Source organism: Gopherus flavomarginatus, chromosome 11 (assembly GCF_025201925.1).
Source record: "Gopherus flavomarginatus isolate rGopFla2 chromosome 11, rGopFla2.mat.asm, whole genome shotgun sequence".
In the NCBI taxonomy this organism is placed as follows: Eukaryota; Metazoa; Chordata; order Testudines; family Testudinidae; genus Gopherus; species Gopherus flavomarginatus.
The window spans coordinates 16,329,512-16,401,600 of record NC_066627.1 but is presented as its reverse complement, the minus strand read 5'-3'; the positions used below and the strand labels follow the sequence as shown (position 1 = coordinate 16,401,600).

The 72,089-nt window shown below is 42.8% G+C and overlaps 2 protein-coding genes and 4 pseudogenes across 2 annotated transcripts; 1 reads left to right on the top strand and 5 right to left on the bottom strand.

Annotated features, from left to right (window-relative positions):
- Window positions 1-5,239: 5,239 nt before the first annotated feature.
- On the top strand, window positions 5,240-6,184 carry LOC127031336 (olfactory receptor 1020-like). The gene has a single exon (XM_050918084.1). It carries the CDS (start codon window positions 5,243-5,245, stop codon window positions 6,182-6,184), a length of 942 nt encoding a protein of 313 aa, XP_050774041.1. The 5' UTR covers window positions 5,240-5,242.
- Window positions 6,185-16,101: 9,917 nt separating this feature from the next.
- Window positions 16,102-17,080, bottom strand: LOC127030892 (olfactory receptor 2B6-like; annotated as a pseudogene).
- Window positions 17,081-25,024: 7,944 nt separating this feature from the next.
- LOC127031147 (olfactory receptor 6C4-like) lies at window positions 25,025-26,001 on the bottom strand (annotated as a pseudogene).
- Window positions 26,002-33,679: 7,678 nt separating this feature from the next.
- Window positions 33,680-35,815, bottom strand: LOC127030891 (olfactory receptor 11A1-like; annotated as a pseudogene).
- Window positions 35,816-43,571: 7,756 nt separating this feature from the next.
- Window positions 43,572-45,297, bottom strand: LOC127030890 (olfactory receptor 11A1-like; annotated as a pseudogene).
- Window positions 45,298-59,928: 14,631 nt separating this feature from the next.
- On the bottom strand, window positions 59,929-61,880 carry LOC127031211 (zinc finger and SCAN domain-containing protein 29-like). Its single transcript, XM_050917977.1, has 2 exons — window positions 61,159-61,880; window positions 59,929-60,494 (listed from the first exon to the last, which is right to left on the bottom strand). Exons 1-2 carry the CDS (start codon window positions 61,679-61,681, stop codon window positions 60,079-60,081), a joined length of 939 nt encoding a protein of 312 aa, XP_050773934.1. The 5' UTR covers window positions 61,682-61,880; the 3' UTR covers window positions 59,929-60,078.
- Window positions 61,881-72,089: the final 10,209 nt, after the last annotated feature.

Sequence of the window (72,089 nt, the reverse complement as noted above, 5' to 3'; positions counted from 1 at the left end):
CAAATCTACATGGAGATAAGTGAGACGAGAATTCATTGGGGTGCCTGATTTACACAAAGGTGGATGAGAGGAGAGTTTAAACCTTTAACTTTATTTTAACATGGTAAGTGAAAGTTAGTGCGGGATTGGAGCATCAGAAGAACCACACTAAAGACTGTTTCTTTTTCAAACAATACTGTGTAATCAAAATGTTCAGCTTCCAACTTCCCCAAACAGCTTAAGTCTGTGGGAAGACTCGCTACAAGAATTATTGTATCTATAAGATAAATTGGGTCTTCAGAGTAATTCAGGGGGGGAATTGTGATGTGTTGCTGCCCCACTCTGGGGTGCCACCTGATGTACTGAGGGTACCACTGAGCCCGGCTGTTCCACCAGCCTGGACTCTCTTGCCCTGTTATGTTGAGCCAAGCCCTCAAGACTCCTCTAGCACACACAAGGGTAAGAATGCACCCAGCTGTAGAAAGACACAGACACTGAAATCAGCTCTGCATGGGAACAATCAGCTAAAGGATTGCCCAGCAATCAAGTGCACACCCCCTCTGCGGTGCAAACACAAAATCGTGTTGTCCTGCATTGCACAGAGAACTGTACAGTGTAAGCTAATGAAAATCACCCCCTCTCTGAATGTGGAGAAAGATATGCCCAGCTTTTTGCCCCCAGTTATGAATTGCACAAACTGGTTTAGAAAAGATGAAAACCCCTTTATTAACTACAAAGGATACATGGAAACTAAGCTTAATACACTAAGGAAACTGGCTACAAGCACCAATTTCTCATCCTAAATGTTGTTTTAAGCAGGTTGAAGAGTTTCTTGAATACGAACTGCTCTTGCTTGCAACTTAGAACTCCAGGTATTCCTTTTACAGGCCAGACACCTTCTAGCCTGGGTTCTGTCCTCCTTCCCCAGATCAGTCTTAGGTGTTTTTAGCAGTCATCTGGGGCAGGGATTCAGTGAAGAACCAACAACCCTGACACGAAGCTCCATACTCTTCAGAGAGATATTGTTATGATACAAATATGGCATATCTAATATGTATTTTATGCAAGATGGCTCATGTACGATATCATTGGAAAAGTTATCATTTACTGAATGTGATTATCTAATTTATATGCATTTACCATTTCTGTATCTAAAGTTAGGCATATTGACTATGTAATAATTACATCTGTGTGTGTACTTGGGAAAAGCCCACCAGACAGTCATAGATCAGCCTTAAGGGGCCATTAGAAAAAGGCAATGAATCTTTGATGATGTGGATTTCCCATCTACCTGGATTTCCTTCCTGTGGACATTGCAAATAAACCTGATTTCAATATAGTAATTTTGACACTGCAAGATTAGGTGATAAGATCATCTGATACAAAATACCACCTTGGACACTGCTGGTACTTTTCCTCTGTAGGGGGATGGGGATAAAACAAAGGTTTCCTGCCTTGAGTAAATCCTTTTTGAGGCTGGAGAGAGGGTTAATCTTGGCTTTCCTCCATTGCCTACCCAAGAAGAAAGACTGCTGAAAGTACCTGAAGGGAAAAAGAAACTAACCTGAAGGCAAAAGCAGGGGTGAGTCAAGACTGAGACGGGAGTCCAGTCTGTAAGAAGAAATAATTGGAACTTAAGCTACTTACCTAAACTCTGCAACTTACCTAAAATAACATTTAGGGTGAGAAATTACTTCTTGAAACCAGTCTCTAAAAAATTTAACCTTAGTATGCATGTTTTGTTTTATTTGCTCAGTAATCTGTTTTGTTCTGTTTGCTATCCCTTACAATCACCTCAGATCTGCCTTTTATGGTTAATAAATTTGTTTTTTTAATTATGAAACTCAGTTTGTGCAATTTCTAACTGGGAGGGCAAGAAGCTGTGCATATTTCTCTTCACATTGAGAAGGCAATTTTTTATGAGCTTGCGCTGTGCGGACCTTTCTAAACAGCACAACACAGTATTATTTTAGGTTTATTCCCCAAAGGAGGTGTGCACATGAATGCTGGGTGAATCCTCTCACACAGGGCTAACTTCAGACTGCATCTGCAGCTGGGTGTGCTCCTACTTTTGTGTGTGTGCTGCAAGAGACCAGAGAGCCTAATTCAGCAAAACAGGGAGAGGGAATCCAGGCTGGTGGACCAGGAGTGGCTCAGTGAAACCTCAGTACATCAGGTGACATCCCAGAAAGGGAGGTGGTCTAAACTGTCACACTGACCTGTTGCATGGACTTGTACTGGTCATGTCTTTTTGGGAGGCTTAATTCATGCCACACTTTCTTGTTTGTAAAGCACTTTGAGATCTCAGATACTATGGGTACAAGGGGAGGGATATCTCAGTGGTTTGAGCTTTGGTCTGCTAAACGCAGGGTTGTGAGTTCAACCTTAAAGGGGCCATGTAGCAAACTGGGGTAAAAATCTTTCTATGGATTGGTCCTGCTTGAGCAGGGGATTGGACTCAATGACCTCTTGGGGTCCCTTATATTCTGTGACCTAATTAGTTAGATAGAAAAAAAGAGTAATTCTTAACCTTTTTGTCCATTTCTACCTGAATTCAAAGTTATTGTATGTTGCAAAATTTCTGCATTTTTATTCTTTCTTTTTTTCTCAGTATTCTCTTGCTATGCCTTTTTTGAATGTGTTGCTTGTTGTACCTTTCTTGAATTTCTTTTGTGAATGTGTGGGTCCCAGTGGGTAACTTCTCCTTCCTTTTGGACTAGAAAGAACAGTGACCTCATCTAGTAGTTTAATGTCTATGTCTAATATTCTTACTAAAGAGAGAACTTCCATTCTCCTCTCTCCATGAATTTCCCTGTTAGGTTCAAAATTTGACTCTATTTAACACCCTTATTCCTATGGTCGAAAAATAAATATGCTATTAACTTTCCTTTCTTATTAATTTACCATGCCAATCAGCAGAGGCAGCTAGGGAGTTTCATGTTGTCCTCTCAATGATGTACAACGACGCAGAAGAGACATTCACTTTGTGGGAATAGACAAATGACAAAAAAGCACCAAGAGAGGCAGTAAATCCAGTGCATTTTGCTGAGAACAACCAGGGCTATTTATTGAAAGCTAAGACATACATGGAGAAGACAGAGAGAAGGACCCACCTCCTGATTCCCGAACATCTCATAAAGAGGGCATATCAGAGACTCAAACTTGCCATATATTCACCTCAGAGGTAAACTAATATTTTATATCAGATTTAGAGACATCAGAAGGCATCACTAGACATGTTATCCCCTATGCCCAATGCATGGAATATTTTGCCCTCAGGCTGATGCCTAGTCTGATGACAGAGGTACAGCAATGTTATATGCTTTTTAAGACCCTACCCTTAGCAGGGTGTGGCAGATGTATGTAGGACACTCAGGGCTTCTTCTGAATCTGTGCCAGCTACATTGGAGGTGGCAGGAGTTCTTGCTGAGGCAGGAGGGCGTCTATCCAATCATTACCATTCAAACCCATACCTGGGCTTGAATTTGAAACCATGATATTCCATGAGGAAAAGGAAATAATCCTGAGTGTTAGAGCCTGGGTCAAATCTCATGGGAGCTGATGAACTCTATAATGGTAATAACCAGTTGTGACATGGAAGGTGGGTTTAGATTAATTTCTGAGTGTATGCAGAAAACTGTCCATGGTCTAACTCTAGCATAATAAGAGAACTGATGGGCCTGTGGTTCAGGATGCAAAAAATGTGGGTTCTAATCTTGAGTCTCTACTGACCTGCTCTGTGACCTTGCACAAGCTGTTTCTCCTTTATGTGTCTTCTTTCTAATTTCTGTAGGCAGAATCGTGATATCTTTCCTCATGTTAAATAGCTTCATGACCAGGATCACTGCAGCCAGTCTTGCTTTGTGAGTACAATGGTGTGATAGGGCTGCTTGAGATTCTGAGGCACAGGTCTCAGCAGCCTTGAAGCTCACCTCTGGTTGATGTCTTATGTTACTAAAAGCTCATGCTTCAAGGTTTTACCCAGCCAGCTGCAGGGCTCAGGAAGGGCTTCCCTCCCCCATATCCTGACCAATGTGTTCTGATTTTATTTTTTAATCTCCTTCTTCTGAAGCACTGGGATGCCCATGGCTGGAGATGGGACACTGGATGGGGAGGGCTGGGCCTTGGAGGTGGCTGCTTGGTTCTTGCTCATATGGTCCGGGTCTGGATGGAATTTTTCCTCCAAGTATTTCACCTTCCTCTGCAGCATGTGGGTGTGGGTGGCTTGTCAGGATTATATGGGTGTATCACACTTAATATTTCTCTGCCATTGTGGAGGCCTCAGGCACTGTCTCCTGTGGGCAATGATACTTTGGTCCCATCTAGGTTTTTGGGTTTAGGTGTGTGGGTGCTGAGTGGTGTTGATGGCCTGTGCTACACAGGAGGTGAGACTCTGGTGCCCCCTTAAATGCTTTGGCTCTATGTGATGTTAAATGCACAGCATGACACTGTCCCAATCTCCTTAGAACACTTCATAAAGTGGGTCAGTACAATTATCTTCATTTTACACAGGAGATAATTGAAGGACTGAGAGCAGGACTGATTGCTCAGTATCACACAGAGTCAAGAATTTACTTCAACTCTCCTGACCCCCACAATGGTGCATTTTCATTGGGATGTAACACAACCCTAAATGTGGGTAAGATCTGTATAGAGTGTGTGAACAACTGATTTGTTGGTTTGCTGGCCAACCAGAAAAGTCAAAACAAAAAATATTTTGGGTCACACAAAAAGTTTTGCTTGACCCGCCATGATACCTTGTGTTTTATTTTCGAGGTTTTTGGGTACTTTTTACCTTTTAAGAATAACATTGAAATGCAATTTAAAAGAAAAAGTCGTTCTGAACAGAAAAATTCAGGTTTTCTTTCAAAAATGTGAGAACAAAACATTTCAGTATTTTGGGATTTTCTCTCTGTTTTTGACGGAAACGATTTGGTGAATTTGATACGAATTTACAAAATATTTCAGTTGACCCAGATGCTCATTTTTCAGTGAAAAATGTCCCTAGATTTAGAGATGTCTGATCTCAATGATAAGGTTTGTGGTTGCAATTATCAACAGACCTTTTCAGGTTACTGCAAGGAGGAGATTGGATGACTCCAACAGAGACAGCAGGCCTCCCTATGTTATCCAGGAAAGGTGTCTTAACTCAACTTTTAGGCTGATGGGTATGTAAATATTAATGGAATTTAAGTGCCATTCTACAAGAAGACAAGTGTATCACTCTGATATCATATTTGTTCAATTCCGTCTAGTTAAACCCATGGTGAACACAGATCAGGGAAACCAAACGTCCATCACAGAATTCATCCTCCTGGGATTTGGGAATCTTCCTGAACTTGAAACCCACCTTTTTCTGCTGTTTCTAGTGATCTACATTGTGACCATGGCTGGGAACATCCTCATCATTATACTAGTTGTCAATGATCAACACTTTCACACCCCCATGTACTTTTTCCTGGCAACCTTGTCCTTCTTGGAGACCTGTTACAGCTCCACCATCCTGCCCAGGATGCTGACCAGTCTCCTGAACAGGGACAGAACCATTTCTCTCCGTGGTTGCATTGTACAGTTTTATTTCTTTGCTTCTCTGGTGGGTTCAGAGTGTTGTCTCTTGTCGATAATGTCTTATGATCGGTATTTAGCAATATGCAAACCGTTGCATTATGCAGGCCATATGAGTGGAAGGTTCTGCTTCTACCTAGTGGCAGGGTCTTGGATTAATGGCTTTGTCGCAATTGCTGTAATCATATCCTTAATGTCACAATTAAAATTCTGCGGCCCCAGTGAAATTGACCATTTCTTTTGTGACTTCACCCCGGTGATAAAACTCTCTTGTAGTGACAGCCACTTGATGGAACTTGTGACATTCATATTCTCATCCTTATTTACTCTGCTCCCGTTTGTATTAACCCTGGCATCCTATATTTGCATCATCATCACCATTCTGAGAATCCCCTCCAGCACTGGGAGACAAAAAGCTTTTTCCACCTGCTCCTCTCATCTCATGGTGGTTACAATTTTCTATGGGACCCTGATCATTGTGTACCTGTTACCAAGAACCAATACCATGAGAGCCCTGAACAAATTGTTCTCTGTCTTCTATACTGTCCTAACTCCTATGGCCAATCCCTTCATATATAGCCTGAGAAACAAAGAGGTCAAGGAGGCCCTGAGAAGAGCTATCAAGAAAATGCTTGTATGACAGAGGGCAACCACCTGCAGTTTCCTGGATAAACTTTATTGGATTAAGAGTAACTCCATTGTATAAAAATGCAATTGTTTATGTGTTGTTGTGGGACTGTATGTGACTTCTCTAGGAGACTTGGCTCATGTAAATCTTGGGAAATGTTAGGAACTTCAAACAATGTGAACTTTTAAAATTAAGCCATTTTCCCTATGCAGAAGGAAGTTGCTTGAAGATTTGCCTGGTAAGGGACCTGTTTGGCTGATTACCTATTCACAGTCTCTTCAAAGCACTGGATAAAGGACTCACAGATCCATGGGGGTTCCTGTTCTGAGCAAAAGGTGTTATGAACCTGAAATCAAAGGAAAACATGATTGGATTTGGAATGACCAATCACCTCTCAGAACCCTTGAGGTAGGTAGGCTGGACTCTCATAAGTTGGTTAGCATGAGTGTAGGTCCTTTTATTGGTTTAATGTTTTTTCTGCAATGCTTTCACCTTAAAAACAAATGAGTTTGCTTCTAAAGATCTGTGTGATAAGTTAACTGTGGTAATTCCACTGTGCCCCATCTCAGAAGAGAAAGCAAAACAGGCCTGCATAGGCAGACAGTCTTGTGCTGGGGATATCACAGTGTAGGCAGGCAGCAAGGTGTGACACTCTGCACCCCATATTCATCATAGTGATATGATTATGAAATAATTATGATACATCTTGTAAAAATATGTCATGTGAGGTGTCAATGGAAAGGCTATGGTTTGCTGAATATGATTATCCTATTTGTAGGTGTGTATCATATTTGTATCTGAAGTTATGAATATTAACTCTGTACCTGTATTTCAAATGTTCTTGCTCCTGTGGTAACATCCACAAGCTACTTTACATCCAGTCTAGTTAGCACATTGTGAATGGCCTATTCAAGTTGAATGGCCTATCAACAAAAGCAATGGACCACGGGAAAATCTTAGCCTCACCTGATAAGCTTTCCTGCGGACACTTCAGCCAAAATATGGGTAATGGCTGTCATGACTCATTGAAGCTTGTGAGGACATGTGATTAAATCATGCAAATATTGGAGTCCATTTTGGTGCTTGTACTTTTGAAGAAACTGCTCTGGGGGCTTTGTTTGGGACAAAGAAGTTCCCCCCTACGTGGAAGAAGCTATAAAATGGGAAGTGACATAATCACAGTGCCTTACTCCCTCTAAAACACAACACCTGGAAATACCTAAGGAACAAAGACTGAACGGGGGAAGGAGATCCCAGGTGGGAAAGAAGAAAGCTTGGTGGACTATTTTTGATATCTAACAAGGTGAGACACTCTTGATTCAAATCCTGTCTAGTTTATAAGACATAGATTGTATTTTTGTTTTTTCTTAATTAACCTGCTTTGATCTCTGTGCTCGTTACTTATAATCACTTAAAATCTATCTTTCTATAATTAATAAATTTGGTTTATATTTTTAACCTAAAACAGTGTGTTTTTCTAAAAGTTCTTGGGGAATCTGCTCAGGAACAAAAAATGGTGCATTGTCCTGTCCACTTTGAGGGAGGGGTGGACTGGGTAATAAATTTATGCAGAGAAAGGCCTTTGAGCTGGCAAGACAGTACAGCTCTGGGGTCCTAGTCTGGAGACCTGGGGAGAAATCTTCATGTAACTGCAGCTGTGTAAGGTTTGTGTGAGTGCAGGACCAGGGGTGGTCTGCATCTTGTCACAGCAGCACAGTGTAAGAGGGAGTCCAGGCTGGTGAGACAGAAGGCTCAGTGGCACCCCAGTTCCAGGTTGCACCCTGGTGTCCCTTCACAGCAGGAAACACCCTGGTCAGGAGGGTGAGAGAGAGATGGGTGTCTACCCAAAAGGGGCAATGGATGGGGAACTGGGATACCTTGCTGGACCTTAGAGGGGGAATGTAGGTGCAGTTGCTCCTTTCCCAAAAGAATTCAGAGATTGCAAGATAATGGTGTGCAGGGCAAAATGAAATGGAGCATGCCTTGTATACTCATGAGGGAAAGTCCTAGAAATCTTCTCCCATATTAGTTCTTTCTCGTGGAGCCATTCTGATTAAATCCATGAGACATCATGTGTGACTGGCACAGGTCATACCCACCTTTCACTGAAATTAGATGCAGTCTCTCACTCTGAAATCACTGGGATTTGAACATGCTCAGCATCTCATAGAATTTGGCCTCTCTCTTTCACACTACAATTTCAGACTGTTTCTCTCGTTCTCTCTATTTAACTGTCTATGTACTGCTGATTGGAGGTGGTGGACTTGCCACTGTATGGAGGTTTTAAAACAAGATGAGACATCCTTCTAAAAAGCATATTTCAATCTATCTTCTGAAGAGACAAATGTAAGGATTGTGTATGCAGGAGGTTAGATGAGATCAGGGGTTCTCAACCTTTCCAGATGACTGGACCCCTTTCGGGAGTCTGATTTGTCTTGAATACCCCCAGTTTTACTTCACTTAAAATCTACTTGCTTACAAAATCAGACATAAAAGTACAAAAGTGTCACAGTAAACTGTTACTGAAAAATTGCTTACTTTCTCATTTATACCATATAATTATAAAATAAATCAATTGGAATAGAAATATTGTACTTACATTTCAGTGTGATACTTGAGCCTGTTTTTCACTTGTGAACCTTGTCTGAATCCCAAACCTTCCTTCTTGGAGATGGAGCATGTAACTTAGCTATAGCATGGGGCCCCAGGCAATTGCCCTACTTCCCACCTCCTAATGCCAGCCCTGCATTTGTGACTCCTCTAAATCCATCCTATGATCATCTTTAGGACTGCAAGCCCCAGGTTGAGAAACACTGATCTAGATGAGTTGAGTACCCCCTGGAAGACCTCTGAGTACCCCCAGGGGTACACATACCCTTGGTTGAGAATCACTGGAGTAGATTATCATAGATTATCAACCCAATGGAACTTCAGTATGTCTCTACATCTATCTAGAGAGGGGGCTTGAAGTAGGATCTTCCACATTCTGGGCTAGGCCACTGGGCTAAAAGTTGGAAGGTAGGAGTCACCTTCTCTAGTAGGCACTTGAAGAGGCCCCAGTCTGGCAGATGTGCTCAAAGTGTGTCTATCTCCTGGTTTGTGGTTCCCACTGGACTTCAATGTGAGATAGGCATCCAGGCATCTGCCTGAGGTATCTGTATACAAGCCCAGAGGCACAAAGTTAGCTGCCTAAGAAGCATTTACAGTGAAAATGTAGGTGCTGGGTGAGTTTCGGAACCAATAAGATTAGGCAGCAGCTGAACGGGGCAGTGGCATTTAAACATTGGATTTAGGTGCCTAAAATGTAAATTAGACACCTAAGTCACTTAGTGACTATGGCCCTTAGGACCAGATTTTAAAGGTGTAACCCTTCTGCCCCTCTGAGTTGGCAGCAACAAGGGCCAGGTTCAGTATCCAGGGGTTCCGTTTCAATAACCCAATGCCAAACCAGCTCGAGCCCCCACCCAGTGACCTGGGAAAATCTTACACACACCCCTAGGTGCCTCAAAAAGGCAATGCTTCCACTCTCACAAGCACAGAGTCTCGGTGTAGCAGAAAAGGTTTAATACATGAGATAAACAACAAACACTAAATTGGGAAAGCACCTCAACTAGAGTTCCTAGACCAAACCGTGAGCAAAGACCCACCCCAGGAAATTGGGCTGTGTCCTCTTTCCTGGGCTCTTGAGTCCAGCAACCCCCAAATCACCCACAGTCCCAAAAGTCCCACAATCCAAAAGTCTCTGTCCTGGGTCAGTGCAGCCCCAAAGTTCGAGAGTCTATCTGCAGAGGTCCCTCCCCCCAGCCTGGGTAGAAAGGGGCACCTTACGTGTCCGGGGTCAACTGCCCTGCCTCTCTGTGGGTTCTGCTCCCGCCTTCTCCACAAATGCTCCGCTTTACCAGCTGCTCCACTCTGCTCCTCCAGCCATCCTCACAAACTGCTCCACTCCACTAGCTGCTTTGCTCCACCAGCTGTCCCATGAGCTGCTCCAGTTGTCCCTGCAAACTGCTTGGCTCCACTCGCTCTGTGGGCCGCTCCACCCGTCCCACAGCTACTCCGCTCTGCCAGCCGCTCTACTCCAGCCGTCCCCACAAACTGCTCCACTCCGCCAGCTGCTCTGTTCCACAGTATAGCTTCAGGTTCCCCCACTAGTTAGCACAGTACTCAGTGCTCTCAGCTCAGTAATTTCAGCTCTTTAGTGATTTCAGCTCATAGTAGGGGAGCCCCAGTACTAGTGCACCATTAGCCAAAACTGAGTTCAGCTCAGCAACCTGTATCTGGATTCTTAAAGGAATAAAAAATCAACTCTGACGTTCCATAGTGGAGAGAGGAGGATGTGCAATTGGTGTTCCAGGCCCTCACAAGAGGCCCATACCATCAGGTACACACTCCAGTTCCCAACCTCTCTCTCTTCATGGGGTTTTGGAACCCATGTCCCATGTTTAGCAAGTACCACCCAACTGAGGTTGAGTCATCTCTGTCACAAAGCAGTCCCACAGCTCCCCATTCACACAATCAGGGTGAGAAACTTGTTTTTTTTCCTGCCCCAATAACAAAGAAATTGGGGATCCCAGAGCTGTTAAAATAACCATCCCAGTCTGCTGTGGCTTATGCTAAGTGGAGGGCGGATGCCAATGCAAATCTTTCCCCATTCTTTGAAATTCTTGGAATTCTTTCCACATTCCCTACAATTCACCACCAGATGTCAGGGTAGCGCTCATCCTGACTCTGCTTACAAAGGTATTTAGGCACCTTGTGGGATTACCAAAAGTACCTAGCTCAAGCTCTTTCCACCTATGGAATGCTTTCTGGTGATTTGCTGCCTTCTCATGGCATGTCAGATTTCTAACCAGATTTTTCCATTCCTTTATTCCTGTAGAACCCAATGTGCCTGGAACATTAGACTGGAAGAGTTTGCAACAAAAACAGTATGCAGCATTCTGGGGTTTTGATTAGATAAGCCATGGCATCTCCACTTTGTCACCATTGGGGATTTCATGCAAGTAATGTGTTGGATGGAAACGTCTATTTTCATTGTCTTTGGGGAACATGAAGTTTTTCACATGCTGTGGCCCGTGCAGTGCAAGGATGTCCCTCAGGCTACTGCTCAAGTGGGTCCACAGTCCTGGATCATCTAGACTTTAGGAACTAACCTCAGCAGCAGCTGTTTCTTGTGCCTCCACCACACTCTTCTCTGATCTGCACTTTTCTTCAGGAATGTGCATGGTTACATCCATTTGAGATGGAGATACGGATGCTGCAGTAGCTGCCAGGTCACCTGTACTCGACTAACTGGAATATAAGGCATCTCCTCACCACTCACATCCACACTGGGGCTGGAAGGCTCACCGTGAACATTTGTGTCTATGTGTCTCAGGAGAACTCCTTCCTGCTTAGACAGAAAATCTTCTTTTGCTTTCTTTCTTTTTCTGAATTCTGCCCCAGAGTGTTGTTTTCTTCTTTCACTCATGACTGCTGTTCTATGCCAGCTATAGTGGCTCTCAACACTCAATTGAAGGGGACAAATAAGCAGGCTGGTATCAGGGCATGAGTGAGGGAAGATATCAGTGTCTTAAGGGCCTAACTAGCTCCTACTACTTCAGTTGACTGCCTGTTCTCAAGTGGGTTCAGGGAAACAGCAGGAAACAGAAAGCTTCCTGAGAAGCTGGTGTTAATCAGTCCAGGCTCCTGGGGGTGCTAGAGAGGGTACATAAGAAGCTCCTCCTTCTCTTTCTCCCTGCAGTTCCTGCTGCTTTCTGTTATTTCCTCTCACATTTTCTCCTGCTTGCATGATATGTCTCTTGTGCCCTCCTTCCACCAGCACAGTACTCCACCATCTCTGTTCATCTAGAGCAGAGAGAATACATACGCACCAGAAGCAGACACAATTTTCTACACTCTGGGTCCTAGTGGCACCCACCCCCCGCCACCACAGTCTGGCACCTTAAGCAACCACCTCAGTTCATCTCATGGTAAGGCCAGACCTGCCTGGAGTGCTGTGACGATGCCATCAAGGGCCATCAACACTGAGTGGATCACTGCTGGTGAAACAAGGTGAATGTAGAGAGCCCCACATCTAGGAACACTGACCAGTCATCATTTAGCTCCAGGGGGCTCAGCAGCACATGGTTGGCTCCAATCATAATGGTCTACTGTCCATTCAGAGAGAGGAACCAGACCAGGATTCTATGCTTGTATCTTAAGTTTCCCCCTTAAATGAAACCTGAAATGGCCCCAGTAAAGAAACTCATAGGAATATTTAATAATCCAAACACAAACACACACATACACACTCAGTCGGGTATATATGCCCTAGGGCAGAGTAACCCTTGCAATTTTTCATTGGGTGTAGGAGCATAACTCAGAGACATTGGGACCATGGAATGCAGTGTATGGAGCCACCCAGAAGGAAATTAACCCATCTTGGAATTTTGACTTAATCTAGAATGAAGGGGCACAGGTTTTGGGAACAGCTAATGGATACTAATCGATACCTCTCACATCTAATAAAAATAGCTTTATAGCACTGGTTTGACATCACTGAGCTCTATAAATTTGTCTTATAGGTGAGGGCAATAGGAAATGCCATGCTTGTGGCAACCATATTTGCTCCCATCTCTTCTCTTTGGAGGATCTGTAAGACCTCAGCAGTTTGGTGAATGGAGTAGCCTAATGTAAATATGCACCATTTATGTGCACAAGCAACTATAGCATCCTGTCAATAATTCACATGCAAAGATGTTGTTGCTTTAGGTCAAGCAGTAAAGGCCTAAGTTTTTGTTACAGGTGATTTTGGATGTAATATTTTGTAAAGCATTAGCTAGCTATCTAGCCCGTCCCCCCCATACCCAGCTATCTTATATGCTTCTGGTATAAAATTTGCAAATGGCATCAAATTGAAAGGGGTTTCAAGCACTTGGAAGCACAGGTTTAGAATTTGAAACAAACTTTACAAAACTGGAGAATTGGTGTGCAATCAACAAGATGAAATTCAGTAAAAATAAGTGTGAAATACTACACTTTGAAAGTAAAAATAAAATGAACACCACCACTGAAATGGTACTAATTGTCATGGAAGGAGTCCTGCAGCCACTGGAAGTTATAATGGATTCCAAATGGAGTAAGAGCCAACAATGTGATGCAGATGCGGAAAAGATGTGATGTTATATTATTAAAATATGACCATGCAGATCACTGTTGCTACCACTGTTGTATATTTGCAATAAATCTTGTAAAAATGTGTCATGTAAGATGTCTATGGAAAAGTCATTATTTGCTGAATATGATTATGCCATTTGTATGCATATATCATTTTTGTATCTGAAGTTATGAATATTAACTGTGTACCTGTATTTCAAATATTGGCTCCTGTGGTAACACCAACAAGGTATTTAGCTAGCACATTATGAAGGAACTGTTCAAGTTAAATGACCCATCAAAGAATAGCTAACTCAAAATGAAGACACTTATCAACACTTAATGGACTTTGCTGTGAATGTTCTAAATAGAGAATGGGTAATTTCCACTGCTATGACTAAGCAAAGCAGGGAGAGACATGTGACTTGTGTGTGTGACTCCAAACCCCATCTTGTTACCTGTAATTTTCCACTGTGTTGTGGGCTTTGTTTGGAACAATGGGTTTCCAATCCCATCCACATGGCAGAAGCTATAAAAGACCCTGGAAACCTCTGCATTTTGCTTCTTTCCTGCTAAACCTCTGAACTATGAATTTATACTAATGGGAGCATTCTAACCAAAGTACTGAGGACCTTCCAAATCATTTGGTAGCAATCAGAGATTTAACAAGCCTGATCCAAGAACCTTGCAATTATTGTATGCATTTGATTCCTTTAACCAGTTTTAACTCTCACCTTCCTTTCTTTCTTTTTATAAATAAACCTTTAGATATTAGATACTTAAGGATTAGCAGCAGCGTGATTATTGGGTAAGATCTGAGTTATTTATTGACCTGGGTAAGTGGCTGGTCCTTTGGGATCAAAAGAACCCTTTGGTTGATGAAACTGGTTTTAAATAACCACTTATCATTAAGTTTAGTGTTTTTGGTGGTGAGACAAGGACTGGAATGACTAAGGAGATTGCTTTTCTGACATCTTGTTAGCCAATGTGGTGAAACAGATGTTTATTTTTGTTGCTGGTCTGGTATATCTTATGGAAGAATATCCACCAGTTTTGGGGCGTATCTGCTTTAGTTCTCAACAGTTTGTCCTGAATTTGGTATTCTCAGTAGTGACCCACTGAGGCACGGTGATGGAAGACACAGGAAGAAGTTGTTCTGCCCTAATCAGCACTGGTATGGACTCATCTGCAGTACTGTGCCCAGTCCTGGGCACCACACTTTAAGAAGGAGGTGGACAAATTCGTCAGGCTGTGGTGGGAAGATTCAGGGAATGATAGAATGTCAGTTTCCACTCTGAGCAACATGGCCAGCAGCAAATTACAACTGCCAGGGACCAAGGAATGGGGGAGCTGAGGAGAGGGATCTAGGTCTTCCTGAATCAGAAATCCTTCCCCGGGCTGCTCCTGGGGCAGAGTAGCAGAGACCCATGACCAATGTTCCCTTTAAGGTGCATGCCTGCACGGCTCTACAGGAGGCCACCAAGAGCTGCATAGGTGTACACACTGCACTCAGGGGCGTGGGATGAGGTGGGGGTGGTGATGGGGGAGCTTAGGGCATGCAGGGTTGGGCAACTCCCCCAGCCCCTGCAGTGCGTCAAGGAGAGATGCCTTTCCACCCCAGCCCTTGGGCTGCAGGAGGGCAAGATGCATCTCCCCTGACCCCAGTCCCAGAGCTGCTGGGGCCAGGGAGAGACACTCTCTCCCATTCCAGGTGCTTTTGTGGAGAAAGCACTGTGGGGAGTCCTCTCTCCCTGCCGCAGCCCTGAGCAGCCTGCATCTGAAACCCCTCATCTCTGGCCCCACCCCAGAGTCCACACCCCCAGCCAGAGCCCTCAGTCCCCCGCACACCAACTCTCTTCCCTAGCCCTGAGCCCCCTCCCACACTCCAAAACCTTCAGCCCCAACCCCACCACATATCTCCTCCATATTGGTACACATAACAAAATTCATTCTGCACATGGATGGGAAAAATTAGAAGGAACATTGCCCATCACTAACCTGATGAAGCACAGGAGCAGGCAGCATGTAGCCATGGAAACGAAACACTGATTTGGGCAGGGGTAAGCCATCCAATGAGAACACTGGGCACTTTCAGAGCATTGGGAACTCTCAGAGTTATTTCAGGTATTATAACTGCAGTATGCAAATTATCAGAAAATGAAGAGTGCAGATTGCTTGTTACCTCTGATGTCACCATGGACACCCTTAAGGGTGACCTGAGCTGTTGTCTTGGACATGTATACAATTTATTCCTAAATTTAATGATTGGACACAATTTTCTTAAGAATATAGCTTCATTAAAACCTGCTGTCTTCAACTGTAGCCTACACACATATTTCAAATGAGCTTTAATGTTACGAAAAGTGTGAAGAGAATGTTTTATTCCGGTTTTAAGATCACTTGGGACAAACCAAGAAGAGAAGATATATACTACATTCATTAAAGAGAATATATTTAATTCTTTTATACACAAGAAGTAATTAAGATATTTACTTGAAAAGTTATCCGCACTCAGAATAAATAATCAAAGTTCAGGGAAGAGACGTGTTATTCTCTAAACAATAGCATGAGAGGGTGGTGCAGTGCATGTCTCAGGATTTGGCTTCTTCTCCTAATTTTCCCCAAATTCTGGCAGATGGCCAGAGGTAGGTAACACCCAGACTCCACCTTTGGATTAAGGGAATCCTGATCCTGAGAGTCATCAGTTGAACGGGACCATAGAGAATAGTACTGGCTACACAAACGATTCAAGTTTGCAAGATCATATCCCCATGATTGGCCAATTTTATGTATTATCTAGAAAGATCTGATTTCTTGCAAAAGACAAAAAAATCTAATGACAGTTTTCCTCAAGGCTTCTTTCACCTCCTTGTTTCTCAGGCTGTATATGAGGGGGTTGACCAATGGGGTCAGGACTCCATAGAAAACAGAGAATATTTTGTTCAGATCCCTCAGTGCATCAGAGTCTGATAGCAGATACACAATGACTAGAGTCCCATAGAAAATTGTCACCACAATGAGGTGAGAGGAGCAGGTAGAAAAGGCCTTCTGCCTCCCAGTGGTGGAAGGGATTCTCAGAATGGTGGAGATGATACAAACATAGGATGCCAGGGTCAATAGAAATGGAGGCAGTGTGAATATGGAGCAAAGTATGAAAGCAGTAACTTCCAGCATGTGGGTGTCACTGCAGGCCAGTTTTATTACTGGGCTTAAATCACAAAAGAAATGGTCAAGTTCATTGGGGCCACAGAAAGTGAATTGTAACATTAGTAACATTGTTGGCAAAGGAGCCAGAAATCCACTTACCCAAGAGCAAGCAGTCAATTGGAGGCAGAACTGTCCATTCATAAGAGCAACATAATGTAGTGGCTTGCATATTGCTAAGTACCTATCATAAGACATCACAGATAAAAGAAGGCATTCTGTAGCTAATAGAGAACCAAAAATATAGAATTGTGCGATGCAGCCACCAAATGAAATGGTTCTGTCTCCAGTTCGGAGACTGGCCAGCATCCTGGGCAGAATGGTGGAGGTGTAGCAGGTCTCCAAGCAGGACAAATACCCCAGGAAGAAGTACATGGGGGTGTGAAGGTCCTGATTAGCCACAACTAGTGCTATGATGATGATGTTTCCGGCCATGGTTACAATGTAGATCACTAGAAAGAGCATGAAGAGAAGGATTTGCAGTTGAGGAAGATTCCCAAATCCCAGGAGGACAAATTCTGTGATGATCGTTTGATTTCCCTGGTGTTTGTTTGCTGTTGGTTTCATCTAGGGGAAATAAAACAAATTCTGCAATTTATAGTCTAACTGCTATTTAAAAACAGTCTTCATTTTACTTCTGGCTTCCCCGTGCTGGTTGCCATCCCAACAGTTGAGTCAAGACTCCAGATGGTGGAGGTATTCTGGGTAAAATTTTCTAAAGTGCCTAAGATAAATCACTTCAACCTTTTATATTTACATCTCAATTTCTGAGGACATGTCATCAATAACACAATTGTGTGTTTAACACACATTATTTTTAGAGATTTTCTCCCTCTTCCTAATATTATCTATATATTTCTCAAATCTCTTCTAAAGGGAATCACACAGTATGTTCATTTCTCTACAATGATACTCCCTGTTCTTTTTCATAGTCATACAACATCTAGAATTTATGGGTAACATTTTCAAAAATGCCTCAGGGCCAAAGTTTGAAAAGTATTCTTGAACTTGTGAATAGGCCCTTTGAATATCTTAAACAAGACAGGATTCATAGCTAGATTACGGACATATGATAATGCCGCCTTAGCTAAGGTTGTTGTGACAGTTTGGGGGAATATACCTTTGTCCAGTTGTTAATTCCATTTGGTTTTTTGAATGCTTTCTAATTGCAACCATTGTTCTGGATGAGATCATCTCTTCTATAGCAGGAAACATGTAACAGGTCCTGAGGAATCTGGGCCTGGAGAATACTGGCAACGCCATCAAGAGCCATCAACACTGAATGGCTCACCCTGCGTGAAACAATGGGAGTGTTGAGAGAGCCACTTCTAGGAACAATGACCTGTCACCACGCAGTTCCAGGGGGCTCAGCAGCACATAGGGCTCAGTGGCTGGATCCAATCCCAAAAGGCCAACATTGATTGAGAGAGGGAGCTTTTGGCAGTTTTGTCATACTTGCATTTAGCTTTTCCAGCTGATTGAAACTTGAAATCACCACAATGAAGAAAAGTACAGGTAAATTCTGTAATAATAATAACAACAACAATAAAAAATCAGCAGACCCCTCACAGAGATTGCTGGTTTCTAACGTCTCTTATAAGGCCTCTGCTGCTGGTTAGAAATTTGCTGCTATAATCACTATTTTCATGGTTTCAGTTATTTTGAGCCTCAACTTATTTTGTATCCCTGTTAGTGCTACCAAATCACTTAAAGTTGAAATTTTGCAACAGGATCTAGTGACCTAACCTATGTGGAAATATGGAAAGATGCTGCTGACATATTGTACATAGCTACAGAAGCAATCTGGGAAATAATTACTGCTCAAACACTTTTCATGATCCTATTCTCCACTCAATCAAATACAGAAGTAGAACCCAACATTTCAGTACGCAAATAAGAAACATGAAATTCTTACACACACACACACACACACACTCAGGTGTGTATACCATAATCAGGAGACCCTGCAATTTTTCATGCAGGGAAATGACTCACACATAGTGGGAACATGCAATTCAGGGGTATGGAGCCATTCAGAAGGAACGTATCTCAGTTTGGAATTTTTACTTAAAGCAGAATGAAGGGGCTGAGATTTTTGAAATGGCTAAAGGTGTTTCAAGGAGAATTATTCTCCTAGTTGCCATAGAAGGAGATTTTCAATAGCAAAAAATTGCAGTTACATTGAAAGTTGTTATACTCTATACATGCAATACTTGTGGGACTTGTATCAAATTCCCAAAATTGGCCATGACAGATTAGGTAGAAATGAAAATCTCTGTCATAAAATTCCAGGATTGTCATTCTGTGTGTCACTCTGAAGCCTATTAAGCCTGAAAATCAAAAAAGTCTCCTACAAACTGTGAAAACATGAACAAATTGCTAAGGATCAAGACAAAAGACTAGGGCGCACAAGCAGGGAGAAAATCAGAAAAGTTAAAGCATAAATGAGTTACACTTACAAAGGAACATAGAAGGGAAGAAGAAGAGGAATAATCAATATATTAGAAACTTGAAAGAGATGGAGGAAAGTGTAGGTCCCCTAGTCAGCAGGGAAGAAGAGCGAAGAACACAGTACATGAAGAAAGCTGAGAAATCAACACAACAACCCACACAACGCCACAACCAGCAAGCAAAACAACCTTATACACACAAAGACCCTCAGTGCAATATACACCCACACAAATCAGCAATAATCTCCCAGCACAATCCAAACCACACACATATCAACACAAACCCCAGCACACACAATAATCCCAAAAATAATTCTGAAGCCTCTGTTGTCTGCTGAGTTTGTGCAAAGTGATGTAAACAGCTACAAGAATGGTCCAGAGCTCCTTTTCTTTAGATTATGAGCATGTTCAACTATTACTGAGATACATCATCTGTCACTAATTTTTTAAGTTCTCAGCCATTTGGGGGCTTTTTAATACACATGACTTTTTTAGTACACATTACACCTGTGAAACAACATGGGCTTTCAGCTACTAGTGAAGAGATAAGCAGATTGCTTTCAGGATAGAAGATTGCATCAACAGCCTGGCTGACCAGTCAGGTAAAATTTAGAAGAAGAGGAATCTCATATAAATTTGAAAAGATTAGTTTAAGCTTCAATAACCTTTGATTAATCGCTATTGGATAGAAGCCAAGATTTCACTCTCCTTTCCCCTTCCTGCCCCATCCCTCCCTTCTTTTCCCTCCCATCCCATTACAATACTTTTCTTTTCATTTTTTATGTGTTCTTCAGCCAAAAATCAATAAGAAAGAAAGAAAGAAAGAAAGAAAAAATTTGAGTGCATTACAATAACTGAGTTAAAACAAAATGAATATTTAAAACTTTCAGAGAGTGAATTAGGAAACAATTCCTCTCTGACTTACCCCAGCATAAATTGGAAATAACTGCAATGAAATCAATTGAGGCAGTCTGTAATAAAACTGGGATAACTGAGAAGAAAATGACACCAGGAAGAAGTGTGTTCTTCCTCTTCAATTTTTTAATGTCCCAATATGGAATCCTGCCTAACACATCTGCACAGACACAAATTGTCACTTTTGCAGCATGATGCCCCATGTGCTGCATTGCAATCAACCTCTATATGCTTTGGTGACCACATGGGAATTCTCCCCAAAGAGACTCTGCGACAATCTTAGTAACAACTGGTGAAGATATCAGCCTTCCAGAATGACGAAACGTTTTCTGCTACATCCACTATAGGGATGGGATTTGGAAAGATGGGCTTCAATATGCGGGTGCTGGAATAGCAGAGGACTAATCACTTGGTTGACAGACTAAGCACAGTGTCTGATTGGGTATCCTGAGCCATTGCTTTGCAGAGACTGTGCTGTAGAATGCAGTTATGCTGCTGTAATGTGATGTTGACATGCCAATGCAGTATCAGGATGGAGATGTTGTCAGAAAGCAACCAGCCAGGTGCACTGTGGTTCTAGGTGACCCTCCATCATCCTCATTTCACACTGGGGAGCAGATCCATTGCTGCTCTATCTCCAATATCTTTGTAGGTGTTCGACCATCATCACCTTGTATCACTTACTTCACTTCTTCAACATTTCAGGATCTCCCTCTGTCTTTGCACAAGCAGCAAGGAAGGGAGATGTTTCCTTTCTCTCTTCCTCTTCCAGAATGCTGAATATCTTCTTTCTTACTGCATGTCTCAGCCTTTCTTGGGGATGTGATTGCAGAGCCATTGGCCATTATCTTTGAAAACTCATGGTGGTCGGGGGAGGTCCTGGATGACTGGGAAAAGACTAATGTAGTGCCCATCTTTAAAAAAGGGAAGGAGGATCCAGGGAACTACAGGCCAGTCAGCCTCACCTCAGACCCTGGATAAATCATGAAGCTGGTCCTCAAGGAATCAATTCTGAAGCACGTAGGGGAAATGAAAGTGATCAGGAACAGTCAGTATGGATTCACCAAGGGCACGTCATGTCTGACTAACCTAATTGCCTTCTATGAGGAGATAACTGGGTCTGTGGATGAGGCAAAAGCAGTGGATGTGTTATTCCTTGACTTTAGCAAAGCTTTTGATACAGTCTCCAGCAGTATTCTTGCCGGCAAGTTAAAGAAACTTAGGTTGGGTAAATGGACTATAAGGTGGATAGAAGACTGGCTAGATCGTCGGGGTCAATGGGTAGTGATCGATGGCTCCATGTCTAGTTGGCAGCTGGTAACAAGTGGAGTTCCCCAAAGTTCGGTCCTGGGGCTGGTTTTGTTCAATATCTTCATTAATGATCTGGAAGATGGTGCGGACTGCACTCTCAGCAAGTTTGCAGATGACACTAAACTAGGAGGAGTGGTAGATACTCTGGAGGGTATCAATAGGATACAGAGGGATGTAGACGAATTAGAGTATTGGGCCAAAAGAAGCCTGATGAGGTTCAACAAGGACAAGTGCAGAGTCCTGCACTTAGGACGGACGAATCCCATGCACTGCTACAGAAAAGGGACCGAATGGTCCCTGCAGAAAAGGACCTAGGGGTTAAGGTGGACAAGAAGCTGGATATGAGTCAACAGTGTGCCCTTGTTGCCAAGAAGGCTAACGGCATTTTAGGCTGTATAAGTAGGGGCATTGTCAGCAGATTGAGGCACATGATCATTCCCCTCTATTCCACATTGGTGAGGCCTCATCTGGAGTACTGTGTGCAGTTTTGGGCCCCACACTACAAAAAGGATTTGGAAAAATTGGGAAGAGTCTAACAGAGGGCAACAAAAATGATTAGGGGGCTGGAACACATGACTTATGTGGAGTGGCTGAGAGAACTGGGATTGTTTAGTCTGCAGAAGAGCAGAATGAGGGGGGATTTGAGAGCTGCTTTCAACTACCTGAAAGGGGGTTCCAAAGAGGATGGATCTAAACTGTTCTCAGTGGTAGCAGATGACAGAACAAGTCATAATGGTCTGAAGTTGCAGTGGGGGAGGTTGAGGTTGGATATTAGGAAAATCTTTTTCACTAGGAGGGTGGTGAAGCACCAGAAGGAATTAACTAGGGAGGTGAGGGAATCTCCTTCCTTAGAGGTTTTTAAGGTCAGGCTTGATGAAGCCCTCTCTGGGATGATTTGGCTGGGAATTGGTCCTGCTTTGAGCAGGGGATTGGGCTAGATGACCTCCTGAGGTCCCTTCCAACCCTGGTATTCTATGAAATTCTATCCTTTATGAGGATATGCAGGGAATGATACTAAGGACATCCCTAATGTTATATTACTGCTATTTGTTTACGTGGTTTGGAGCTTTCTGGTCTTTACTGATTGTGCTAATAAAAGTGACTAAGGCATTACTTTGCCCTCAGTGTGAGTGCCTCTGCTGTAAACAAGTTACTAAACTTGTCAGTTTAAATTCAGTTGTATCTGATTCTGGGACCAGAACCCTGCTATGCCCAGCTTATTCTACTGGTAATGATTGGTGATCAAGAAAAATGATCAATCATTAAAGAATCACATTATAGCAGCTCTGAGCCAGGGAGCTGGATCCGCTGAGAAGGGCCAGGCCTATGGTGAGCCAGAACTGTTCCAAACAATCAGGGTGGTACATTTATAGAGGTGAAGGTTAAAATTTTTATCCCAGGAGGTATCAGCCAAAATGAAAGAAATAGGCCCTTTCCCCAGGAGCACGGGCAAAGAAGAAGGGATAAGATATCTTAAGAAAACTGTGGGGCAGGTTAAATTTGTGATCTAACTAGTGAGGATTGGGAGAGAATTTTACAGAAGGGAGTTGGCTCTGGTGTTTGGCTCCATATTCCACAGGGCTATAGTGGTCAGAGACAATGGCAGCTCATGAGTTAAGAGGAAATTCTAATTTTATTTGGGTTGCAGACAACAATTTCCATTTGTGGCTTTATTAAACAAAAATCTAGGGATGGTGTTAGGATATAGATATTCAGAACTGTCTGAAAAGGCCTATACTTTAAGAATTTAGGTGTATTCGTATCACTAAGCTAGTTATAGAGGTATAGAAGAAAGAATCAAATTCATTTTCTGCCAGTGTAAGGGCCTTCTCTTACTGGGGCAGTCAGAGGCCTAGTTCTTAGGCTAAGGCCTTCAGCTAAGCAGAAGAGGCCAGCCATAAGCTGGGAAGTGTATGATCACATCCTCACATTCCAAACTAGTCACATTGAAATAAGGTGCTATTGGGCTGTTAGGAATACAATCCTGTCCTCATATTCCATCACCTCCAGAGAAAGGGAAGAGCCTAGAAGATGTAAAAGGAAACTTAGTCTGATAGCTTCCTGTCTGGCAAGAACTCACTTATCAACAGGTGGGATGTGAAATCCTCTTTTCTGTATTGTTCTATCACTGTAGTCTCTACTTTCCTATTGTTTGTCTATATAATTTCTGTCTGGTTCTGTGATTGTTTCTTCTGCTGTATAATTAATTTTGTTGGATGTAAACCAATTAAGATGGTGGGATATAATTGGTTAAATAACCGTGTTACACTATGTTAGGAATGGTTAGTTAAATTTCAGTAAAATGATTGGTTAAGGTATAACTAAGCAGAGCTCAAGTTTTACTATATAGTCTGCAGTCAATCAGGAAGTAAGGGGGGAATAGGAACAGGGAATGAGGGCGGGGGAATTAGAATCATGTTTCGCTAATGTGGGGGAATGGGAACAGGGAATGGGAACAGGGACACAGGCAAGGATCTGTGGTGTCAGAGCTGGGAAGGGGGACACTGAGGAAGGAAACTGGAATCATGCTTGCTGGAAGTTCACCCCAATAAACATAGAATTGTTTGCACCTTTGGACTTCGGATATTGTTGCTCTCTGTTCATGCGAGAAGGACCAGGGAAGTGAGAGGGTGAAGGAATAAGCCCCTAACAGACAAACTTTCAGAATATAAGGAGTGATCTAGATACACTGGGAAACGCTAGGGAAAAGCTGTGGATATGCATGATATCAATGAACTCGGTAACTGTGCAACTCATATTAGTGGCGGTGTTAATGACTTTGATTTGAAAGGCTATACACTTAGGCAGTTGGGAAACACAAAGGATGTATACGAAATACAGGCCCCTATAAAGCCTTAGGAAGCATTCTACGGCTTCACTGGTGAATGTTGAGAGTGAAGCCATATTTAGGCTTGATATGAAGCCTTCTGTGATTTTTAAGAGTCTGTTCTGATAACCTTCAACGGTGTGGGCATATGTAGGACAACTGAACACATGTAAGAAGTTGCAGAGTAATAATATTTGTGAGAAAAAAGTTAAAGCCAATTATAAAGCCAACAAAGACCAGTTTGAGCAAATACAAAAGCTGTACAGATGACAGTGGACAACTGATGTAGAAATCAGATACTAATCCAGACGTGTAAGAAAAGAAAACCTTGTCTTGTGGAATCACTTCAGAAAACAAAAGTGTAGTATGCATATTAGCAGGAGACCAGGAGTGAGGGTAGGTTATGTCAGATATCACGATGGCCCCATTTCAGAGTGACTTGAGCTTTTGACTTGGCCATTTGAAAAATTCATTCATAATAATTCGACAGAACTTTTCTTAACAATTTGGCATCACTAAAACCTAATGGCTACAAATGTAGCCTATACGGGTAATAAGTTTTAAGATTATGCAAAGTATCAATAGTATGTTTTATTCCAGTTTTAAGAATATTAGGGACAAAGAAAGGAGAGATGGCAAATGCTAAATTAATTTAAGAGTACATTTTTAATTCTTTTATTCTCATGAGCTGTTCAAGATATTTACTTGAAAAGTCGTCCACAGTCAGAGAATAACTAATTAAAGTTCAGGGAGGATACACATTATTCTTCAGACAACAGCGTGGGAGTGGGAGTGCAGTGCATGACTCAGGGTATGGCTTCTTCTCCTAATTTTTCTCCAAATTCTGTCACATGGCCAGAGATAGGCAACACCAATACTCCACCGTAGCATCAAGGAAGTCCTGATCCTGAGAGTCAGGAGTTCAAAAGGATCATAGAGCACAATATGGGCTATGCATATGATTTGAGTTTCCAGAAAGATATCCCCATGATTGGCCCATTTTGTATATTAGCTAGAAATATCTGATTTCCTGCAAAAGACAAAAAAAATCCAATGATAGTTTTCCTCAAGGCTTCCTTCACCTTCTTGTTTCTCAGGCTGTATATGAGGGGGTTAACCAATGGGGTCAGGACTTCATAGAAAACAGAGAATATTTTGTTCAGATCCCTCAGTGCATCAGAGTCTGATAGCAGATACACAATGACTAGAGTCCCATAGAAAATTGTCACCACAATGAGGTGAGAGGAGCAGGTGGAAAAGGCCTGTCTCCCGGTGGTGGAAGGGATTCTCAGGATGGTGGTGATGATGGAAACATAAGACACCAATGTCAATAGAAATGGAGGCAGTGTAAGTATGGAGCAGAGTACAAAAGCATAAATTTCCAGCATGAGGGTGTCACTGCAGGCCATTTTTATTATTGGGCTTAAATCACAAAAGAAATGGTTAACTTCACTGGGGCTACAGAATGTTAATTGTGATATTAATAACATCGTTGGCAAAGGAGCCAGAAATCCACTTACCCAAGAGCAAGCTGTCAACTGGAGGCAGAATCTGCTGTTCATAAGCGCTGCATAATGTAGTGGCTTGCATATGGCTAAATACCGATCATAAGACATCACAGATAAGAGAAGGCATTCTGTAGATGCCAGAGAACCAAAGATATAGAATTGTGTGATGCAACCACTAAATGAGATGGTTCTGTCTCCAGTCCGCAGACTGGCCAGCACTTTGGGCAGTATGGTGGAGGTGTAGCAGGTCTCTAAGAAGGACAAGTTCCCCAGGAAGAAATACATAGGGATGTGAAGGTGCTGATCAGCCACAACTACTGCTATGATGAGGACATTCCCTGCCACGGTCACAATGTAGATTATCAGAAAGAGCAGGAAGAGAAGGGTTTGCAGTTGAGGGAGATTCCCAAATCCTAGGAGGATGAATTCTGGTATGGTTGTTTGATTCCCCTGGCATTTGTTTGTTGTGGATTTCATCTTGGGGAAATAAAACAAATGTTGCAATTTATAATCTAACTTCCATTTCAAAACAGTCAACATTTTAAATTTGGCTTCCCCCTGCTGGTTGCCACCCCAATGTTTGTGTTAAGACTCCAGATGAGGGAGGTATTCTGGGTAAAATTTTCAAAAGTGCCGAAGTTCAATCACGTTGGAAATATTCCTATGGTCTGGTATCTGTATGGTTGAACATATCTCGCCTCTGCCTCCTGAACATTCTTGTATATTACTTTAGCGAAAATGTCTGAGATTATCAGTGGAGACTTAGGGAAATAAATGCCACTCTTTTTTATTCCAGAGACTTGGCTTATATACACATACAGAGAACATGAAAAGGTGGGAGCTGCCCTACCAACTCTCATCTTAATTGCTCATCTTAATTAATTAGCCTCTTAGAGTTGGTAGAGGAACTCCCACCTTTTTATGTTCTCTGTATGTGTATATATATCTACTTACTATATGTTCCATTCTATGCAGCCGATGAAATGGGCTGTAGCCCATGAAAGCTTGTGCTCAAATAAATTTTTTGAGTCTTATGTGCCACAAGTAGTCCTGTTTGGGTTTTTTTAAAATGATATCTCACTCAGTCCTTCACCTTAGGTTTGTCACTTTCTCTCTTTGTGCCCCTGTTCCCTATTCTGTGAAACCATTGGTCAGGATGCCACTTACATTTTCTTAATTTGATTTGTAATTTATGAGCTCTCTATATATGCTCAGTTGCTTATGTGTAAAATGGAGATAGTGATACGTAAGATACTTCACAAAATTCTGTAATATCTGTGACAATGTGTGCTATATAACAACTAAGTGTTATCATTCTGTTATGAAACCATGCCTGACTTTAATGCATACTAGGAACAAAAATTAAACACGCCTCATGGCCGCTTTTTATGTGTGCACCATAATTATGCAGATATGTAATCAATAACACAATTGTAGGTTTAATATTATCAACCTATTTCTCAACTCTGTTCTAAAGAGACTCTCATAGTATGCCCATTTCTCTTCAAGGATATGCCCCATTCTTTCTAACAGACATACAACACAGAATTTATGGGTAACATTTTCAAAAATACCTAAATGCCAGATTTTGAAAAATATTCATGAACAAAAATCAGCACAAATCACCCAGCACAACACAACCCACATACAAATCAACACAACCACCAACATACGCAATAACCCCAAACGTCACTCAGAACCTTTGATTGTTGAGTTTGTGCAAAGTGATGGAAACAATTACAAGAATGTACCTGAGCTCTTTCAGTTTAGATTGTGAACAGTTCAATTATCACTGGGATTCAAGTTCTGTTATCATTTAATGTTAAAGTTCTCAGCCATTTTGGGCTTTTTGACACACATGACTTTACAAATTACACCCGTGCAACAGCACGGGGTTCAGCTACTAGTGAACAGGTAATCAGATTGCCGCTGGGGATAGATGATGGCAACAACGTGGTTGACTGAGCAGCTGAAGGGCAGGTAAAGTTTCAAAGAGGGACCTCAGACAAATTTGAAAAGATTAGCTCTACATTTTTAATAACATTTTATTAATTCCTAGTGTTTGGAAAATGAGATATTGTTCTCCTTCCCCATTCCTGCCATGTCCCTCCTTTCTCTTCCCTTCCCCCGACCAGTCCTTTACCTTTCTGTTCTTCTGATTTTTTGTCTGTTTTTCAGAAAAAAAATCAATAACAAGAAAGAAAGAAAGAAAGAAAGAAAGAAAGAAAGAAAGAAAGAAAGAAAGAAGAAAGAAAGAAAGAAAGAAAGGTACACTGAAGACTGAATTACAGTAACTGAGTGAACATTTGAAATTAAATGAAGATTTAAAGCTTTTAAAGAGTGCATTAGGAAACAAATTCCCTCTCACTTACCCCAGCATAGATCAGAAATAACTGCACTGAAGTCAGTCGAGATGTACGTTTATAAAACTGGGGCAAGTGAGAAGAGAATAACACTAGAATAGAGATGTCTTCTTCTTCCTCTTCACTTTTTTAATGTCCCTATACAGATTCCTGCCTCATGCATCTGCATAAACAAAAGTGTCTCTTTCACATCATGATTCCCCATGTGCTGCATTGCAATCACCTTTATATGCTTTTGTGACCACATGAGAATTCTCCCCAAAGGGACTCTGCTGTCATGTTGCCATGTAATCTGAGCCACCATTAGAAACAATGGGCAAGGAGGCCAGCCTTCCAGAACTATCAAGGTTTTCTGCTACATTCACTACAGGGATGGGATGTAGAAAGAAGGGCTTCAATCCACAGGAGCTGCAAAAGCTGAGGGGGAGTTGTTTGGTCGTCAGACTAAGCACAATATGATCAGGGATCCCAAGACATTGCTTTGCATTGATTGTGCTGAAGAATGGGGTTAGGCTGCTGTAATGTCATGTTGACACTCTGATGCAGGATCAGGATTGAGACGTCATCAAAGAGCAGCCAGCCTGGTGCACTGTGATTCTAGGTGACACTCCATCATCTTCATTTCACACTGGGGAGCAGATCCATTCCTGCTCTGTCTCTGATATCTTTGTTGGTGTTTGACCATCATCACCTTGTACCACTTACTTCTCTTCTTCAACTCTGTCTTTACACAGGCAGAAAGGAAGGGAGATGTTTCTGTTCTCTCTTCCTTCTCCAGAATGCTGAGTATCTTCAGTCCCTCTTCATATCCCAGCCCTTCTTGGGGGGCAATCCTCTCACCACAATGGGTGGATAATTCAAATTGTGTTGTACACTGAGGCAGGAAGAAAGAAGAAGGCCCCTAGGTGTAGTAGTTCAGTTTCCTCAGCACACCCTGTCCTTTGTCATGTACCACAGTCATCAATAGAGGTTGCACCTCTTAATAGCTAGCCATTGCTCCTCCTCAGTTCTGTGGTAGTCTGGAAGGAGCAGCTCTGTCACATGCTCTCCATGACACCATCTATGTATAAGGGGGCTGTTAGTCCTGTCCTGAAACTCAGTGTTTCTGTTTGGATGGGTCTTTCCCAATACCAGCAGAAAGGGGAAGGGCCGAAGAAGAGTCAGCTTCCTTGGGCAGAGAGGCCTATATTCTGTGAACGATTGGTTTACATAGGTTAGCATAAGTGCAGCATGGGTCTATGACCCTCAGCATAGAGAAATTGGCCCAACGGTTACCCTAGATTTCAGGGAACTGATAATATCTTTCTTAAGAGGGGAGTTGTTATATAATGAACCCAGGGAACCACAGCAATACTGAACTGATGCTAGGCTTAGATATTTTATGATAAAATAGTTGGCAGATGATTAGCCACAAATTTGTTTTAGCAGTAGTTGACATATATGGTGTTAGGATATAGATATTCAGGTCTGTCTGCAAAGGCCTCTACTTTAACAATTTAGGTGTATTCTTATCACTTAGCTAGCTATAGAGGTATAAGAGAAAGAATCTAAATCACTGTCTATCTGTGTAATGGCCTTCTCTTACTGTGACAGTCTGAGGCCTGGTTCTGCAGCTAAGCAGCAGATGCCAGCCATAAACTGGGAAATGTATGGTCACATCCTTACATTCCAAACTAGTCACATTGAAATAAGGTGCTATTGGGCTGTTAGGAATACAATCCTGTCCTCATATTCAGTCACCTCCAGAGAAAGGGAAGAGCCTAGAAGATGTAAAAGGAAACTTAGTTTGATAGCATCGTGTCTGGCAAGAACTCACTTATCAATAGGTGGGATCTGAAATCCTCTTTTCTGTATTGTTCTATCACTGTAGTCTCCATTTTCCTATTGTTTGTCTGTATAATCTCGATCTGGTTCTGTGATTGTTTTTGTCTGCTGTATAATTAATTTTGTTGGGTGTAAACCAATTAAGATGGTGGGATATAATTGATTAAATAAGCATGTTACAATATGTTAGGATTGGTTAGTTAAATTTCAGTAAAATGATTGGTTAAGGTATAGCTCAAGTTTTACTATATAGTCTGCAGTCAATCAGGAAGTAAGGGGGGATGGGAACTGGAACTGGGGATGGGGGAATTGGGCTCATGTTTTGCTAAAGTGGGAAATGGGAACAGGAGATGGGAACAGAAACAGGGACACAGGCAAGGCTCTGTGGTGTCAGAGCTGGGAAGGGGGACACTAAGGAAGGAAACTGGAATCATGCTTGCTGGAAGTTCACCCCAATAAACATCGAATTGTTTGCACCTTTGGACTTCGGATATCATTGAGCTTTGTTCATTCGAGAAGGACCAGGGAAGTGAGAGGGTGAAGGAATAGGCTTCCTAACATACGGTAATAAGCTAAAACGTGTTAGTGTGTTTGCCAATAGGCTAAAGGGAACCCAATATTGTTAGGGTGAGGAAGTTAGATATGGACATTGGAAGCTGGGCCTTTGAATGAATATTCATAGCAGGGAGCAAACTTTCATCATTAGAACCTTTGTTGTCATCATCTATCACTGAACTTTGGGCATGGGGGCCAGACCATTGGACTCATTTGGCATCCTGGGCAAAGAGCTGGTCCTTTGTCTCTTACCAACAGCTCCCCAAGGAAAGGTGGAGTGGATAAGTACATGCGCATATGCCAGGAATGATACTAAGGATATCCCTAATGGTACATTTGTTTATGTGGTTTGGAGCTTCCCTGTCTTTACTGATTGTGCTAATAAAAGTGGCAAAGGTTCATCCACAGTATCATGACAATGCATTCAGGGCCTGGGCAGGAAGCCTGGAAAGTGTCAGAAATAGACTGTTAATTCTAGAATGAATTCCAGGGACTATTGCTTATGATGTTCTCCAGGCCCATCATGTGAGGTTCCTTGATCCTTTAATACTCTCAATTTCCCCCTACTTTGTTAGAGTTTCTGTTTCAGAAACAGTATGTGGTTCAAACTGAATGCAGTAATCAGTGGGTCAGGAAAGTGGCCAGTAAGGAGAGAGCACCCCAGAGTGGGGACACCCTCGCCCCTCTCCTGAGTGACCCACAACGAGACTGGTGGTTCAGCCCTGCAGGGATCCTGAGCCCAGCTTTAGCGGGGTTAGGAGGACTCCACTCTATGGAAGAAAGGAAAGGGTGTTCTCGATATCAGGCAGTAAAGGGAGTCAGGGCAGGGACTCAGATACTTTCACCATCCGATTCCACCAGGGTCACATAGAAGCAGGGAAAATTCTCCACAATAGAAGGACCCAAATCCTCATAAAAGTCAAATCCAAACTTTCAGGGACTAACTGAATTATTACCTAGGGAAATGTCCACTACAGTTAATGGAGCTACTCAGATGAGTCAGAATCAGGCCCAAAGATTCATATACCATTGAATTTTGATCCCATGTCATAGCCTGTCCCTCAAACCTAATGTGAGTGCATAATTATCATAGATTTGACATCATACAGCTTGTCCCATGAATAAGTGCAAGTGGAAATGGCACACATTCTACAACCATGCTGGCTCCCATCTCTACACCTTGGTGGATCAGAAAGGCCTCAAGAAGTGTAAATACACACTCAGGATCTTGTCTCCCCCTAGTGCCTTGACCCAGCAACTATAGCATCCTGTCACTCACTCACTCACTCACATGCAAAGATGTTATCCTTAAGGATATGTGGTAGAAGCCTAAGTTCTGTGACAGGTGATTCTGGAGTCAATATCTTTTGGAGAAAGAAAGAAAGAAAGAAAGAAAGAAAGAAAGAAAGAAAGAAAGAAAGAAAGAAAAAGAAAAAGAAAATTTGCAGATGACACCAAGCAGGAAGGGGTTGCAGGCACTTTGGAGGTCAGGATTAGCATTCCAAAGAAGCTGGAAAAATTGAGTATTGGAGAATTCCATCAAGAAGACGAAATTCACTAAAAACAAGTTTCACATGCTTCACATGGGAAGGAAAAGTCAAATGAACAAGTTCAAAGTGGGGAATAAATGGCTAGGTGGTAGTAGTGCTGAAAAGTATCTGGGGGTTAGAGTGGATTACAAATTGAATAAGAGTCAGCAATACAATGTGTTTGTGAAAAAAGGCTGTTACTATCTCTGGGCACCACACTTTGGGATTGCTGTGGATAAACAAGGCAGGTGGTGAGTGGGAAGTGTTGGCAGCAAACCCCTATCTCGACATGATAAAAGTCCGCTGTGATTTTTAAAGAGTCTACTCTGATAATGGTTAGCAGCATAGGTAGAACTGCACACTCGGAAGAAACACTGGACATCCTTATAAGCCAAAACCCACTGGAAGTGGAGGCTAATCTGCTTGAAAACAGAGGTTTTTTGGCAACAAAATGGTCACTAAGAAAAGGAGTAATGCTGCAGTTTTTCAGGCTTTGATAGTGAAACAATGCCTTGAAATTGGCATGCAAAAGAATATAAAACTGAAGTCAAAGAAATTCAAGTGGGTGAGATACCAGAGCTGAGAGATAAGGTCATCAAGAGCACTGTGTGTTACAAGTTCAGAATCTTTGAATGAGAAACCCTCAGAAATATGAATATTTTAAGGAGCAGAACAGCATTCTTTAAGAACAACTAGGAGCAACAGACTTGTAAGACACAGAGCAAACATGAACTTTTAACCACATTGTGAAACTTTTGAAAGAAAAAAGCCTTAATGTGGATAGTTTTGTGTTCTCTGTGCCCTTATAAGCCGCTTTATTATTCCTTGAACAAGCTGGACTCTAAAGCTCCTATTGCACCTGTCCTTATGCAGCCTGTAATCACATCACAGCCCAAAACTATCAAGGTGGTACATGTAGAGAAGTGAAGGTTAAAATCTTCAATCAGAGGAGATATAAGCAATAGTGAAAGAAATAAAAGACCTATTGGAGCTAACACAAAAGCTGTACAGATGAATGTGCACAACTGAAGTAGAAATCAGAGACTAATATACACATATAAAAAGGTAACAAAAAGGTACAAAAATGTCTGTGTAACAAAGGGAGATTGAATCTGCATTGCCCAATACTGGAGATGACTATGTCTTGTCCTAATGAGCTTCCCCTTTGAAAGGAACTGATTACTTAATAAATTGTTTTGCCTTAAGAAAGATTTGTTGGACCCAACCATTGAGTAGGTGAATCTCAGTCCAGCAGGACAGAGCAGGGTATTGTCGTGGGGTTAGTTTCCACTTCCAATTACCTGGCCAGAAGCAAATTACTGATGCCAGGAATCAAGGGGGAGTAGAGAGGAGGGAACTATGTCTTCCTGAGTAAGAAACCCTTCCCTGGGCTGCTTCTGGGGTTTTGTGTCAGAGACCTACCACTCCTCTGATGAAGCACAGGATCCGAAACTTGAATAACACTGTTGGGAAACAAATCATCAATGAGAACTCTTGGCCCACCTGTACATTTACCTTTCCTCATAGAGACGCTTCAGATAATGGAAATACAGCATGCACATTAGCAGGAGAGGAATTATAAGGATTAAGTGAATTATGTCTCATGTCACTATGACCCCACTTAAGAGTCATCTGAGCTACTGACTTGGCCAAATTTATAATTTATTCCTAATTTAATGATTAGACCCAACTTTTGTTTATAATTTAGCATCATTAAATCCCAATGGCTACAAATGTAACCTACACCCGTATTATAAAATGTGTTTTAACATTATGGAAAGTGCAAAGAATATGTTTTATTCCAGTTTTGAGATCAATATGGTCAAAGCAAGGAGAAATGACAAAAGCTAAATTTATGGAAGAGTACATTTTTCTTTGTCTGAATTATTTTATTCTCATGAACTCATGAAGATGATTACTCGCAAAGTCACCACACTCAAAAACTAAGTAATAGAAGTTCAGAGAGGATACTCAGAATTCTTTGGACATTAGAGTGGCAGGTGACAGTTTATTTCTCGGCATTTGGCTTGGTGTCCTAATTTCTCTCCTACATTTTATCACATGGCCAGAGATAGGCAACGGCAAGACTCTACCCTTGTTACCCGGGGCTCTTTCAACCCAAAGCTCTTGGTAACTTTTACTCTCTGCTAGGAGTTGTCAGGAAATAAATCAGGGGAGACACAGCCGTCCGACTGATAGACGGTTGGCACAAGCAGGATAACACAAGAGTGCTTTCACTTAAAGCTAAACTTTACTTAGTCTCAAGCACTTACACATGTCCGCAACAGGTTTGTAAAACACCCCCAACCCTCAATAATTATCGAAGCTGAGTGTGGCTCTTGAGTGGCACAGTGGCAGCCCGTCTGCCGGTGGGGAACACAAGATGCAGTCCAGAAGAGTCCTCAGAATGAGTCCCACTATTTGAAGCTTTTTCCCCATATTAATACATTGGTAATGGAATGACATGTCCCTTGAAGAAACCTTGTTAAGTAAGCAGCTTCAATGATCAAGCAAGAGGTTCCTTCTGATTATTGATTAACTAGGTGTGGGTTTTTCAAGAGTTTGCAGCCTTGAGACCCCAATAGACATTCCTGGGGCATATCCTACTCTTTTAAAATACATGTATCAACAATTTCAACACATTTCTTATCAGGAAGGACGTGGGGTCAAGCTGCCCTTTCTATGGCACCCAAAACCCCTTCCCCTCCTGCCTTCGTCAAGCTGAGATTGATTGTTGAATGGCCAATTTACAGCTTGCTGACTAGGCCACCTTTAACAATAAACCAGAGCGATATCAAGCACTTTACTGGTTTGCCAAAGTCTCCCCATACACCCTTGGATTAAGGAAATCTTGATCCTGTTAGGAGTTCAAAAGGCACGCAAAGATGAGTAGGGACTACTCACATGATTCACACTTTGCAAGATCATGTCCCTATGATTGGCCCATGTTGTGTGTGTATTCTCTTGAAAAACCTATATTCTTGTTTCAGAGTAGCAGCCGTGTTAGTCTGTATCTGCAAAAAGAACAGGAGTACTTGTGCCACCTTAGAGACTAACAATATTCTTGTAAAAGACAAAAAAATCTAAGGACAGCTTTTCGCAAGGCTTCCTTTACCTCCTGGTTTCTCAGACTGTATATAAGGGGGTTGACCAAAGGGGTTAGGACTCCATAGAAAACAGAGAACATTTTATTCAGGTCTGTCAGTGCATCAGAATCTGGTAACAGGTACACAGTGACTAGAGTCCCATAGAAAATGATCACCACAATGAGGTGAGAGGAGCAGGTGGAAAATGCCTTCTGCCTCCCAGTGGAGGAAGGGATCCTCAGGATGGTGGTGATGATGGAAACATAAGATGCTAGTGTCAGTAGAAAGGGAGGCAGTGTGAGAATGGAGCAAAGTATGAAAGTAGACACTTCCAGCATGAAGGTGTCACTGCAGGCCAGTTTTATTACTAGGTTTAAATCACAAAAGAAATGGTCCAGTTCATTGAGGCCGCAGAAAGTGAATAGCGATATCAAGAATATTGTTGGCAAAGAAACCAGAAATCCACTTACCCAAGAGCAAGCGTCATCTGGAGGCAGAACCTGCCATTCATAAGGATTGCATAATGTAGTGGTTTGCATATTGCTAAGTACTGATCATAAGACATCACAGATAAAAGAAGACATTCAGTAGCTGCCAAGGAACCAAAGATATAGAATTGTGTGAGACAGCCACTAAATGAAATGGTTCTGTCCCCAATCAGGAGACTGGACAGAATCCTGGGGAGGAGAGTAGAAGTGTAGCACGTCTCCAAGAACGACATGTTCCCCAGGAAAAAGTACATGGGGGTGTGAAGATTCTGATCAGTCACAACTAACTCAATGATGAGGATATTCCCAGCCACAGTCACAATGTAGATCACTAGACACAGCAGGAAAAGAAGGGTCTGAAGTTGAGGGAGATCCCCAAATCCCAGGAGGATGAATTCTGTGATGGTCGTTCGATTTCCCTGGTGTTTGTTTGCTGTGGGTTTCATCTAGCAAGAAATAAAACAAATTTTGCAATTTATAATCCAATTTCCATTTCAAAACAATCAACATTTGAATTCTGGCTTCCCTTTGCTGGTTGCCATCCCAACAGTTGAGTCAAGACTCCAGATGTCGGAGGTATTTTGGGTAACATTTTCTAAAGTGCCTAAGTTCTGTTACATTGGAAACATTCCTATTGTCTGATATCTCACCTTCAGCTTCCTGAATATTCTTGTACATTATTTAGGCCACAAAGTCTGAAATTATCAGTGAACACCAAGGGAATTAAATGCCACTTTCTTGAGCTCAGATGAAAATATCAGTCATATCCCATTGCTGGGCTCATATCACATTTACCCATATTTACATTGCAGAATGCAGCAGATTCCAGTGGAGCAGACACAAGAATTTGATCCATGAAGTTGGGTTTTAATGCTATCTCATCCACACCCTTGGGTTTGTCACCTCCTTTCTCCATACCCCTTTACTCTATGAAATTTTTGGTGATAATACTACTTCCTTTTCTTAATGTGACTTGAAATTTATGAAATAAGAACTCTTTACCCATGCTCATTTTCTGTTGTCTTAAATGGAGATAATGATGCTTAGACACTTTACAAAGTTCTTTAACATCAATACTAATGGGTGCTCAGTGTTATCATACTGCTATGAGACTATTCAGAACTATGCGCTAGGAAAAGAAATTATATTTGCCTCACATTCACATCAACCCTTTATATTTCTTCCTCATTTCTGCAGAAAAGGCATCAATCATTTGTTGAACAATACACATCATTTTTAGAAATTTGTTGTTTTCCCATCATATCACAGAAAGCTCTCTCTTAAGTCTGTTCCAAAGCAAAGTACATAGTATGTTCATTTCTTTGCAAGAACACAGATCCTTCTTTTTAACTGCCATACAACACCTAAAATTGATGGGTAACATTTTCAAAATTGCCTACAGACCAAATTTTGAAAAGTATTCTTGCACCTAAACTTGTGGATAGGCCCTTTGGACATTGTAAATATGTTGTAGAGGATGTCTGGAGAGAGAGATTAAGGATCACTTCTAATGCTTCCTTGTCTAAGGTTGCTGTGACAGTTTGGGGAATATGTCTTTGTCCAGTTGTTATTTACATTTGGTTTAATGATTTTAAATTGTAACCATCATTCTGCATGACATCACCTCCTTTATAGCAGGAAACATGTAATAGATCTTGGGGAAGCTGTGTCTGCAAAGCAGTGACAATACCATCAAGGGCCATCAACTCTGAATGGCTCACCACTGGTGAAACAATGGGAGTGCCGAGAGACCCATGTCTAGGAACAGTGACTCGTCACCACTCAGTTCCAAAGGGCTCAGCAGCACATGGGGTTGTATGTTTGGATCCATTCACAACAGACCAGCCTTAATTCAGAGAGAGGAACTTGATGGGGCTGTTATAGTTGCCTATAGCTTTTCCCATTGGTCGAAACTTGAAACTGCACCAGTAAAGAAACCCACAGGCATATTCAATAATAATAATAATAAGAATAATAAGAATAATTGAACAGACTCATCACAGGGATTGCTCATTTCTAAATTCACTGATAAGGCTTCTGATGATAATTAGAAGTCTGCTGCTGAAATCACAATTTTCATGGTTTCAGTTATCTGAGCCTCCAGTTTTTTTGTACCCCCCCTGCTGTTGCCAAAATCCTGGTAGAGTTGAAACTTCATAATAGGATCTAGTGACCTAACATATGTGGAAATTTGAAAAGATGTTGCTGATATATTCAATGTATCTACAGAGTTAATCTAGAACATAATTCTTGGCCAAGTCCTATGCATGCTCTAGCTCCAACACAATCATGAACCACCCAACATTTCAGCATGCAAATGAAGACTTTGGAATGTGTACTCTTTCTTTCTTTCTTTCTTTATCTCTCTCTCACACACACATGCTTATTCAGTTGTGTAAGCCATAGTTAGGGAACCTTGCAATTTTCTATTGGGTGTAGGGGTATGACTCACACATAATGGGAACATGTAATTCTGTGTATGGAGCCATCCAGAAGGAAATGAATCAAATTTGGAATTTTGACTTAAGCTAGAATGAAGAGGCTGGGGTTTTGAAATGTTTAAAGGTGTTACAATGGGAATTATTCACCAATTGGCATAGAGAGAGGTTTTCAGTGTGATTTAGGTTAAAATTTAAATTTTACTGTATCCACAGAGAAGCCAAACAAATACAATTATTGTGGGCTTTTATCAAATGCCAAACATTGATCATAACTGACTTGTCTGAAATTAAAATCCATGTAACGATATTCCAGTATTGTCATTCTGTGTGTCACTCTAAAGCCTAGTAAAGATGAAAATCAAAAAGGAATCCTACGAATGGTGGAAACGTGGACAAATTGCTAAGGATCAGTACAAAAGAATAGGGCACGCATATAGGGAGAAAATCAGAAAGGTTAAAGCAAAAAATGAGTTTCACCAACAAAGGACATAATTGGGAAGAAGGAGAAGAATTATAAGTAAATTAGAAACATGAGAACATGTAGAAAAGTGTAGGTCCCCCAGTCAGCAGGGAAAGAGATCTACTAAAATTACAAGAAGAAGGATGATAAATCAACACAACCACCCACACAACAACATGACCAGCACACACATTAACTCCAAACACACATAGCCCCTCACTACAGGACACATCCACACAAACCAGCACAAACCTTTCAGCACAACACAACCCCCACACAAATCAACACAACCACCAGCACACACAATATCCTCAAACCTCACTCAGCAGCCTAGATAGTCTGTTGAGTTTGTGCGAAGTGATGGAAACAGCTCCAAGAATGGTTTAGAGTTCTTTCTCTTTAGATTATGAACAGGTTCAACTATTACTGGGATTTACAGTCTGCAAAGTTTTCAGCCGTTTTTAGCTTTTTAACACATGGCCTTGCACATTACACTTGTTCAACTGCAAGGGCATTGAGCTACTAGTGAAGAGGTAAGCAGATTGCCTTTGGGGATAGAAGATTGCACCAACTTGCCTAATTGGCCTCTAAAGGATGGGTAACATTTCAAAGAAGAGGGACCTCAGACAAATATAAAAAGTTAGCTCTAAATTTTTAATAACCCTTTTATTAATTCCTAGTCCCCCTTCTTTACACATACCTCCTTTCTCTTTGCTCCCATTCAATTCCTTTACCATTCTGTTCTTTTGACTTTTTATCTGTTTTCCAGAGAAAAACTCAATAAAATAGAAAGAAAGCAAGCAAGATGTACACTTAAGCGTTCATTACAGTAACTGAATAACATTTGAAAATAAATGAAGATTTAAAGCTTTTAAAGAGTGAATCAGGAAACAAATTCCCACTCACTCACTCCAGCATAGATCAGAAATAACTGCACTGAAGTCAGTCGAGATATACGTTTATAAAACTGGGGTAAGTGATAAGAGAAAGACACTTGAATAGAGATGTCTTCTTCTTCCTCTTCACTTTTTTAATGTCCTTATACAGATTCCTGCCTCATTCACCTGCATAAACAAAAATGTCTCTTTCACATCAGGATTCTCCTTGTGCTGCATTGCAATCACCTTTATATGCTTTTGTGACCACATGAGAATTCTCCCCAAAGTGACTGCTGTCACATTGCCAGGTAATCTGAGCCACCCTTAGTAACAACGGGTAAAGAGGTCAGCCGTACAGAATAATGCAAGGTGTTCTGCTACATCTGCTACAGGGATGGTATGTAGAAAGGACAGCTTCAATCTGTGGCTACTCGGATAGCAGATGACTAGTCTCGTGGTTCACAGACTAAACACCATATGTGTATCAGGGATCCTGACCATCTGCTTTGCAGTGACTGTGCTGTAGAATGGGATTATGCTTCTATAACTTGATGTTGACACCCCGATGCAGCATCAGGTGTACCATGCTTCTAGGTGACCCTCCATCATCCTCATTTCACATTAGAGAGCAGATCCATTGCTACTATATCTCCAGTAGCTTTCTTGGTGTTAGATCATCATTACCTCTTAGCTATTACTTCTCTTCTTCAACATTTCAGGATCTCTCTCAGTCTTCCCACAGGCAAAAGGGAAGGGAGATGTTTCCTTTCTCTCTTCCTCTTCCAGAATGCTGAGTATCTTCTTTCTTCCTTCATATCCCAGCCCTTCTTGGGATGTGATCCTCCCACCACAACACATGGATAATTCAAATGGTGTTGTACACTGGGGCAGGAATGAAGAACAGACCCTCTAGGTAGTTCTGTTTCCTCATCAACCTTTCTGCTTTCTCATGTACCACACTCAAGAACAGGGGTTTGCACCTCTTAATAGCCAGCCATTGCTCCTCTTCAGTTCTGCAATAGCCTGGTAGGAGCCTTTCCGACATACGATCTCCTTGACAACCATTTATGTATAAGAGGGCTGTTGGCTCCTTCCAGAAACTCATTGTTTCTGTTTGGTTGGGTTTCTCCCAATACCAGCAGAAAGGGGAAGGGCCTATAAGGGATTGAGATGTAGGTGATCTTGCCCAGTGGTTGCAGCTGGGCTTAGGTCTGTCCACCAGGGATAGGTGTCTCTGGGCCATAGACAGAGGGTAGGTCCTGTAACCAACAGTCAAGGTCAGAGTCTGGTTAGGCTCGGAGATCAAAGATCAGAGGTAGTTCCAGGTTAGGATTGTGAGACAGGAATCAGGGTCAAAGTCAGGCCAGAGTCAGAGGCCAAAGATCAGGAGACAAAGCAAAGTCCAGCATAATAGCAAGCCAAGGCATGCGTGGCTGCCCAGACAACTTCCTGGAGTAACCCCTGTGGTTAAGTAGGGGCATTTGGCCAATGAGAGAGCCACTGGGTACTGTCACTCTGGGTCTGGTGGGTGGTACTTCCTACAGCATCTATTCTCCACAGCACTCCCTGACTAGGCCTCTGCATGGCCTTCCAGTGGCACTGTGGTAATATTGGCCACCCCAGGCTTTACAGACCCAGGTTGCAGCGCCCCAAATCCTTACAGGCCAAAGAAGCATCCGGTTGCTTTGACTGACAGGTTCCCAGGGGATCTAGGGAGTGGCCAGCACACCAAGTCAGCTGCCCTGACAGAGCAGGCAGGCAGATGAGGAACTCAAGAGCCCAGGGCCCATCTTACATCTGAGCTGGGCCTGCCAGGGCAGAATAAGGCATGGGACGGAGAGTGCAGCTGCCCATAGAGCTACTGTAGCATTTTATTTTACTTAGCAGTAATGCCTGTAACCTACAGGGCTATATCCTGTGAAAGATCAGCCTAGATTAGGTTAGCATAAGTGAAGCATAGGCCTAGAACCCTCAGCATAGATCAAATGGCTCACCGTTACCCTAGATTTTGGGAACTGGGAATCGCTTGCTTAAGAGGGGAGTTGGTATATAACAAGACTGGGCAACCATAGCAAAACTGAACTGATACTGAGCTGGATATTTTAGGATAAAATTCTTGGCAGATGTTTAATCACAAACTTGCCTTGGCAATAGTTGACATATATTGGAATGAGCTAAAAGGCATTAATGTGTCAAGCTATAGGATGAAGGCACCCCAATATTGTTAGAGTGAGGAAGTTACATATGGACATGGAGGCTGGGCATTGTAATGAAGATTTGTTACCGTCTCCCAGATCCCATAAGAAGCCAGTGCCCCAGGTAGGAACCAGTGAGCTTTCATCAGTAGACGTCATCATGTATCGCAGACCTTTGGGCATTAAGGTATGGACCGTCGGACTCATTTAGCATGCTGGGAATAGGTTTGATCCTCTGTCTCTTACCACCAGCTCTCTAAGGAAGGGTGTGAGTATACATGTATCTGAGCATATGCAGGGAATAATACTAAGAATATCCCTAAGGTTATATTATTGCTATTTATGTGGTTTTTCACTTTCTGGTATTTACTGATTGTGCAAATAAAAGTAGCTAAGACTTTGCTTTGCCCTCAGTGTGAGCATCTGTGCTGTGTAGACAGGTGATCCCCAAAATATATTAAATTCATCATTTTTACTTCGTTTATGTCTGATTCCAGGACAAGAATCCTACTATCCCCAGCTTGATCAACTAGTATTAATTGACACCCAAGAAAAATTATCAATCGTTAAAAAACAGGCTACAGTAGCCCAGAGCTAGAGCAGCAGAGATGGGTCACGCCAATGATGAGCCAGAACTGAGCTATGGTGGGGAACCACTGGACCAAAACTGTGATAACAGAAGGTCTGTCATGTTGCAAACAAAGTGGTGAGCGGCTGTGGAGAATGAAGTGTGTTTAGGGAGGGCCCAGCGGAGGGAGCCAATGCTAGACAAGAGGGCTTTGAAGGCCAGGCTAGGAAGATGGGGTTGCAAACACAATGGGGAGCTGATAGTGAGGAGAAAGGTCCCGCCTTTCCACACCTGAGGATGTGTAGCCATCACCTGAGCACGTCTTACCTGCAGTATCATCGTAACACATTCAGGGGCCTGGAAGGAGGCCTGGTACATGTAAGGAATAGGTTGTTAATTTCAGAGTTCATTCCAGAGATTATTGTTTATGGTGTTCTCCAGGCTCATCATGTGGGGTTTCTTGATCATTTAATCTTGTAATTTTTTCCCTTATTTTTTACAGTTTCTGTTTAATACATTAAATATGGTTTAAACTCAAAGTAGCAATCATGTAGTAAAGGAAGCGGCTGGTGAGGATAGAGTACCACAGAGCAGGGTCACCTTAGCTCCTGTTCTGAGTGACCCACCACAAGATTGGAGATTAGGCCTCCCCGGAATCCTGGGCCCATCTTTATTGGGTTTAGGAAGATTCCAATGCATGGGATAGAGAAAGGGAGATCCTGAAGATCAGGAATGAAGGTAAAGGGAGTTGTGGCAGGAACTCAGATCCTTTCACCACCCAATTCCACCAGGGTCATAAAGAAACCAGGAAAGTTCCCCACAATTGTGCAACCACTTCCCCGCTTATACATGGGGATCCCCAAATCCTTGTAAAAGTCAGTGCCCAATATTCAGGATCTTGCTGAATTCTTACGCAGGCAAAATTCCACTGAAGTTAATGGGACTATTCAGATGAGTCAAAATAAGGTCCAAAGAGTCAGTCACAATTGAATTTTGATCTTATGTCCTAACCCGTTGTCGTTCAGAGCTAATGTGAGCCCATTAATATCACATTTTGCATCATTTAGCTTTTCCCATGGATGAGTGTAATTGGAAATACCAGGCCTTCAACAACCATGCTGGCACTTTATCCCCACTTTATATAATTATTTTTATTACAAATATTTGCACTGCAAAAAAGAAACAAAAGACACAGTATGTTTCAATTCAGCCCATACAAGTGCTGTAGTGCAATTTCTTTATTGTGAAAGTTCAACTTACAAATGTAGAATTATTTTTTTCTTTATATATAACTGCACTCTAAAACAAGGCAATGTAAAACTTGTGCGCCTACAATCCCACTCAGTCCTACTTCTTGTTCAGCCTCTAGGGCAATTTGTTTGCATTTATGGGAGATAAAGCTGCCTGCTTCTTATTTACAATGTCCCCTGAGAGTGAGAACAAAAGTTCTCATGGCATTGTTGAAATATAAATGGAGCACTATACACTTTGTTTTCTGTGTTGTAATTGAAATCAATATATTTTAAAATGTAGAAAACCATCCTAAAATATTTATAATACATTTAAATTGGTATTCTATTATTTTTTAACAGTGTGATTAAAACTACAATTAAGTACTTTTAAAAAATCCAGTTCATTTGTTTTCCATTAATCACGTAGGTTAACTGCAAAAGAGAAAAAATCTAAGGACAGCTTTTCGCAAGGCTTGCTTTACCTCCTGGTTTCTCAGGCTGTATATAAGGGGATTGACCAATGGAGTCAGGACTCCATAGAAAACACAGAACATTTTTTTCAGGTCCCACAGTGCATCAGAGTCTATTAACAGATACAAAGCGACTAGCATCCCATAGAAAATTGTCATCACAATGAGGTGAGAGGAGCAGGTAGAAAAGGCCTTTTGTCTCCCGGTGGAGGAAGGGATACCCAGGATGGTGGTGAGGATGGAAAGAGGATTCTGGGTCAATAAAAGTGGAGGCAGCTTGAGTATGAAGATGAGTATGAAAGCAGTAATGTCCAGCATGAGGTTGTCATTGCAGGCCAGTTTTAATATTGAGCTTAAATCACAAAATAAATGGCTAACTTCACTGGGGCTACAGAATGTTAATTGTGACATTAATAACATTGTTGGCAAAGGAGCCAGAAATCCACTTACCCAAGAGCAAGCAGTCAACTGGAGACAGAACCTTCCATTCATAAAAACAGCATAATGCAGTGGTTTCTATATTGCTAAATACCAATAGTAAGACATTACAGATAAGAGAAGGCATTCTGTAGATACCAGAGAACCAAAGATATAGAATTGCGTAATGCAGCCACTAAATGAGATTGTTCTGTCCCTAGTCAGGAGACCGGACAGCATTCTGGGTAGGATGGCGGAGGTCTAGCAGGTCTCCAAGAAGGATAAGTTCCCCAGGAAGAAGTACATGGGGGTGTGAAGATTCTGATTACCCACCACTAGCCCCATGATGAGGATGTTTCCAGCCACGGTCACAATGTGATTCACTAGAAACAGCAGGGTAAGAAGAGTCTGCAGTTGAGGGAGATCCCCAGATCCCAGGAGGCTGAGTTCTGTGATGGTTGATTGATTTCCCTGGTGTTTGTTTGCTGTGGGTTTCATCTAGGGGAAATAACACAAATTTTGCAATTTATAATCTAACTTCCATTTCAAAATAGTCAACATTTTAATTCACCCTTCCCTCTGCTGGTTACCATCCCAATGGTTGAGTCAAGACTTCAGATGACAGAAGTATTCTGGGTAACATTTTCTAAAGTGCCCAAGTTCCATCACATTGGAAACGTTCCTATTGTCTGGTATCTCAGTTTCACCCGCCTGAATATTCTTGTATATTATTTTGGTCACAAAGTCTGAAATTATCAGAGGACATTAAGACAATTAAATGCCACTTCCTTGAGCTCATTTGAAAATATAAGTCATAACCCATTGCTGGGCTCATACCACATTTACACATATTTATACTGCAGAATGTAGATTCCAGAGATTTGGGTTTTAAAACTATCTCATCTACTTCCAGACATGAGGTTTGCCACTTCTTCTTTCTATGCCCCTGTACCCTCCTCTATGAAATTGATGGAGATAATACAACTTACCTTTTGTTAGTGGAATTTGAGATTTATGAAACAAAAGCTCTCTACATAAGATCATTTTTTTTTCATGTGTAACATGGAGATAATGGTACTTAGACACTTTAACATCTATACAAAGAGTGCTCTCTCACTTTCAGCATTTTTGTACTTCTATGACACTGTTCAGAACTTTCAATACACGCTAGGAAAAGGAACTATACATGCCTCACATTCATATCTTTGTCTTTCTGCCTCATTTCTGCAGAAATGGCATCAATCATTTGTTGAACAACATACATCATTTTTAGCAATCTGTTTTTTCTCCATCATGTTGCAGAGAGCTGTCTCTTAAGTGTGTCCCAAAGTGACCTATGAAGTATATTCTTTTATCTGCAAGAATATGCATCCTTCTTTTAACTGCTGTACAACTTTTAAAGTCTCTGGATAACATTTTCAAAAATGCCTATGGACTAGATTTTGAAAATTATTCCTGCACCTAAACTTGTGGATAGACCCTCTGAACATCTTAAACATGTTAAAGAGCATGGCTGAAGAGACAGATTAAGGAAGGCTCCCAATGCTTCCTTGCTGTGAATGTTTGGGGAACATGTCTTTGTCCAGTGGTTAATACCAATTGGTTTAATAAATGCTATTTCTAATTGCAACCATTTTTCTGGATGACATCATCTCTTTTGTAGCAGGAAACATGACACAGGTCCTGAGGAACAGGAGCAGCTCTAGGTATTTTGCTGCCCCAAGCATGGCAGGCAGGCTGCCTTCGGCGGCTTTTCTGCAGGAGGTCCCCGGTCCTGCGGATTCGGCGGCACGCCTGTGGGATGTCCGCCGAAGCCCAGGGACCAGTGGACCCTCCACAGGCATGCCGCCGAAGGCAACCTGCCTGCCATCCTCGCAGCAACCTGCAGGGAGCCCCCTGTGGCTTGCCGCCCCAGGCACGCACTTGGTGTGCTGGTGCCTGGAGCCACCCCTGCTGAGGAAGCTGGGCATGGAAATCAAGTACAATGCCATCAAGCACCATTAATACCCAATGGCTTACAGCTGGTGAAACAATGGGAGAGCTAAGAACAGTGACTAGTCACTCCCTAGTTCCAGGGGGCTCTTACTTAAGATAGGGCAGTCCTTTGGGGTATCGGGACTGATTCACAGAGAAACTCAAGGGATATCTGAAGAAGCTCTACTTCAGGGGATGGAAAGAGAAACAAGAATACAGATTTTTGTTGTCTTTAACCACTTTTCCCCCCTCTTATTTCTTGATTCTTAATAATCAATGCTTTGGGTTAAGAAGGGTGTTGTTTTCACTGAGTACCACTGGTCACAGACTCCCAAAGGGAAGAACTGTGGGTCCCCAAACTGTCTGAACATAGTGGATAAGCATGATGGATACACAGGGTTTGGTCAAAGAGTGGGAAGATTGCATGATTGCTTCCCAGAAGAGGTAAAGGCACAAGATCTGACACCAGAGGGGGTGCACTCAGAGAGACCAGGAAGGGGAAGGAATGCAGTCAGCAATGGAACTGTGGCACTCAGTTATACCCATACAGCCCCTTACACTTCCATGAAGTTAGTCAAATCCTTCAGTCATAGCATGATTAAAGTCAAAACTTTCAAAAGTGGCCAGTGGTTTTGGCTGCTTCAATTTCTGGACACCTTAAAGAAGCCCAGTGTTCAGAAAGTGATGAGCGCCCATGCTCTGAGAATCAGGGCCATTTAAGGCCTTCTACACTGGACATGCTAAATTTAAGGCACTTGAAATTGATAGACATTTTTGAAAATTGTAGCCTAAATGCTTCTCTTGACAAAAGCTAATTGAACAGGACATGCTGGGCTGTTCTATTACAGGTGCATCAGCATGGTGTCCTAGCTCCCAGCACAAGGAAGTCTTCTGAGTGTCTTCACCATGTCATTTAGGATCCCTTTCAGCTCCTCTGAGAAACCTTTGGTAACTAGGGGTTTAAAAATCAAAAAGATGCCCAGGAGTGTCTTGACAACAACCCATCTGAGCATAACCAAAAGAAGGGGAGGAGTGGATGACTTAGTGAAGCCCAGTAGGGTGCTTGTTGTGCCAGTCTGTTTCCCTGGGAGGTGCTCAGATAATATCATCAAGGGGACCGGTACAAATGGATAGATAGATGGATGGATAGAGAAAAAAATTATGAAATCAGTGTATGATGAAATGTAGCATGTAAACCAGCAGAGAGAGGTTTTCTCAACAGAAGCAAAACATTCTCATTGGGGAGACTAATCCAATTCAATTAATGGGGACTGTTTTCTCCAAATAGAGAGTGATTCTCTGTAATAATCCCTGCTAACTTGAGCAAACACATTAAATATGAGCAGGTTGTAGTACAAATGAGAGCATAAAGAGAAAATCAGCATCATGGCTGACAGATTCTTCACTGATGAAGAAGGCTGAAGGAGACAGCCAGGTCTGTTTGTTTTGTAGAACCATTAATTTTAACAAAAGACTGGGCTGGGGGAGTAACAAGGTGGGGAACATTGAACAGCTGGGAAGGTTAATTATGTACAAAACTCATTCAGCTCCAGGATAGAGTGTTTCATTCAATGCCAAGTCCTATTGGTATTTGCCTATAACTAAATCCTGGCGTAGTCCATCACCCTTTTGCTCACTCGACCATTTCAGTCTCTGTGTAGAACTCTGGGACCAAATTCAGCGCCACAATAAATGGGAGCCAGGATCATTGACGTGAATTAAAAAATGCACCAGTTACCAAAAGGCCAAATTTGCCACTGATATTTCCAAAAAACTAATCTATCTATCTATCTATCTATCTATCTATCTATCTATCCCCGTACACCCCATCTATCTATCTATCTATCTATCTATCTATCTATCTATCTATCTATCTATCTATGCAATAGTTTCTGTCAGTCTCAGCACCACAGAATCTGAACATTTCCTAAGAATGCACTTTCAAGGCTAAATGGAAGTAACAAATCCACAGGACAGAGGTAGACTTTAAGGAGGTTATGACCGAATCTGCAGAGGCACGGTCAGTAGGAGACATCACTCTTAGGGAAGAAAGACTGAAGGATTGAAAACCAACATAAAAATGACAGAGAAGAGAAGAAGCTAAATAGAGTGAGGGGGAGGGAAGGTGAAGGGGTGGTTTTCAGAGAATGGGAATTTATAGATAGATTCAATTCTTTGGACACCTATTGGCTAGTTTCTCCTATCTACCTTATCTATCTATCTATCTAGTCATATTCCCAACCCTTGGTCTGATATTTTAAAAGGATATGGCATTTTTGTAAATACTTATTTTTCCCCATTCTGAGTATTTTTTTCTTGAATGTATATTGCTAGAGCTAGTTTACCAGACACAGCATGGATGATGCTGTGAGACTGAAACAGGGCTGTATAGTAAATGAGGCCATTTGTAGAATCCCTATCTCACCTCCTCTCAAAGCTGGAAGGTGTGTAGTAGATAGTAGTAATATGTGCATAAGTATATTCAGAATATAAGCATGGGTATGATTAGGGTCATAGTTTAGAAGAGGAGAGTTTAACTTTCATGTCAATTGAACCTTTGCTCTCTGCTGCTTGAGCTACTATTTGTTGTGGTTTTGTTCTTTTTAAAAAATATATGTGTCTAGTGGGAGCCCATTGCCAGAACTGCAAAGGAGAATTGAAGTGCCACCACAGAATTCACACTGCTTGGATTTGGAACCCTCCATGAACTGAAGCTACTACCCTTTGTGACATTTTTATTTACCTACTGTAGCGGGGCAGTCACCCACTCCAGCCATGAAAGGGTTACAGACAGCTCTGGGAGAGGGCTGGGGCTGCCAAAGACGAATCTGATTGGGGAAGCAGCCACAGCTGGGGCCACACCCCAATCAAGCCACAGCTGGCCCTATAAAAGGCTATGGACCAGGCACACAGGGAGTCTCTCTCTGGCAGTAGAGAGAGATGGACCTGGCTGCTTGGGAGCAGAGCAAAGTACCTAGAGTACAGCATGGCTGGGGAAAGGCTAGAGGAGCTGATGAAAAGCCAGGAGGGACACTGGGGTTGCAGACATGCAGCCCAGGGTAGGACAAGGCAGCAGGTCCAAGACCCCTTTGCCAATGATGAGTGGTCTTTATAGACTGCATTCTGCCCCAGTGAGTGGGGGCTAGATGGTGACTGGTAGTAGCCACTGAGTCGAGGTGAGGGACAGAGGTTTGGGGGTTCCCTTGAGTGCGAAGACCCAGATTGAGGGTTGCTGCAGTGGACAGAACCCCTGGGTAAAGGGGAAAGTGGGACATCGACCAGCAGAGAGCGCTCCAGAGATGGAAAAGCTAATTCCCTGGACAACCAGCAGGAGGTACCGACCCAGTGAGTTGCTGCACTGCTACTCCTACATGATCACTGTCTCTGAAAACTTGCTCGTTGTCATCATTATATTGGATGATCGCAGCCTTCACACTTCTATGTACTTTTTCCTGGGCATCTTATTCTTCTTGGAGACCTGCTGCATCTCAACCATTGTCCCCAAGATGCTGAGAACCTTCCTTACAGAGCATGAAGTGATTTCATTTGTGGGCTGTATCACACAGTTTTATGTGTTTGGTTCCCTGGCTATTACTGAGTGTTTGCTCTTATCTGTCATGTCCTTTGACTGCTATTTAGCCATCTGCCGTCCACTAAATTATTAAGTAGTTATGAACTTCAGGGCTTGTCTTCAGTTTGCAGGTGGTTCTTGGGCTGCTCGGTTGGTGATCTCTGTGATAACCGTAGCTATGTTATTCAGGTGGCCTTTCTTCCTTTCCAGTGAGATAGACCATTTCTTCTGTGATTTAATGCCTCTGATAAAATTGTTGTACACGGATGCTCATAAGGTGGAGGTTCTGGCTTTCTCCATTGGGTGCCTTTGTGGTTGTAATCCCCTTTTTACTAACCCTGGTTTCCTACTGCAGGATAGTCTTGGCCATCTCTAGGATCCCTTCTACCACTGGGAAGAAAAAAGCCTTCTCCACCAGCTTCTTGCATCTCCTTGTCATCAGCATTTTCTATGGGACCATCATTATTATCTACTGCATCCCAACAGGAAATCAGTCACTGGGACTAAACAGAGTCTTCTCCGTGCTCTATGTTGTCTTGACTCCCACAGTCAACCCCCTATATACATCTGAGAAACCAGGAGGTCAGGGGTGCCCTGAGAAGAAGAGCAATGAAAATAATGACTTTCAGAAGTTAATGGTTATCCCTGATGTTGGATGATTAGCATGAATTGAATTTTTGTCCATTGCTGCCTATGTAGGCAGTTGCCAAGTTAAAAAACTGGGCCACATGTGGGACTGAGAGAGAACAGGTCCTCTATTTACTTAGTGCCTGTGGTTTGTCTCACCTTTCGGTTGTTTTGAAAATCTCAGGCATATTCACACTTTATTGGATGGTGTTAAAAATTAGTTGAAACTAAAGACTATTTTGATGAAATAATGTTTCTGATGTTTCTTGCATTTGTCAGCTTTTCTGGGGAGGGAATGTCCCAAAACCCACTGAGTATTTTGGTTGCCATAATTTCTGGGTTGCCAACTTGAGATGCCTTAAAGAAGCCTGAGTCTCAGAAAATGCTCAGTATCCAACCTTTGAAAATCAAAGACCATTGAAAGTGTCTCAAATTAAAAAATTTTTTGGCTTTTATTTCTCAAGAGACGTAGGCACCCAAATTCCATTGATGTTCAATGGGAGTTGGTCTTTCAGGGTCAGATTTTAAAGGTATTTAGGCATCTAGTAGAATTTTCCAAAGCATTTAGGCACCTAAAACTTAAAAATGTTAATGGGAACTAGGCACTTTTGTGCTTTGGCATTCCCAGCCTTAGAACATTAGCTACGTGTTGTTAGATTGTCGTAAATAGTCATTAAAGCAAAGTAAACACAATGTGGGAGATTTTCAGAGCCACAAAAAGCCGTTGAATATCCAAAGAAATTGAGACTTGGGCATCTTAATTGCCCTTCATATCTTTGAAAAATCTCAGCATATCTTGTTTTTAATAATCTTATCCATTTCTTTTGTCCGCTATCCTAGTTGTGTAATGTCTTTATATTCACCATTATGTCTATATTATCATTATAATACATTCATGAATTTTGCCTTTCCCCCTTTTACCTAAACATACCAAATATACCACAATATCAATACAGGTACTAGAAGCAGTAGGTGCTAATTGATTTTTCAGTTCGGCCACTGAACAAAAAATCCATCTGGGCTGACCTGAAATGACAGGGTTTTTTTTTTGTTTGTTTGTTTCCAAAATGAAAAATTGAAACAAAATATTTCATTTTGTTTCTTGTTTTGTCTTTTTTCCTCTTTCTGGTTTTTTTTGTTTCAGTTAAATCTAGCTAAATTCTAAAATGAAACATCATTGTGAAATGAAAACTTGAAATGCTTTAGAAAATCTTAAAACAAATTGTTTCAAAAATATTTTTTTTGCTGAAACTATTTTTTGAATTTGATGTGAAATTGTGAACATTTTTATATAACCCCAAATTGCATTTTTTGACAAATAAACTATTCACTGAAACAATTTTGCCCAGCTCTACCAAGGATAAGCAAGACCCTCCAAAGTTTTGAAGGCCTCACTTAGTAAAGAGATGCTCCTCAAATTCCTCATCCATCCATCCTTATTCAAATTTTCAACAGTTCTTTGGTCTAGGAAGCAACTGCCTGACCTTAAGCATGTGAATAGCTTTCTGTGCATAAGCCTTGTTTCAGGAGGGCACTAAAGCATATAATGGAGCTATCCTGTCTCCTAGGACTAGAAGGGACGCTGAAGGGTTATTGAGTCCAGCCCCCTGCCTTCACTAGCAAGACCAAGTACTGATTTTGCCCCAGATCGCTAAGTGGCCTGCTCAAGGATTGAGCTCATGATCGTGGGGTTAGCAGGCCACTGCTCAAACCACTGAGCTATCCCTCCCTCCATAGACTCTGCTCATGCGGGTAAGTCCAATTTGCTTCAACACACCAGGAATATCTCATTTCCATGAATGCTCCCATTGTGTTAATGAATAGTCTCATTAACATTACTCATGTGTTCAGTTTTTGCAGGATGAGAGTGTTGGCACATGAAGGCCTAAAGTCAAAGTATTACTTATCGCTCTGCTATGCAGAAGTAAGATTCCCATTTAGCTTTGTGAGTAATGTTAAGTAAAAAAGCAATGGAAATTTACTAGAGTTAGCAGATACTTCTTTTACTTTAGAAACTATCTATCACGTGCATCACCATCTATTTTTGAAAACGCTGTCTGCTGTACTAAGCTATAACTAAAACCACAAGAAAGGATACACAGCATTAAGATGGTTGAGGGAAAGCATAATTCAATGTGCAGGTGTATCAAAAACTTGCTTTTGGTTGTGCTGAAGTTTCATTATAAGTAGGTTAAAATTGTTTTAATAGAAATGTGGACGCAACTGTATACACAACCCTGAACAACGGGTGACATTTAGTGATGATTGGTTAATATTAAGCTGTGCAAGCTACCTGCAAATTATAAGATGGGACAAACAATGGAGAAAGTGTTCATATAAACCCTCAGAGTCATAGCTAACTTTGAGATAGGGTGAGCTGCTGACTGGACCACAGAATGCCGTCTTTTCTCTTTGTGTTGTTTGATGTTAGATGCCTAGTCTTTGATTAATAACTTTAATCTGAATTTGACTGTTTGTCTGGTCCATGAATAATCTAAAAGAACCAATTAGTCACCAGGGCCTACCTTAAGAGGATGAGAATTACCAGGAGAAAATAAATTCTAAGTCACGTGTATAGATCTGGCTGCAACCAAGTGAACAACCAACAAAACATGACATTTTTTTCAACTTCCAATACTGCAGGGTTTGAAATGAGCTACTAATGAAGGCTAGGACCTCTTCTTTACCAGTTCAGTTATTATTTCTCATATCACTAGAGCAGCAACCATAGCTCCAATACTGGTCCAAGGTACAGGGCACCATTTAAATACACCTATGCTGAAGGTGGAATTTTCAAGGCAGTCTATGTGTTTTGGGTGCACAAACTCCATTAACGTTAGATTTTTCTTGAGGTTATGCTGATGTCACCTTATAATGTTTTCAGGATGAGATTTCCAGAACTGCCTATATGTAGTGAGAATTGGGCTCTACAGACCCCAAAGTAGCACTGACAATCTCAACCCTAGTCCCTCTTGTTAGTTTAATCTTTGTGATGCTTTTCTTTGTAGCATTTTCTCATCAGCAGTTACACACGACATGCTTGAATGCAAGTTAATACTAGAGCGTTCCATGCTTTATTGCTTATTTTGGCCAGGTTCTCCTTATCCAGCAGGGGCTGCTTACATCCCTCCATCCCCCCAAGAGCTCCCTGGGGGGCCACTCTCCCATCATCCTCTATTTCAGGGACTCCTTGAATCTCCAACCTTCTAACTCCTGGCAAGGCTCTTTATGCTCCCCATTCCCTCTTTCAACCATACCAGGGGCCCCATTCTCCCCCCTCCATGATGAGGGCTCTGTATGCAGTCCTCTCAATTGACATCCTCACATTATAATTTCTTTTACTTCTGCCTGGGAGATAAGTCATTCTGGGTGTCAACATGTTAAACTCTATTAGGAAGATGGACATAGTTGAAATAGGAGTATTGTTATGCTAGTAGGTGTTAAGGACTACCATAGGCAATTGCAGAGGGGGCTGAAGCTGAAGCATATGCTAATCAAGTGGAAGGGACTCTGAAAAATAAATCCATGGTAAGCCCACATCATGAATACTGTGTGCAGATGTGGTTGCCCCATCTCAAAAAAGATTTATTGGAATTGGAAAAGGTTCAGAAAAAGGCAACAAAAATTATTAGGGCTATGGAATGGCTGTTGTATGAGGAGCAATTAATAAGACTGGCAATGTTCAGCTTGGAAAAGACATGCCCAAGGGGGATATGATAGAAGTCTATAAAATCATGACTGGTGTGCAGAAAGTAAATAAGGAAGTGTTATTTACTCCTTCTCATAACACAAGAACTAGGGGGTCATCAAATGAAATTAATAGATTTCCAAAACCACCTGACATCCCAGGAAATGGTTCCTTTCTTGAGGTGTCTGGCTTAGTTGTATATTTTCAGTTCCACGGCAGTTACTGAATGTTGCCTCTTAACAATCATGTCCTATGACCGGTATTTAGTCATCTGCCATCCTCTGCGCTATGCAGCTGTTATGAACATTAAGGTTTGCCTTCAGTTAGTAGTTGGGTCTTGGGTAACTGGGTTTTTGACTCCTCTGATAACACTAGTGTGGACATTCTGGTTACCTTTCTGTGCAGCCAATGAAAATGACCGTTTCTTCTGTGATTTTGTTCGTCTCCTAAAACTGTCATATACAGACACTCACTAACTCTGGCTTCTTATTACAAGATCATATTGACCATCTGGAAGATCTCTTCCACCACAGGGAAACAAAAAGCCTTCTCCACTTGCTCCTCACATCTCATAGTCATTAACATTTTCTATGGGACTGTCATTATGGTCTATGGGACTCCAGTAGGAAGCCAGTTACCAGAATTAAACAAAATGTTTTTCCTGATCTATACAGTGGTTTCTCCCATGTTCAACCCCATCATCTACAGCCTGAGAAACGAGAAGGTCAAAGAGGCCTTGAGAAGGGTTACAAGGAAAGCTATGTTTCATAAAGAAGGTGAATGTCTAATACAGTGGCCGGATGGACTGAAATGAGGGAAGAATGAATGCCTTGAGTGTTTTGAAGGTTGTAATGTCTCTGTTCTCTGAGGACACTCTATCTCTCTGTGGTTTGCAAACAGCTTAGCCAAATGATTAAGAAACTTTACTAGTATGGGCACAAAACTTTCCTATGAAGACAGGGCTTAATGCAAGCCACATGGAAATCAATGACAGCTTTGCAAAAGATTTTGATTGCACATATAGTGCAAAGGTGAAAATATGAATATAAAAGTTAATATTTTACTTACAAAAAATAATAATAATAATAATCTTCCAAGGGCCTCAAAACACATTGCAAATATTAAACAACTTATCCTCAGATTTTTAAAGGTCTTTAGGTGTTGCTGCACTCAGTGTTGCAACATTTAACTGATTTAGGAGCAAAAAATCTCATTTTCAAAAGGCCATTTGGAGTCAACATCCCATAAATTGTCAATGGCATTTTGGCTCCTAAATACCAAAATCATTTCTGAAAATGTGATTTAAGCTCCAAAATGAGTTAGACATTGCAATGCTGAGTGCAGCTCCCCATAAATAACTTCAAAAATCTGAGCCTCAGTTTTGCAACTTACACTGTGAGGCACAGAAGTATTAATTAATTATTATAATGATTGCTGTTGTTGTACTGTGTTGGAATCCCCATCATGGACCAGGACCCCACTGTGCAAGGCATTGTATAAATAATTGGTATGACACATCTGACGGTTTCCTAGAATATCTTTGTGAGATCTTTCTGTGTTATGTTTATGTATCATTGTGGACCAAAGACTGTCTGTAATTCCACAGGGGAGGGTGACTACATCCCCCAGGAACTAAGAAGAGTGGGGAGTGATTAGGCAAATTCACTTAGGTTGCAACACTTCCAGAGAGATACCACCATCTGGAGATGCTCACATAGAATAAATTCTCCTGAGGCCAACAGACAAAGGAAGGACTTTTGGATAAATAGCCTGAATTTAAACTGACTCACGGCCTGTTCTTCAGGGAGGTGTAGCTTTAGAGCTTCATCGCAATGGCATTTTCCATCAACTGGTTCTCCTTAACTTTAACCCTACCACTCTCCATGAGATACAAATTGAATTATGCTGCATGCACATCCTGGAAATGTCTTTGGATACCAATCCTTAAATGGTCTCCAAGGCAAACAGAAGGGCTCTGCCTTTATTCAGACATCTGACTTTTGGACATAATTGAAAAGACACCTCTTTGATCCATAGGTTCTCGAGTTCATTTTGTTGCCTTTTTCAAATGGATAAACACTTTATTGTTCTCTGTTATTTGAACAAATATGTTTCATGAGTCTCACAATTAATGGTAACAACAATTCTGGAAGGGATAGAAAACCTCATGTCTCAGGGTTTAAGCCAATCTCAAACTAGAGAGAGCCAGAAGGCAGATTATCCCACACCTCCTCAAGGCAGAATGCTCACAACTTCCTCTGAAATGTCTTGTGCTGGCACTGGTCAAAGACAGGATACTGGACTATCTTGACCTGGGGTGTTATCCAGCCCTGTAATCCCGATGTTCGTAATACAAATCATTTAGCATGTTTTTTCTCTCACTCACAGCAGCATAAATCAGGGCTAGCTCCTCACACATCCAATAAATGGCTAGTCATGACAGAGTGAAAGAATGGGGGAGGAGAGGTAAATTTTTTCAAAAGGTGGGTGCTTCCTCAGTTTCTCTGGTTGAATCTGTTCTACTCTGGCTAAATAATGAAAGGCTGACTGTGCCAGAGAGAAAGAGAGCAAAAATAAGAACATAAAAATACAAGAATGGCCTACTAGGTCAGACCAATTCTGTTGTGTGAAAAAGTACTTCCTTATGTTTGTTTTAAATTTGCTACCTATAAATTTTGGGAGGCTGGCAGATAATCCCTAAGGATTCGTGATAGTGTCCATAATTCCTAGATGTTTTGGGGGGGGGGGGTAGCACAAATGATTATTTGCTTGAAATTCATACTTGTTAATGATTTGAAGAGAATTGGTAGGGGAAGTAGAAGTGGGTGGGAACCTGGACGGCGGTGGTAATGAGATGGTTGAGTTCAGGATCCTGACAAAAGGAAGAAAGGAGAGTGGCAAAATATGAATTCTTGACTTCAAAAAAGCAGACTTTGACTCCTTTAGGGAGCTGATGGGCAGGATCCCCTGGGAGGCTAACATGAGGGGCAAAGGAGTTCAGGAGAGCTGGCTGTATTTTAAAGAAGCCTTATTGAGAGCACAGGAACAAACCATCCTGATGTGCAGAAAGAATAGCAAATATGGCAGGCGACCAGCTTGGCTTAACAGAGAAATCTTCGGTGAGATTAAACACAAAAAGGAAGCTTACAAAAAGTGGGAACTTGAACAGATGAATAGGGAGGTGTATGAAAATATTGCTTGAGCATGCAGGGCTGTAATTTGGAAGGACAAAGCACAATTGGAGTTGTAGCTAACAAGGGATGTATAGGGTAACAAGAAGGGTTTCTACAGGTATATTAGCAACAAGAAGGTCAGGGAAAGTGTGGGGCCCTCACTGAATGGAGGAAGCAACCTAGGGACAGATTATGCAGAAAAAGCTGAAGTACTCAATGCTTTTTTTTGCTTCAGTCTTCACAGAGAAGTTCAGCTCCCACAGTGCTGCACTGGGCAACAAAGTATGGGGAGGAGGTGAGCAGCCCTCAGTGGAGAAAGAACTGGTTAAGGCCTATTTAGAAAAGCCAGACATGCGCAAATCCATAGGTCTGGATTTAATCTGAGAAAGTAGGCTGATGTGATTGCAGAGCCATTGGCCATTATATTTGAAATCTTGTGGTGGTCAGGAGAAGTCCCGGACACCTGGAAAAAGGCTAATGTAGTGCCCATCTTTAAAAAAGAGAAGAAGGAGAATATGGGGAACTACAGAGCAGTCAGGGTATGGCTACACTTACATTTGTACAGCGCTGGGAGTTACAGCTGTCTTCGTACAGCTGTGTAGGGAAAGCGCTGCAGTGTGGCCACACTAACAGCTATCAGCGCTGCCGTGTGGCCACATTTGCAGCATTTGCAGTGCTGTTGGGAGTGATGCATTGTGGGCAGCTATCCCACAGAGCACCTCGTCCCATTTTGGCACTGTGGGTTGTGGGAAGGGGATGAAAGGGTGCGGGTCATTCCGCTTCCTGTCCCAACTCCCCGTGGTGCATCGCTACACATCCCAGCAGTTTGGCACCATTGTGAGTCTGCAGAGCGATTTGTGTTAGAAATGGAGCCCGAGCTGCTAAGGACTTTGTTGATGAATGTCACCAGCACATCACGTTTGGCTGTTGAGCTATTCCTTCAGCTCCAAAGTGACAGTGAGGAGTCCGACGATGATATCAATTCGCCTGATGTGCGTGACAATAAATTGCTTGTGGCAGTAACGGACATGCTCAGCACAGTGGAACGCTGCCTTTGGGCTTGGGAAACAAGCACTGAACTGGTGGGATCACATTGTCCTGCAAGTCTGGGATGATGAGCAGTAGCTGCAGAACTTTCGAATGAGAAAAGCCACTTTCATGGGACTGTGTGCTGAGCTTGCCCCAACCCTGCAGCGCAAGGACAGGAGATTGAGAGCTGCCCTGTCAGTGGAGAAGCGGGTGACTACTGCAGTCTGGAAGATGGCAACTCCAGACAGCTACTGATAGGGAAAATAAAATCCCCTCCACAACAAGGGCTTTTCTGTTGCCCCCAAAGTAGAGACTTTTCAGTTGTCAGGATTTTGCAGGCCAGGCCCTTGGCTGTACTAACCCTAACTTCCCTAAAACTTGTTTACACAGAGATACTGTCTGGAAAAGTACTAGCTGGGGACAAGGAGGGGGACCCTGGGGGAGCCATTGCAGCTTTGTGGGTTATATTGTAGCAATAAGTTGCTTGCTTAAAGTAACTGCAAGTTGGGTCACAGAACATTTAGGCCCACATGACCACCTAACAAGGGAAACAGGATGGTTATGACAGAGTGCTACTGAATTTGCAATAGCTGAACCATATAAGGAAATTATCAATTGTGTGTTGCTATGGCTTGCAGAATTAGCAATGTAGGTGCCAAATAAGGATGTATTGGATGTATTGCTGAGTGATGCTTTGCGGTTTTAAGCTTTAAAAGCTTAGTAAAATTTGTAATATGCAGAGCAGCCTACCCTTTGCATAGGGAACTTCTGGCTCTCCCTGTGTGCACACTTGTAATCAATAAAAGAGCCTCGGGCTGTCTGATCTAAATTAAAGGGTGTGGCCGATTTTCCACAACAGCTACCGATCGGTCGTGAACCAGTTTGGAGTGGGAAAGTTGACCGTTGTAATAGTGTTGATGCAAGTTTGCAGGGCCATTAATCGAGCCCTGCTAAGAAGAAACGTGACTCTGGGGAACGTGCAGGACATTCTGGATGGCTTTGCACAAATGGGTTTCCCTAACTGTGGAGGGGTGATAGATGGGATGCATATTCCTATTCTGGCACCACCCCACCTGGCATCCGAGTATGTTAATCAGAAGGGGTATTTCTCTGTGGTTCTCCAAGTGCTTGTGGATCACTGTGGGCGTTTCACTGACATTTACACAGGATGGCCTGGGAAGATGCATGATGCACGCATCTTTCGGAACAATGCCCTATTCAGGAAGCTGCAGGCCGGGACTTTTTTCCCAGACCGCAAGATCACAGTAGGGGACGTTGAAATGCCTATTGTGATCCTTGGAGACCTCGCTTACCCGTTAATGCCATGGCTCATGAAGCCATATACAGGGAAGCTTGACAGGAGCAAGGACCGGTTAAACTACAGGCTGAGCCGGTGCAGAATGACTGTGGAGTGTGCTTTTGGCAGTTTAAAAGGGCACTGGAGATGTCTTTATGGGAAGCTAGACTTGGGGGAAAGCAGCATCTCCGCGGTTATATCTGTGTGCTGTACCCTTCATAATATTTGTGAAGGGAAGGGTGAAACATTCAGTGAGGAATGGACCTCCGAGGTTCAATGCCTGGAGGCTGACTTTGCACAGCCAGAGAGCAGGGCTACTAGAGAGGCCCAGCACAGGACTTCAAGGATTAGGGATGCCTTAAGGGAGAAATTTGAGGCTGAAAGTCAACAGTGATGTTTGGTGCCTTGCACGGGAGTGAAGTGCAGTGGTTACAATGATTTGCAGTGCCTGTTTTTCCCTTGGTGTACAGTATTTTTCACTTTCTGCAATAATAAAAAATGTTTTAAAAGCCAAGAAATCATTTATTTAAAATACAGTACATAAAAGGGCAGGGGGGTAGGGTGCTGAACTGTACATTCAGAGGTTTGAATATGTCCTGCCTGGATTGCTGTGCAATGCCTGCTGCACTTCAGGATTAATATGCTGCATGGTGATGGGGGTTGAGTGCATAGGGTAAGGGTCGTAGTTCTTAGGGCTGATAGGTGAACGTACAGGTGTTGGGGGCAGCTGGTGGTGGTAAGAACCAGGATGCTGGAGAAGGGGGTTTTGAGCAAACACTGGGGCACAAGGGAGAGAGCTTTGAGGGGTGGGGGTTAGCACGGTAGTGATCGGCCTGCATGGCTACGAGTGACTGCATATAGTCCGTTTGGCGCGCCAGGAGGCTTATCAGCTGCTTTGTGCTTTTCTTGGTAGCCAATTCCTTTCTCCTGCTTTGTGTTTCCCTCCACTGATACATTTTCTCTCTCCAGTCCTGCAGCCTCTTATTCTCTCTGGCATACTGATTCATAACTGCTTTCACCAAATCTTCTTTGCTTTTCCTTGGTTTATGCCTCAAGTTCTGTAGTCTTTCAGCAGGCTGTGATAGGGCCGGAGGATTCAAGGACACTTAAAAAAAACGAAAATAGAAACATTTAATACAGAGGCTGCATTGTTTATAATCACAGTGAAGGAGTTTGTAGACTATTTGTAGCATCATTTACACATAGCAAACATAGCACAGAGAGGCCACAGCAGCGAAGACATGGTGAGTAATGGGGTGAGTGTTTCTGCCGCGACTCACCTGGGAAGGGGAGCTGCTTGAGTCAGGGCTCACTGGGGTTTCTGTGCATTGGGAAAAGCAGAGAGCAGCTAGGAGGGACCTGCACTGAACACAATCTCTACATTTTCCACAGGATTTTCTACTGCCAGATATATCGCTGCTGCAGGTTACCTGGGAAGAGCGGGAGGGTCTTCTACAGCAATGTGGATTCCGCCCTGGTCCCTATGCAGCTTGCCTGTGTGCAGCAAAGGTCCCCCCACCCCTCACGGCACAGTGGCACGGATGCATTAGCCTGACTGGGACAAGGACCACGGTGGCTCTCCCTATAAACTTGAGCAAGCGCATTGCCCACACTCTGGCTGAAACTTTTGAAGAGATTACCGAGGCCGATTACCAAGACGTGATAGACCACATCAATGGGCTATTCCACATCTAGGCATGCATGCATGCAGCCATAACGCCCCCTTCCTCTCCCAAAACATTTCCATCCTTAAAATAAAAGCTGCTTACCGGGAACCCGCTCCTCTGCTTCTTCTTCACCAACAAGTTCCAGCTGCTGTGACTGGCTAGCTTCCTCCTGGCTTGAGAAGAGCTCCTGGCTGCATGCCTCCTGGGACTCTGGGGTGTCTCCCTCCACCCCAGTAGCCTCACTCTCGGTTTCCTCTACACCCTCCCCCTCTTCTTCCTGCTCTGAACTCTCCATCGTGGTCCTCGGATTGGCAGTGGGGTCACACCCAAGTATGGCATCCAGCTCCTTGTAAAAACGGCAGGTAGTGGGGGCAGTTCCTGAGCGGCAGTTTCCCTCATGGGCTTTGCAATAGGTACTCCGCAGCTCCTTTACTTTAACCCTGCACTGCAACACGTCCCATTCATGGCCCCTTTGCAGCATGGACTTTGATATCTGCCCATAGGTATCATAATTTCTACGGCTGGAGCGCAGCTGTGACTGCACAGCTTCCTCACCCCAAACACTGATGAGGTCCTGCAGCTCGCAAGTGTTCCATGCTGGGGCTCGTTTGGGGCATGGAGGCATGGTCACTGATTGATTGATTGCACTCCACACCTGGCTGCGCAAACAGGAAGGGGATTTTTAAAATTCCCGGGGCATTTAAAGGGCGGGTCACCTGAGCCCAGGGCAGTGGAGTGTGAAACGATGAGCAGAGTGGCTGAAAAGGTATGCTGGGATACCTCCTAATACCCTGGAGGCCAATAACAGCTCTTTTGGTGGCCACACTTGATGACCAGCGCTGCATCACCAGTGCTGGAATCGCTACACCCCAAGTAGACCAGGTGTACAGCCAGCTCTGCAGCCAGGGAGTTGCAGCACTGGCTGTGCTTTGCAAGTGTGGACACAGAGTGAGTTGCAGAGCTGTAACCCCATCACCAGTGCTGCAACTCTCCAGTGTAGCCAAGCCCTCAGTCTCACCTCAGTCCCTGGAAAAATCATGCAGCAGGTCCTTAAGGAATCCATTTTGAAGCACTTGAAGGTGCTTCAAAGGTGATTAGGAACAGTCAACATGGATTCACCAAGAGCAAGTCATACCTGACCAACCTGATTGCCTTTTATGATGAGATAACTAGCTATGTGGACATGGGAAAAGTGGTGGATGTGATATACCTTCACTTTAGCAAGGTTTTTTATATGGTCTCCAACAGTATTCTTGCCAGAAAGTTAAAAAAGTATGGATTGGATGAATGGACTATAAGGTGGATAGAAATCTGGCTGTATCATCAGGGTCAACGAGTAGTGATCAATAGCTCAATGTCTAGCTGGCAGCCAGTATCAATTGGAGTGCCTCAGGGGTTGGTCCTAGGACCAATTTTGTTTAACATCTTCATTAATGATCTGGATGATGGAATTTTCTCTGATGATACTAAGCTGGGGAGGGGAGGAGGTAGATATGCTGAAGGGTAAGGATAGGGTCCAGAGTGACCTAGACAAATTGGAGGACTGATCCAAAAGAAATCTGATGAGGTTCAACAATGAAAAGTTCAGAGTTCTGCACTTAGGACAGAAGAATCCCATGCACTGGTAGAGGCTGGGGACTAAGTGGCTAAGCGGCAGTTATGTAGAAAAGAAACTGGAGATTACAGTGGATGAGAAATTGGATATGAGTCAACAGTGTACCCCCGTTGCCAAAAAGGATAACAACACATTGAGTTGCATTAGTAGGAGCATTGCCAGCAGATCAAGAGAAGTGATTAGTCCCCTCCATTTGGCACTGGTGAGGCCACATCTGGAGTACTGCATTCAGTCTTGGGCCACCACAACTACAGAAAGGATGTGCAAAAACTGAAGAGAGTCCAGTGAGAGGGCAACAAAAAATGATTAGTGGGCTGAGGCACATGACTTACCAGGAGAGGCTGTGAGAACTGGGCTTATTTAGTCTCTTTGGGACAGACATAAGACAGTGCTCTGCAATATGGTGGGAAAACAAGAAACTGCTAATAACGATGTGTGTTGTTGAATAAGTGATTGATGACATTTCTGAAGTAATGAGGAAAAAATATAAAGGGTTGATGTGAATGTGATGTATGTATATTTTCTTTTCCTAGCACGCAGTGAAACACATACTTATCTTATCCAAAGACTTGCCTACCCTTGGAAAAGCCCCCAGGCAGACTAAGCTTCCTGAAGAACCCTCCAAACTCTGGAGGTCTGGGAGAGCACTTCCTCCACCCAAACCTTCTCATCAATCTAGCCTTTCCTTTATTCAGGGAGAGTGTCTCTTTAAATCTATTTAAGTCTTTTGATCTTCCGCTCTTCATAGGGAGAGGAATCCAGTCTTGGGAAAACTAGTTTAGCAGGCCCAGCATAGGTGGGAGAAGCACATTTCAGTGAATTGCCCTTGGTCTTTGCTGAGGAGCTTTTAAATGGTCTGTCATCCATCTTCCTAGGTAGTTTCCCAACTACCTGGCTATTGAATTAACTCAATATATGAATGTACAAGAGTTCATCAGAGCTCAACCCTCTCCGGGTCGATGGGGAGCCATGCTGGCTCACTAAACTCCGTTGGTTCCGGGGATTTAGTCCGGCCAGGGGGTCTCCCCTCGGTAGCCCTTGCTGTAGCCGGCCGAAATACGGTTAGCCCAGCCCCAGCTCGGGGTGAGGCAACCCCGCAAAGTCTGGGTTCTGGCCCTCCATCAGGGCTGAACAATCTCAGTACACAGGACTAAGCCCAGTCCTAGGTCAGGGCGCGGCAAAGAACGCTGAGTCAGGGTGCTCAGGCCCTTAGGCAAGGCTGAGCAGCAACAATAGTTTGAAGCCCTGGCCCTAGGTCAGGGCCGGGCAACAAACACTGAATCACTGTGCTCAGGCCCTCAGGCAGGGCTGAGCAGTAACAATAGTCTAAGGCCTGGCCCTAGGTCAGTGCGGGGCAACAAATGCTGAGTCAGGGAGCTCAGGACCTCAGATAGGGTTGAGCAGGAACAACAGGTTCCAGCCTCTTCAGGCTGGGGAGAGGGGAAGTCTGCCACCCCAGAGTTGGGTGACAGGGGGGCTGCAGGCCCTCCTACTCCATTGCGTCCCAGCCCAGGGCCCTAGCAACGACTGACGATCCACTACTTAGTCAGTGGGCATCCTGGCCACAACACACCGACATAGGCTCTGGTAGTGCTGCAACCAATTACTAGTTTAGAACCTGTAGCGCTGCCACCAACCAGGAATTCCAGTGCCTGGTACACTCTGCCCCCCCCAAAAAACCTTGCCTGGGGACCCCCAAGACCCAGACCCTCTGGATCTTAACACAAGGAAAGTAAACCCTTTCCCTCACCATTGCCTCTCCCAGGCTTCCCCTCCCTGGGTTATCCTGAAAGATCACTGTGATCCTTGAATCTTAAAACAGAGAGAAATGCACCTTCCCCCTTCCTTCTCTCTTCCCATCCCAGATTCTCCCTGAGAGAGACAGTAATCCTAACACAGAGAGAAATTAGCCTCTCTCTCCCCCTTCCCTCCTTTCTCCCCACCAATTCCCTGGTGAATCCAGACCCCGTCCCCTGGGGTCTCACACCAGAATAAAAAAAAAATCAGATTCTTAAACAAGAAACTTTTAATTAAAGAGAGAAAAACAGTAAAAATTATATTTGTAAATTTAAAATGGAATAGGTACAGGGTCTTTCAGCTATAGACACTGGGAATAACCTCCCAGCCTAAGTATACAAGTACAAATTAAAATCCTTCCAGCCAAATACACATTTGAACTCCTCCCAGCCAAATACACATTTGCAAATAAAGAAAACAAACATAAGCCTAACTTGCTTTATCTACCTGGTACTCACTATTCTGGACATATAAGAGACTGTATCAAAGAGATTGGAGAGAAATCTGGTTGCACGTCTGGTCCCTCTGAGCCCCCAGAGTGAACAACAACCAAAAATTAACGGCACACACACAAACTTCCCTCTCTCAAGATTTGAAAGTATCCTGTCCCCTGATTGGTCCTCTGGTCAGGTGACAGCCTGGCTCACTGTTCTTGTTAACCCTTTCCAGGCAAAAGAGATATATAAAGCACTTTTGTTCTATTAACTCTTATTTATTTGTTTATGACAGTCAGTATGTACTGCTTTCCTCTGGGTGTCTTCTCTGGAAAAGGGCTGAGAATATCCACAGCTACTCGCTGAAATGGGACCTCAATTATGGGGAGTGGTTGGAGAGGGGCTTTGACCTGGTCTTGGGGCTTTCCCACTCGTTGGCACACCTCACAAGACTGGACATAATTAGCAATTCCTTGCCCATTCCCTCCCAGTGGAAGGACTTCCCCAACCTGTCTTTGGTTCTGTTCATCCCAGAATGGCCACTAAGATGATCATGGGTTAAGCTTAAGAGCTTTACCCGGTACTTAGTTGGAATTACCAACTGTGTCCACCAGGAAGAGTCTCCTTGTATAAAAGTCCTTGTTCTACAGCAAACCGTGATCAGTTAGAAGAGTTGAGAGGTGGTGGGGTGCTCCGTACCGCCACTCAAGCTTTCTGAAGGCTGTCATCTGCTTCCTGCTCAGCCTGGAACTGTTCCCTTGATGCTGGAGACATCAGTTCCTCTTTAGACTGTGGACTTGGGCTTGGTCCCTGTAGAAGCGATGTAGGTGATGGGGTTGTTTTTGTTGATTGTGAACTGCTCTCCGCTGGTGCACTATGTGATATTACAGGCTCTGACTGAGCCTCTTGGGTAGGGTTGCTGCTGCTTCTGCCAGTTCAGGCCTGCTGGTGCCCTCTGGCGCTGGAGTTGTGGATGAGTTTGCAATCACTGGAGTCAGTGCTGGCAGTGGTTCTGATGCTGGTTGCTTTTTCAGTTCCGGTTCTGGGACTGGATTCACTACGACTGTAGCATTCATGGGTAGAAGATTCGGTTCCACCACCTCTGTCTGGGTCTCTGGTAACACAGACAGGGCCCTGGTGGATGGCTCAGGAACAGGGATGGGTATGGAAGCTTGCTTGGCCTGGCTGCGGGTGACCATTCCCACCCTCTTGGTTAGCTTCACATGGTTGGCCAAGTCTTCCCCCAGTAGCATGGGGATGGGATAATTGTCATAGACTGCAAAAGTCCACATTCCTGATCAGCCCTTGTACTGGACAGGCAACTCAGCTGTAGGCAAGTTTAAAGATTTTGACATGAATGGGGGAATTGTCACTTGGGCCTCTGGGTTGATGAATTTGGGGTCCACTAAGGACTGGTGGATAGCTGACACTTGTGCCCCAGTGTCCCTCCACACGATAACCTTCTTTCCGCCCACTCTCAAGGTTTCCTTTCGCTCCGAGGATATTTGAGAGGCATCTGGGCCTGGGGATCTTTGGTGTGATTGTGGTGTAATGAACTGTAATCCGTTGAGGTTCTTGGGGCTGTGGGCCTTTATATGTCCCAGTTATTACATTTAAAACATCGCTTAGCTGACTGGTCACTGGGCTGAGGTGGGTTGCTGGGGACTAGTGAGGTGGGACAATAAGGTGTCTAGGGCTTTCCTTGGGTTGTAGGTGGATCCTTGGGTTGCCCCTGGTGATAGGGTTTGGTTTCAGTTCGCCCTCTCTGATATTCACTCCAATTGATAGTAGTTTTTTTCTTTTCTGCCACTTCCACCCATTTGGCTCCAATCTCCCCTGTCTCGGTTACAGTTTTGGGCTTCCCATCTAGGATGTACCTTTCTATTTCCTCAGGAACACCCTCTAAGAACTGCTCCATTTGCATTAGGAAGGACAGCTCTTCCAGAGATTTAGCATTTGCTCCTGATATCCAGGCATCCCAATTCTTTCCAATGTGGTAGGCGTGTCGGGTAAATGACATCTGGTTGCCACCTTAGGGCTCGGAACCGCCAACGGGCATGCTCAGGTGTTAGCCCCATTCTGATTCTGGCCTTGGTTTGAAAAAGTTTATAATCGTTCATGCATTCCTTAGGCATTTCAGCCGCCACCTCTGCTAAGGGTCAACTGAGCTGTGGCCTCAGCTCTACCATGTACTGATCTGTAGAGATGCTGTACCCAAGGCAGGCCCTTCCGAAATGTTCTAAGAAGGCCTCAGTATCATCACCTGCCTTGTAGGTGGGGAATTTTCTGGGATGGGAAGCAGTACCTGGAGAAGGGTTGTTAGGATTGGCTGGTACATCCTGCTTAGTCCTTGCTAATTCCAGTTCATGCTTTCTCTCTCTTTCCCTCTCCTCCATCTCTTTTTGTCTCTCCTCCACCTCTTTTTCTCTCTCCTCCATCTCTTTTTGTTTCTCCTCCATAGCTCTTTTGTGGGCAGCCTCAGCCTGGCCATCTGTCTGTCATGTTCCTTTTGGCTCTCAGCCTGGAGTTTAGCTAATTCTAGCTGCTGTTGGATTTTTTTTTCCTTTGCCTGACATTTTCCTCCTGGTCTACCTTAGCTATCTGAGGGGGGAAAAAACAGCTTGGAATCTTTGGTTACTGTAATGTGACTCTTTAGGAAAAAAACAAGTAAAACAGGTTTTTGTTACTTGCCTTGGCAATGTTAATGACCCTCCAGTGATCACAGCTGGAGCTTCTCTTCTAAAAAAAAGCTCTCTGTTAGAATCTCTTATATGTTTGCCTTCAGGGTATCTTTCCTTCACTGCTTCCCCAGCATCTCAAAGGAGGAAAAATAATCTGGCTTTTGGTTCCCAAAAAATCCCTCACTGCTGCTCACCATGTCAAGGTTCCTTCCCCACTCTGAACTTTAGGGTACAGATGTGGGGACCTGCATGGACACTTCTAAGCTTAATTACCAGCTTAGATCTGGTATTGCTGCCACCACTCACAAGCACTACTTTCCTTCCCTGGGTAGTCTTGAGAGACTTCATCAATTTCCTGGTGAACACAGATCCAAACTCCATGGATCATAAAACAAGGAGAAATTAACCTTCCCCCCTCCTTTCTCCCACCAACTCCTGGTGGATCCAGATCCAACTCCCTTGGATCCAAAAACAAGGAAAAAAATCAATCAGGTATTAATAAAAAGGCTTTTAATTAAAGAAAAGAAAGATAATAGAAAACCCTCTGGTAAAGATTAGCATACCAGCTACTCTCACTGACAACAGATTCCAAGCACAGAGGATGTTCCCCTGGGCAAAAATCTTAATACACACAAGAATACCCAAATTTGATAATTCCCTTTATGGTACCAAGACAGATTACAAAGAAAATAAACATAAACCTATTTATCCCTTTCTAAAACTTACTACTCTGATAAGAGGCTGGTTCCTTGATCTTTTTCACTCTGGCTGAAACTGAAACTCTAAACAAAGGAAAATTTCCCTCCTTCCTTTTGAAACATCCTGTTCCCCCATTGGTTCCTCTGGTCGGGTGTCAGCCAGGCTAGGTGAACTTCTTAACCCTTTACAGGTAAAAGAGGCATTAACCCTTAACTATCTGTTTATGACAACATTCAGAATTCCTCAAGGGCTAGTCAGAGCTGTGTCAGGTGACCTCTGTGACACTGCACACCATCTTCATCATAGTTGTATGATTATGATATGATTATGACGTAATTATGATACACCTTACACAAGACATATCTTGTGAGGTGTCCATAGAAAAGTTATGATTTCCTGAATAAGAGTATCCTATTTGTGCATGAGTCATTTTAATATCTGGAGTTATGAGTATTGACTAGGTATCTGTATTTCAAATGTGTTTACTCTGGGTAACACACATAGCTACCCCTTCAGGCACAACAGTGAAGAAGCTAGACAGTGCTGATGGCTAAGCATTAAAGACAATGGACCATGGAAGAGCTTAGCCTTCCTGTAAATGTTTCAGCCAGCCTGTAAGTAATGGCTGCTACGAGCCAGCAAGGCATTCAAGGGCATGTGACCAAACCACATGACACTGAACTCCATTTTGGTACCTGTATTTTTCCACAAATTGGATTGGGAACTGATTTTGAAACAAAGGGTTCCTGTTTTATGGAAAAGCTATGGAAGGTGGGTTGTGACATCATCTCCTCATCTCACTCCCCACACAAGAGAACTCCTGGAAACATCTGAGGAACAAAGACTGAACTGGGGGAAGTGACAAAGGGATTTCTAAGCTGTGTATGGAAACTTGGTGGACTGCTTGTAACATCAGTCAGGGTAAGAAATTGGTAATACAAACTGTGTCCATGTAATATGTTAGGCTTAGTTTGTATTTTTGTTAATTTGCTAGGTAATCTGCTTTGATCTATCTTTCTGTAGGTAATAAACTTGTTTTATGCTTTATCTTTACCAGTGAGTTTCAAGTGAAGTGTCTGGGGAAAATCTCGCCTTGTTGTGCGTATCTTTCCCACATCCAGGGAAAAGCAAACTGTATTAATGAGCTTACATCGTACAGATCTCTGTGCAGTGTAAGATGGTATAATGCTGGGTTTATACTCCAGAAGGGTTGCAAGACTGGAAAGCTGGGAAATTGGCTGTTTGTCCTTGAGTGGCTCAGGTAAAGCACTCAGGTAGGTTTGTGGGTTTCTGCTTGAGAAACTTTTTTCAGAGTGGTAGCCGTGTTAGTCTGTATCAGCACCTTCATCATCTGGACCCATGGAAAAGAAGCCCTTGAGGAATTCCACCATAAGTTCAACAATTTCCATCACACCAACAACCTCAGTCTGGATCAGTCCACAAAAGAGATTCACTTCCTGAACACTACAGTGCTAATAAGTGATGGTCACATAAACACCACCATATACCGGAAACCTACTGACCACTATACTTACTTACATACCTCGAGCTTTCATCAAGACCACATCACACGATCCATTGTCTACAGCCAAGCTCTAAGATACTACTGCATTTGCTCCAATCCCTCCGATGGAGACAAATACCTACAAGATCTCTATCAAGCGTACTTAAAACTACGATACCCACCTGCTGAAGTGAAGAAACAGATTGACCGAGCTAGAAGAAAACCCAGAAGTCACCTACACATGACAGGCCCAATAAATAAAGTAACAGAACACCAGTAGCCGTCACCTTCAGCCCCCAACTAAATCCTCTCCAGTGCATCATCAAAGATCTACATCCTATCCTGAAGGACGATCTCTCACTCTCACAGATCTTGGGAGACAGACCTGTCCTCGCTTACAGATAGCCTCCCAGCCTGAAGCAAATACTCACCAGCAACCACACACCACACAACAAAAACTCTAACCCAGGAACCTACCCTTGCAACAAAGCCTGATGCCAATTCTGTCCACATATCTATTCAAGTGACACCATAATAGGACCTAATCACATCAGCCATGGCATTAAGGGCTCGTTCACCTGCACATCTACCAATGATATATATCCCATCATAAACCAGTTAGTTTAACTTCTGTGCCAGGGAAGATAATGGAGCAAGTAATTAAAGAAATCATCTGCAAACACTTGGAAGGTGGTAAGGTGATAGGGAATAGCCAGCATGGATTTGTAAAGAACAAATCATGTCCAACCAATCTGATAGCTTTCTTTGATAGGATAATGAGTCTTGTGGATAAGGGAGAAGCGGTGGATGTGGTATACCTAGACTTTAGTAAGGCATTTGATACTGTCTCGCATGATATCCTTATCGATAAACTAGGCAAATACAATTTAGATGGGGCTACTATAAGGTGGGTGCATAACTGGCTGGATAACCGTACTCAGAGAGTAGTTATTAATGGCTCCCAATCCTGCTGGAAAGGTATAACAAGTGGGGTTCCGCAGGGGTCTGTTTTGGGACCGGCTCTGTTTAATATCTTCATCAACGACTTAGATGTTGGCATAGAAAGTATGCTTATTAAGTTTGCAGATGATACCAAACTGGGAGGGATTGCAATTGCTTTGGAGGACAGGGTCAAAATTCAAAATGATCTAGACAAATTGGAGAAATGGTCTGAGGTAAACCGGATGAAGTTCAATAAAGACAAATGCAAAGTGCTCCACTTAGGAAGGAACAATCAGTTTCACACATACAGAATGGGATGAGACTGTCTAGGAAGGAGTATGACAGAAAGAGATCTAGGAGTCATAGTGGACCACAAGCTAAATATGAGTCAACAGTGTGATACTGTTGCAAAAAAAGCAAACGTGATTCTGGGATGCATTAACAGGTGTGTTGTAAACAAGACATGAGAAGTCATTCTTCTGCTCTACTCTGCGCTGGTTAGGCCTCAACTGGAGTATTGTGTCTAGTTCTGGGCACCGCATTTCAAGAAAGATGTGGAGAAATTGGAGAGGGTCCAGCGAAGAGCAACAAGAATGGTTAAAGGTCTTGAGAACATGACCTATGAAGGAAGGCTGAAAGAATTGGGTTTATTTAGTTTGGAAAAGAGAAGACTGAGAGGGGACATGATAGCAGTTTTCAGGTATCTAAAAGGGTGTCATCAGGAGGAGGGAGAAAACTTTGTTCACCTTAGCCTCTAATGATAGAACAAGAAGCAATGGGCTTAAACTGCAGCAAGGGAGATTTAAGGTTGGACATTAGGAAAAAGTTCCTAACTGTCAGGCTAGTTAAACACTGGAATAAATTGCCTAGGGAGGTTGTGGAATCTCCATCTGTGGAGATATTTAAGAGTAGGTTAGATAAATGTCTATCAGGGATGGTCTAGACAGTATTTGGTCCTGCCATGAGGGCAGGGGAATGGACTCGATGACCTCTCAAGGTCCCTTCCAATCCTAGAGTCTATGAATCTATGAATCTATGTGCCAGCAATGCCCCCCTCCCATGTACATTGGCCTACCGGACAGTCTCTAGGCAAAAGAATGATTGGAAAGAAATCTGACATCAGGAAACATAACATTCAAAAACCAGTAGGTGAACACTTCAACCTCTCTAGCCATTCAGTAACAGATTTAAAGGTAGCGATTTTGCAACAGAAAAGCTTCAAGAACAGACTCCAACGAGAAACTGCTGAACTTGAATTAATATGCAAACTAGATACAGTCAATTTAGGCTTAAATAGAGACTGGGAATGGCTGAGCTATTACACACATTGAATCTATTTCCCCATGTTAAGTATCCTCACA

Bases quoted from the DNA above. Each gene is read 5' to 3' on its own strand.
- LOC127031336 (XM_050918084.1), top strand. From the start codon at position 5,243: ATGGTGAACACAGATCAGGGAAACCAAACGTCCATCACAGAATTCATC.
- LOC127031211 (XM_050917977.1), bottom strand. From the start codon at position 61,681: ATGCCTCCATGCCCCAAACGAGCCCCAGCATGGAACACTTGCGAGCTG. The intron at 60,495-61,158 runs GTAAGCAGCTTT...GTTTTTTTTAAG, and splicing joins AGCAGAGGAGCGGGTTCCCG to TGTCCTTGAATCCTCCGGCC.